General features: G+C 32.9%; 2 protein-coding genes across 7 annotated transcripts in view; both read left to right on the top strand.

Annotated features, from left to right (window-relative positions):
* The first annotated feature begins 24158 nt into the window (after positions 1–24158).
* LOC132746815 (baculoviral IAP repeat-containing protein 8-like) lies at positions 24159–48180 on the top strand. 2 transcript variants are annotated; one of them, XM_060736074.1, is made up of 9 exons: positions 24159–24315; positions 36141–36936; positions 37311–37462; positions 38114–38168; positions 38381–38497; positions 39043–39218; positions 40186–40372; positions 41702–41806; positions 42355–48180. In XM_060736074.1, the coding sequence occupies exons 2-9, from the start codon at positions 36588–36590 to the stop codon at positions 42543–42545; spliced, it is 1332 nt and encodes a 443-aa protein (XP_060592057.1). In that variant the 5' UTR covers positions 24159–24315; positions 36141–36587; the 3' UTR covers positions 42546–48180. The 2 variants fall into 2 exon arrangements, with proteins under 2 accessions (XP_060592057.1, XP_060592058.1); XM_060736075.1 differs by lacking the exon at positions 24159–24315 and adding an exon at positions 33951–34081.
* Positions 48181–51217: 3037 nt separating this feature from the next.
* LOC132746814 (baculoviral IAP repeat-containing protein 3-like) overlaps positions 51218–60948 on the top strand; it is a 15365-nt gene continuing 5634 nt past the window's right edge. The window contains exon 1 of one of the 5 annotated variants that reach the window (XM_060736073.1): positions 51218–51365. The gene's annotated coding sequence lies outside the window, so the exon portion shown is untranslated. Of the gene's footprint in view, positions 51366–56670; positions 56798–57773; positions 57976–59181; positions 59343–60948 lie in introns of those variants that run through there. The other 4 variants (XM_060736068.1, XM_060736071.1, XM_060736067.1 and 1 more) reach the window with 4 other exon arrangements.

The following is a 60948-nucleotide window of genomic DNA, read 5'->3' as shown; positions in this document are numbered from 1 at the left end:
TAAATACTACCGTCTTGTTAAAATAGACATATTTGCGTGAACATTCAATAAATGATAATTGCCATTTACTGGCTGCAAATTTATATTGAAATAGCTCAGAATGCATGAATGCGGAGGCAGTGGTCGAGCTGTTTGATGACATGCATAGAGGTTAAAATGTTTTAATATCGTACTACAATTCATAAGTAATAGAATAGCATTTAATGTTACATATTTTTCAAACATTAATTTAGATCGTGAAATTGGAGTTGCTGTATATGCTGTATCATTAAGCATGCATCGATTCATTTATGTAATTTCTGTTTCGCTTCCAATTGTTTTAGGTTTGTCACTTTTTATTTATATGCATTTGGCAACATTTGATCATCCATTATATCAATGAGGTTTTATCAGTCAAATATAATTTTTACTAAATTAAATAATCAAAGTGCATATACACGCAGCAATGACAAATTGCACATGTTTCGTTTATTCTGGAACTTATTTTTCTGAAACACAATTTCAAAGTTGAAAATTCTAGGTGGCGACAGTAACGTATGTTACATTTTAGGGCATAATTGGTACGTGTAAAAGAAAAATACCAGATAAAAATGTAAAACTGAGAGAGTCCTTTTTAGACAAAGTGGCAGCCATCTTTCTAACGACATTTTGACCTCATGAAAAACCTTCGTATAGGAGCTACCCAGTAGAACATCAAATGCTGTGTTTTAATTATAATGTGAAAATGTGAAATGGTAATTAGGAAAACTTTCATATTTCAAAATAATGTACATTAAGAAAGTACACTTACGAGAATTTGTTACATATAATCCTTTAAATAATTCACTGAAGTATATGTAGATATCTCTCTGTCATGTTAAAGTTTTTATTAAAACCTCTACATTTCTTCATCATGAATCAGTGTTTTGCTGCAGTTTAAATATACATCAAAGTTAACTAAAACTTACATTTTATAAAGAGGAGGAAATACAGTAATCATCTTTAAAAAAGTTACATGTAAGCTTATACTGGCTATCATGAACTAGGAAAATATTCCCGAATCAAACAAAAATTGGCATTTAAATAAACTGCCATCTAACGTAATGATTAGCACATAACTATATGCATGTAAATACACATGTATATGTATTAAGGGGTTAAGGGGAAAGTTTCACTCTGATTTGTCTTATTATTGATCATCTAATTAAACAAAGCAATGTAGAAGCACATTTGTCTAGCATTGACACGCGCTTAAAACTACATTTTATAGATTTAAAAAAAAGGGGGTTTTAAATTTGTTTTAGTCAGACAAATCAACAAAACAAACCTTTATTGTGAATTTCAATGTTCTTATTTTTGATCACAGTAATTAATGTGGTTAAAATGTTGTGTATTCCATCATGCTCTATAGTAAATTGTATCTACAACCATTTACAACAGCAGTGTTTGTGTTTGTTTATACCCCGGTCACATATTCACGGAATACGCCCACGGAACAGCCACGGATTAATTCCGGCATCGTCCGTAGCTACCCGTACTGGTCTGTAGCTCTCCGTAATGTAACCGTAATCAATCGTAGTAGTCCTTGTATATCCGAAGCGATCCTTGACAATTTTTGAACATGCACAAAAATTTGCTACGGAAAAATCAACCGTAGCGTATCCCTACTAGTCCGTATTAAACCGTACTGATACGTACTGGTCGTACTAGTCCGTACTGATTCGTAGGCCTCAACCTGCTAAGGATTTCCACGGTTTGGTACGGAGAACTACGTATTTGTACGGTTACCCTACGTATAAGCTACGGTTTTAATACGGATTAATACGGCATTGTCACGGAAAGCTACGATCGTAATACGTTGTACTACGGAGAGGCAGGGATTAGCACGGTCCATACGGTTTATCGCGTTGCAACACGAAACGGTACGGAATAGTACGGTCCACCACTGTTTAGTACGGATAAACACGGATTTATATTTCATACGTGGGATAAATTAATAGTATCATGTGCTTTTTCAAGGGTATAAATACTACCGTCTTGTTAAAATAGACATATTTGCGTGAACATTCAATAAATGATAATTGCCATTTACTGGCTGCAAATTTATATTGAAATAGCTCAGAATGCATGAATGCGGAGGCAGTGGTCGAGCTGTTTGATGACATGCATAGAGGTTAAAATGTTTTAATATCGTACTACAATTCACAAGTAATAGAATAGCATTTAATGTTACATATTTTTCAAACATTAATTTAGATCGTGAAATTGGAGTAATATGTACATAAAACGAAGTGTCTCATAAGCCTCGGACGCTGGCCCTTGAGTGACAATAAGATTAATTAACAAGCTTTTTACATATTTTTAAAACATTAACATTCACGATAATTAATGTTATTGTAAATGAACAGCAAATTTCAAAATCAAAAGAGAAGCAGTATTGATCAACATTTTTCTTTAATGATTACTAGCCCATATTTAATCAGGTAAGAGGAGATGGTGGACTAGAGATGGGCTATTACGAAGACCCCTTTATGTTTGGTATGAGGCTCTCATGGCCGAACCTGTTGAGGATCTGGCGTCCTTCACGAAATTCACTTTAATCGGACCTGATATGTCTCGGGGATCGGACGCGATGAGGCCGAATCCTCTCCGCCAAAATCATTGGCTTTCCACTAGAAATAATTGTTACTGTTTTTAATATCAATTTGTTAACATCAGAATAACCTGTGTATATTTAAAATATAATAAATGTTTGTGATATTCCACTAAGAAAGTGACATTAAATCATAAAACGAAACTATGTGTTGTGATTCAATCCACCTTCAGTAGAACCTATAATTTAGCGCATAACATTACTATGCAGACATATTTGCAGACACGAACGTCTACACCCCTAAACATGCCAGTTATATATTTATTCCAAATAATGTATGATTATCTCAACAATAGCTACAAATAAGCACGTAACTTTTATAGAAAACAACAGATATTTACATTTCTTTATCACAAAGGAAAAAGAATCAAAGATTCCAGAAATTCAAATTTTTTAACAGTGAGGAAACATGAACTAAAATTTCATATAGTTTGTCATTGTACATAATGTGACGTATATTGCGTCTATCTATCATCCATCCATCCATCCATCCATCCATCCATCCATCCATCATACACTCCCACGAATAAAGCGTTTTCGTATAAAACGTATAGTGCGACTATCCCACGAATAAAGTATTTTCCTATAAAACATATAGTGCGTCTATATCTCTCATACACTCCCATGAATAAAGTGTTTTCTTATAAAACGTATAGTGCGTCTATCTCCCATACACTCCCACGAATGAAGTGTTTTCCTATAAAACGTATAGTGCGTCTATCTCTCATACACTCCCACGAATTAAAGTGTTCCTGTGAAACGTAAAATGCGTCCATTTCTCATACACTCCCACGAATAAAGTGATTTCCTATAAAACGTATAGTGCGTCTATCTCTCATACACTCCCATGAATAAAGTGTTTTCCTATAAAACGTATAGTGCGTCTATCTCTCATACACTCCCACGAATAAAGTGTATTCCTGTAAAACGTAAAGTGCGTCTATCTCTCATATACTCCCACGAATAAAGTGTTTTCCTATACAACGCATAGTACGTCTATCTCTCATACACTCCCATGAAAAAAGTATTTACCTGTAAAACGTATAGTGCGTGTATCTCTCATATACTCCCACGAATAAAGTGTTTTCCTGTAAAACGTAAAGTGCGTCTATCTCTCATACACTCCCACGAATAAAGTGTTTTCCTGTAAAATGTAAATTGCGTCTATCTCTCATAGACTCCCACGAATAAAGTGTTTTCCTGTCAAACGTAAAGTGCGTCTATCTCTCATATACTCCCACGAATAAAGTGTTTTTCCTATACACGCATAGTACGTCTATCTCTCATACACTCCCATGAAAAAAGTATTTACCTGTAAAACGTATAGTGCGTGTATCTCTCATATACTCCCACGAATAAAGTGTTTTCCTGTAAAACGTAAAGTGCGTCTATCTCTCATACACTCCCACGAATAAAGTGTTTTCCTGTAAAATGTAAATTGCGTCCATCTCTCATAGACTCCCACGAATAAAGTGTTTTCCTATATAACATATAGTGCGTCTATCTCTCATAAACACCACGAATAAAGTGTTTTCCTGTAAAACGTATATATAGTGCTATGTCTCACTCCCACGATTAAAGTGTTTTTCTGTAAAACGTAAAGTGCGTCTATCTCTCATACACTCACACGAATAAAGTATTTTCCTGTCAAACGTATAGTGCGTCTATCTCTCATACACTCCCACGAATAAAGTGTATTCCTGTAAAAAGTATAGTGCGTCCATCTCTCATACACTCCCACGAATAAAGTGTATTCCTGTAAAACGTATAGTACGTCTATCTCTCATACACTCCCACGAATAAAGTGTATTCCTGTAAAACTATAGTGCGTCTATCTCTCATACACTCCCACGAATAAAGTGTATTCCTGTAAAACGTATAGTGTGTCTATCTCTCATACACTCCCACGAATAAAGTGTATTCCTGTAAAATGTATAGTGCGTCCATCTCTCATACACTCCCACGAATAAAGTGTATTCCTGTAAAACGTATAGTACGTCTATCTCTCATACACTCCCACGAATAAAGTGTATTCCTGTAAAACGTATAGTGCGTCCATCTCTCATACACTCTCACGAATAAATTGTTTTCCTGTAAAACGTATAGTGCGTCCATCTCTCATACACTCCCACGAATAAAGTGTTTTCCTGTCAAATAAAGTGCGTCTATCTCTCATACACTCCCACGAATAAAGTGTATTCCTGTAAAACGTATAGTACGTCTATCTCCCATACACTCCCACGAATAAAGTGTATTCCTGTAAAACGTATAGTACGTCTATCTCTCATACACTCCCACGAATAAAGTGTATTCCTGTAAAACGTATAGTACGTCTATCTCTCATACACTCCCACGAATAAAGTGTATTCCTGTAAAACGTATAGTACGTCTATCTCTCATACACTCCCACGAATAAAGTGTATTCCTGTCAAACGTATAGTGTATCTATCTCTCATTTACTCCCACGAATAAAGTATTTTCCTATAAAACGTATAGTGCGTCCATCTCTCATACACTCTCACGAATAAAGTGTTTTCCTATAAAACGTATAGTGCGTCCATCTCTCATACACTCCCACGAATAATGTGTTTTTCTATAAAAACGTATAGTGCGTCCATCTCTCAAACACTCCCACGAAGAAAGTGTTTTCCTATAAAACGTATAGTGCAACTATCTCTCATACACTCCCACGAATAAAGTATTTTCCTATAAAACTTATAGTGCGTCCATCTCTCATACACTCCCACGAATAAAGTATTTTCCTGTACAACGTATAGTGCGTCCATCTCTCATACACTCCCACGAATAATGTGTTTTTCTATAAAACGTATAGTGCGTCCATCTCTCATACACTCCCACGAATAAAGTGTATTCCTGTAAAACGTATAGTACGTCTATCTCTCATACACTCCCACGAATAAAGTGTATTCCTGTCAAACGTATAGTGCGTCTATCTCTCATTTACTCCCACGAATAAAGTGTTTTCCTATAAAACGCATAGTGCGTCCATCTCTCATACACTCCCATGAATAAAGTGTTTTCCTGTAAAACGTATATATAGTGCTTTGTCTCATACACTCCCACGAATAAAGTGTTTTTCTGTAAAACGTACAGTGCGTCCATCTCTCATACACTCCCACGAATAAAGTAATATATTGTGACATCCCCTTAACAAAACAATGAAAACATCTACATTGGCAGTAATAATTAAAGAAACATACCCGAATTGAATCTAAATAAAACTGCTTTTCTACAACGAAAATGCACACATTGTGATATCAACTTTCGCTGAAGATAGAAACATAGAATCGCAGAAGCTTGTTACTCGAGAAACCTATGTCTGACTGTCACTGAAGAGATCGTTATAATTTTGGTTTACGTCATATATGGACATTTGATAACTAAACATATCAATTGTGTTTTGAATGGAGACTATTTCCGAATATTAAATGGATTGGGTTTATAGGAAGGGAATATCCGCCAGTTCGTCTTTTGTTTGTTCATTATTCTAAATTTTAACTTAGAACTATTAAGATATATTTAGTTTGTACGCAAACATGCTAATTAGTATCGCACATTGCTTACAGTTTATAGATTAAGAATAATACATATATGATAAAATTTTAATCGGGGCATGATCTTTTATCTTCATTTGTATTATCAGTTTTCATGTGGTTATGATAATCTTTATCTTTCTTTTATTTTAAGCTCTTTTTTTCTTTTTTGAGAATGTGCAATTTATTTCTCATAATGAAATTGTGTTCTTTTAAACTTATAGGTGCTGTTATACATGATATTTTATTGATAACGCAGACATGAACGCCTACAACCCGTAACATGTGAGTAATATATTTCTCCGATATAGTATATACATGTTTGAACTCAACATAATTATAGATACGAAAATTTCATGTTTCTTTACCTGCTTGAGAAGCACGTAAAATCGAATAGAAAACAACGGATATTTACATTTCTTTATGACTAAGGAAAAAGAGTCAAAGATTCCAGAAATTCAAGTTTATCAATAGTGATGAAACAAAAACTAAAATTTCATATCGTTTGTCATTACAATGTGAATATGTGAAATGGTAAATGGGAAAACTTTCATATTTCAAAATAAAATACATTAAAAAAGTACACTTACGAGAATTTGTGACATATAATCCTTTAAATAATTCATTGAAGTATATGTAGATATCTCTCTGTCATGTTAAAGTTTTTATTAAAACCTCTACATTTCTTTAACCATAAATCCGTTTTGCTGCGTCAAAGTTAATGTAAAGTTTACATTTCATAACGAGGAAGAAATGCAGCAATAATCTTTAAAAAGAGTTACATGTAAGCTTAATATATAACTAGCTATCTTGAACTAGGAAAATATTCCTCAAGATAGTTACAGTTTTATCTTCCTTTATTATTAAGAACGATATACCGTGCATACTTATATCCCCAATGCCCCATGCAAATTATACCAAAACCCCGCCCCCTCCCCATGCCACCCCTTTTCTCCACACGTACACTTTTAATATTTGTATCATAGTTTGAGGACCTTTCTGTTGAAAATGTGTCTCAGTTAAATCGTATACACATATACATAAACAGTGCGTTAACTGGAGTGCAGGTATTAGTTACCCGCACTCCAGAGCATGCCCATTGATTGGCTCATTTTTGCTGGGGTTTACATATTGTGACGGCAGAGAAAGGGAAAGCGACAGAAATATCATATTCAGATGTTCGTTCATTGGTTCCTTTTTGCCGGGGTTTCATATTATGACAACAGGGAACGTGTTTTTATGTTTGACTATGATACAAAAAGAGAAAGAACATCAAAACCCTCGGCAAACTGATTAATACTCGGGGGCTACGCCCCCTCGTACAAATCAGATAGCCTCGTGTTTCGATGCTCTTTCTATAACATATCAATCAAACCATTTAGAAGTTCTATAACTTCTCATCATATGATCTTATACTTGTTCTTATTTTTGTTCAGTATCTTAAGTGATTAAAGGCCCATATCTCTGATTTCACTCTGATGTCACTTCAATTAAAAATGAACCACGGAGTACGACATCTCATCCTGTTAGTTATTTCTTTATCTTTTTGGTATCTTGTATTACACCACATATTATTTCATGGTTTGTTATCATACTTGAGCATAAACATCTTTGGTATTGCATATTTTCCATTATAGACCAATACACTTTAAATGTCCTTTTTGTTTGCGATTATAATGTAAAAAATATTGATATATAGAATGCAACTACGCTACATGTTTTGGTTATAATAATACTCATGCATCTTTTAAGTATATTGCTGTGCGTCCTTTTGCAAATTTATGTATCCATCTACATGACCCCAACGCTGTGGGTTAGAATCCCGCCAGAAACTAGAGATTATTTCATGTGAGGAAGCAATTCAGCCAGCTTACGGAAGTCGGGGGTTCTACTGTCGGTGGTTCCAGTTCGTGCAGATTGGGCAGCAGAGGGCTTTCTCCACAGGTAAAGCTGGAAAATAGCTTTATGACTTTAACTGCATTGGCGTACCTTTGTATGTCCCTAATTAAAAGTTTTAAAAACTTAAGAACGTTCAAATTAGGTTTTTACTTTATATTTAATCTTCTGAAGCTCCTCCTAATTATGATTTTATTTCTAAACTCCTTATATTATTTCTATTTCTCCTAATTAGGCTTTTAAAACTTCTTTTAAGGAGCTACAAAGCTGTTACTAGTATTAGGTTTTTTCCCTCCTAATTATGTATGAATAAAAATTCCTAATTATATACGAGTAGTTGTAACTGATAGTAACAACTTGTAATAAGGTCTTTCATCTCTCCTATTTAGGAGAATCTATGTCCTAATTCGACTTTTATAGTTCTAAATCTCAAGTGAAAAAGTACTTATTAGGCTTCAACTATTTATTACAATTTCAAGAGTTATTTTTATTAATGAATACCATTAAGATTTTGCACCATACGTTTCCGTGCCAAAAATGCCTTGGTTATTCGATATTTTCGACCATGCGACCACATACATGCATCGAGGACATGTTGTCAGGAAAGTGACCATGTGACCACATGCACGCATCACTGGAACTCGAACACAGCCTATCATACATGTATCTCTATACTGGTAAAATCATTTCGGCTCCAGCAGTGTAAAGATGCAGTGTTGTGAACAGTGGTCATATTTAAGAATTGTTTTTTATCTAAGCTCATTTAAAGTTTAAACAAATTCTATTATACAACTTTAAAATGTCTGAACGTCTATAAAAATAATGGCATTTATGCCTTTAAAAATTCATTTGTTTTATTTTCTCAACATGAAAAAGTTATCAATGCGATAGGTGCATCGACGAAACAATTTTTAATGACACATACTAAACGTGATTTCAAATCTGAGTCCATCAATTCAATGCAATTATACAAATAAAAGATAAAAGAGTGAGCTTGATTTTCTGCCAGAATGTTATCAAGTTTGAGAGCATTTTCTGCCATCATAGGCAGCTTCGAAAATACTTTTCTTCATACAAAAGCAGCATTTTCACTTCGGACGCCTATAACATTCTGCAGAAAATAAACTCTAGGTTGATATTTTGCATTCGTGACCTTAAGTGATGATTGCATCAATGAAATATAGAAAACTGTAATCTGATTGTGGCAAAATAATAACTCATATAGTTACCAATAAAACCTCAGGTAAACATGTTTGTAGGTTAAAGGTCGACATAAAATATAAAACACTCCTGATCCGAGATGGAATTTAATAGAATAGACTTCTCGTTGTGTTACATCGACCTCAATCTGATGTCATTGCTCTGATCGACGGCATCTGGTTTGCTAATTGAAGAAAATGTATACAAATGTGGTTTATCATCAAGGTGCTCTTTGGTCGTCAATTTATAATACCGACCAAGATGACTTCAAATTCTACCAATAACTTTATACATTACAGCCTGTTAGACAGCTAGTCCCCGGATCACGTACATAACGTTAGTATTGATATAATACCGGTTGTTTAACATGATTTTCCAACGTATTTTCCTATATATATGGTCTGAATAATACTTCTCCCTGTTGTGACATTTAGCAGCAGTAGTGCGACATTAAGCGGCGGTTGCGACATTTAGCGGCAGTAGTGCGACATTAAGCGGCGGTTGCGACATTTAGCGGCAGTAGTGCGACATTAAGCGGCGGTTGCGACATTTAGCGACATAAGTGTGACATTAAGCGGCATTAGTGCGACATTAAGCGGTGGTTGCGACATTTAGCGGTTTGGTGCGACATTAAGCGGCGGTTGCGACATTTAGCGGCATTACTGCGACATTAAGCGGCGTTTGCGACATTTAGCGGCAATAATGCGACATTAAGCGAAAAGTGCGACATTTAGTGTCGTTTCGACATATACAGGCGCCACGATTTGTTGAAAGGTGGAGCAGCTTTTTTAATGTATGATTTTGTTTCAGATATTTTATTGGTTTATGGAACGAATATGACAGTCATACAATTGTATTATATTCAAAATACCAAACGGTATGTTGAAAGTGTCCGCTAGAGGACATTGAGTTAATGATGCCGTTTGTTTAAAATGTATTTCAACCATTACCAGAGCATTCGAAACCATTCGTCGAATACTCATAATTATCTATGACTTAAAATGGATTGAACATACCAGGTGAACTTTAAGGTAAACAAAAGCGGGACTAATGAGAAACGAATGTACTTATTGACATCTGCCGAAAAATGATACATGTATATAGGTAATATTATGATTGAAAAATATGTGTGACGAATTAATTTCAAATTACATAGTTATAACCAAATCCCAAATATACACATAATGTACATTCGTTTTCTAAAAGAATAAATATCTTTATATGAATAATGTCATTTTTACTTCAATATCTCTCTATATATATACATGTATTATATTTACTTACTCTTAGTCAAATTTTAGATAATTTAGTCAAATAAATTGAGCGAACAACTCCCAACTTTCACTTAATTATCAAAAAAGATGTTTAAATTTTGTAGCGTAGTTAGAGCCAAAAAAGACAGAGATGTTGCGATTTTCATGCCAGTACGTACTTTTCTACATATATGGTGTTGATTTGGAACTTTTTTGTGCGTCGTGTTGGCGCTAGCGACAACAGGACAAAGCGCTAAACGGTGCGTTGTCGGACTTTCGTCTTGTCGTACCGTCGCTAAAGTCCCAGTCACATTAGAATTTACGACCAGTCAAGACCAGTTCACGATCACCAGTGACCATTGGTCGCGGAAATCTTAAAAAACGTCTTACGACGGTCATCGGTAATCTTCGATAGTCGCAGGTTATCTTATTTAGGTCCCACGAACAATTTCAGTCGGAGAGAGGTTTCTGAGCTTGCACAAAAACCAATCTGCGATCAAACAGGTTGCTAGTGATCTTATAAATTCTTAGGCTGTCGCACGATCGTCGCTCGAAAGTGCGACAATCTTACGACAGTCTTTACAAATTGTCACTAGTCACTGATAATCTTGAAAAGTCTTTGGTAATCGTGTGATGGTCGTACGACAAGTTTTAGGTGATCGCATGACAGGTTACGGGTAGCCGTAAGTAATCCCAGGCAATCTTGAGACCATCGTACGGTTGCTGATGACCTGTCGTGCATTAGTCAATGATAATTGGTCGAACTATAATCGCAGAAGTAACTTTATCTGTTTAAAGAGGGCTTGGTCGCAAGTAATCGTAAGCTCTAGTGTGACTGGGCTTTAACGATGTACGCCAAACGGCGAGTTGTCGTGCCGCGTGTTGTCGCGATGTCACATTGTCGCTCGGTTCAAATCGAAGGATTGGCTTATAAGTCAAGCGACAGGGTGACATCGCGACAACGCCACCGTAGGGAACGTGTTACAGTATCGCGTTTTTCGGTTACAGTATAGAATTTTAAAGATGGAGGATTATTTGTTGGGAGGACAGGTAGGTGATTTTTATTCCGGTCCATACTACAAGTAGTTTAGTTTCTAAAAGATGTTTTTGTGCTTTGCTTGTAAGGAACAGAATCTAGTATCTAGTCATATATTTCTTCAAACTCTGCACCGCAGATTTATCGTTATATTGTCTCATAAATATGCAGATTTGACAGTTTGAAAATTTGAATCGAGAGACCAACGCATTTTTCTCCAATTTCGACATTATTTATGCATGCCTAGAAAAAGTAAATCTGCAAAACGTTAGTCCTTTATGTTAGGAAACGTTTATAAAAGTAAATGACCAGTTGAACCTATTTTCCTGTTCGTTAAATGCGTTTGAAAAAATAAACAATGTTACAGTATAGAGCGAGGTGATTTGTGCAAGGTTACAGCATAGACCTAGCGACTGTTATCCGATTTTGTTACAGTTTATACTCAGATTTCGGTTACAGTTTAGACTTCGATATTTTCTATATATACTAGGTAAAATGTATGGATGTAACATAGACTTTTAAATCTCTGTGAGCTTATTGGCCCGATGGCTATTCGTCCGTCTGTCGTACACATGTGTGTTCAATCTCATCCGCTCAGTAACTACTTGACTTAATGTGATGAAATTTACATGACTTTCTACCTATTAGTTGTTCAAATGGTTTCGGTTGCAATCGGGGATACAAAAACCCAAAACAGATTTTGAAAAAGGCAATGTTTAAAGACCCTTCTCGTCTCGAACCAAAAGCATTCAAATCAAATCATGATCATGGCGTCATTTCGAATGCTTCTTTGTTGAATTTACGATTATTTTGTCATTATTAAATTAAAACTCGTTTTTTCTTATTTCAGACATTCTGTATAGCAGTTTTCATGAAATAATAATATTGAAAAATATAGAGTATAAATTAAGGTCAGACAATTACAATATCTTCTCTAGTGAGCCTGATGGAGGTACATAATAGTGGCAGAGTCGGGATAAGGCCGTCGACTTCAAATTATCTTTCATTTACTGCTGTAGTTGAAATCCAATCATGACTTTGGATTCTTTGTATGTGAGGAATCTATCAAGCTAATTTACGGAAGGTCGGTGGTTCTAGTCAGGTGCCCGCTCGTGTCTGAAATGTTTCACAAAGGGTATCTGGGGTCTTTCTTTACACTAAAGCAGGAATGTTTTCACATGACCTCAGTGTCGTTGAAACTTAAAATCCAAGAAAGCCAAACGTAACAAACCCTTTTTAAATACTTACAAAATTCATTATTGTAGATGGAAATTCCAACTTAAAATAAAATTTATGGTTGAAATATTGCTCACTTAAATACTGTTTAATCATTATTAGGGTATTGCCTGCTTGTTAATTGTGTCTTTTGACAGCTTATCTATGGTATGCAGGCTTCATAACCTCCGATTTCATTTTATTTAGTTTCACTCATTGTATTCTCGTTTAGGACACACGAAATTTTTAACCTGGGGGTAATATGCCGCTTTTCATAGAATGGCAATAACGTGTCACATTGAAGGTTCCATGATAACCGCCATATGAACACATCCACAGATGTTAAAAAATCTAAAGTGTACCAGTTCATGTTTAATGTGAATTCTGCTGAAGCCGGTGCTATAGGAGGCGTGGACGGTAGCTTGCAGTTACCACTACCGTCCATGAACAGGTTTAATCAAACTGATCCTGCAACATTTTCATGTTTTCCGTGTTGGACTTCTGTTAAGGATTCTTATTTCTCTATTTTATTACTAATAGGCATTATATAATGTGTAATGAAATCAAGCAATAATCATTCTTCTCTCAATACAATTCGATAAAAGTTACTGTTGTCGTGAAAACAGTCCTTACTTAGGACATTACTTATTCTGCAAAAAGTCTCAATCTGAAACTTAAAGTAAGAAAAATAGCATACTATAACTTTTCTGCTGAAGAAAAAAAGTAATACAACCTTTCAAGAATGTTTTAAATAGAAAGGTATGAGTTATTTCATAAAAATAATGGATACACGAACTTTGTTTGAAATTTGGCAAGTATCTAAACTGTAACCGAAATCTGGGTATAAACTGTAACAAAATTGGATCGAAGTCGCTAGGTCTATGCTGTAACCCTTCAAAATTAACCTCGCTCTATACTGTAACATTGTTTATTTTTTCAAACTCATTTTACCAACAGGAAAATAGGTTCAACTGGTCATTTACTTTTATAAACGTTTCTAAACACAAAGGACTAACGTTTTGTAGATTTACTTTTTCTAGGCATGCATAAATAATGTCAAAATTGGAGAAAAATGCGTTGACCTCTCGATTCAAATTTTTAAACCTTCAAATCTGCACATTTATGAGACAATATAGAGATAAATCTGCGGTGCAGGGTCTGAAGAAATATATGACTAGAAACCGGATTCTGTTCCTTACAAGCAAAGCACAAAACATCTTTTAGAAACTAAACTACTAGTAGTATGGACCTGAATAAAAATCACCTACATCTCTTCCCATAAATAATCCTCCATCTTGAAAATTCTATACTGTAACCGAAAAACGCGATACTGTAACACGTTCCCTACGGTGAACGCGCCGCACGACAACGCGCCGTTTGGAGCACTTCGCTAGAGACAGGACGACAAGACGACAGCGTGACAACGAGCCGTTTGGCGCTTTGTCGTGTTGTCGATAGCAACAACGCAACCTTTATCGTTATCGCCAATCGCAACTACTCGGCCCTTTCCGTCAGTCTTCGGATAAGGTTCTCGAACACAATAGTATGAATACACAGAACGGATGCGGTATTTCGGTCTAACCTACGCTAAGAAACTAAACATGTAAACAAATAGTAATTTTCTGGGTGTTGTTGACAAGTTTATTTCCAATATATGTAGTAAAAGTCCACCTAAAATAAGTGAATTCATAGGTACAAAAGCAAACAATACATTATTTATATATTTATTATTACGGCTGTAGAAACCGAAAGTACAAAAAACCAAATTGAACATCAGTGGGCATATTTCAATTACAAATTGTTGTCAGACATATTTTCAAGCATAGAAGTACTGTAACAGACGTTAGAAGTCAAATATTTACATTCATTTTATTGGCGACGCCGGTGAGCGGCGTCGTCTTTTATGGAATGCTTTTTATTTTTGCCTATGGAAGGAGCTGTTATTACTAGCAGTTAATTTCATGTTGTGTTAATTATATTTATTTTGATTCGTAAAAATCAAGTAAACAAATATGTTGTTATATTTGTATTTAATAACTTTATATAAAAAGCATGTGCATTGTGATATTATTTTCAACGAAATTGCAGGCTCTGATTAACAAGCTTGTCCCTTTGTTTTATTGACAATACTAAAACCCGGATTTTCGAATATCGTTGTGGTCTACATTGATGCTCATTCATTTATATATTTTCAAAACTTTCCTACAAGAAGAAAGTTCACCTGCAAATGAGTATTAGGATAGGTAATGGACTGTTGTAAACGATTATCCTATTGATTTTATTCATATTACGTTTATCTGTTGAAACAGAATGGTTGTTTTTACAAAGTGTACCAGTATCCGGATGTTGACAGCTATCCGATTTTCTGCAATTACTGCTGTCGAATGGCCATCTACTTTTTTATGAATACTTTACCATTAATTTGCATGGCATAATTAAAATGAGCCTGCAACATTTCTTAATTTTGATGTTTAGGGTGTTCTTTAGGGTTTCATATTTTCTTTATTTCAAGGGGAAGTAACTCATGTTTACTAAATTATTTGTTCTTTTCTGTCTATCTTAGGTATTACTTACAATTTTTGTTTTATAAAATTTACCAGTTGTAAGGTCATCAAAAGCATAGAGGCCCTGATGAGTGAATATTGATATATATATACTTTTACTGGCTTTATATACCCAATATTTCATATTTATTTAATAGAAACTTGGAATTATTAATGTTTTGTGCATACATTTATATCTTAGTATATTGGTATGATGAGACTTATAATATTTCTGAATATAAAGAGTTGCAGTTATGTCATTATTATTAAAGGGATGAGACTTTCATTTAAAGTTATAAATGATAATACATGTATTGATTGAAAATGTCCTGAAACTTGGATCAAGCAATATAATTAATAAAGTCTCAAAAAATCATGTTCTGAATAGTTATTCTAATTTTTTTCTAACATGTGCATAGTTTGAAAAGGACAGCGTCTGTCTTATCTATTTGTAATGGTATTTGTAACCGGTCTCAACCTCCAGGTCTCCAGAGTCAACCCGACAACATACTTTTCATAGAGTAGATTGTTACTTGCCCTTGAATAAATTTGTACACTAAATTTTATAGTGGGTGATTTGTGCCACATGAAAACCAACAAAGTACAAAAAGTAACCGGGCGCCAGATGAAAACATGAAAATACAATCTACCACAAAGTGGTTCGTTTGTTGCATTTTCATGTTTTCGCCTGGTGCCCTTGATGTAAAATACAAATCAGCCTTCATAAAATTTCTTATCATAGATATTGTACATGTATTAGCACAGTTATATTCACTTTTAAATTGACCTGTTATAAATAATGGCATAACCAATAACTGTCTTAGCCCTTTTTAGTAAAAATGATTATACAATAATAATTATATAAATTGTTATTTTAATTATGACTATGAGTATGTAAGTTTTTTTTTTCTTATTTATTAATTAAGAATTAATTATCTGTTAATTTGAAAATCTAAATATCTGTCACGGTTTAGAACTGTTCACTATTTAGGGGAGAAAATGTGTAAGCGGCCAGATAGCTCAATCGCTACAGCCGCGGTACATTATTCTGTGGGTCACAGTTTTAAGTTCTGGTCAAGCTGAAAGTTTTTCTCATTCTGGAACTTACTGCAAATAACCATTAGTTTAATTTACTATGCTCTGTAAACATCAGAAATTCAAGTACATGAATCAATATAGTGGGGAAAAAGGTTCAGGTTTAGAACTGTTTCATTATTAAAGAGAAAATGTGTAGCCGGCCGGGATAGCTCAGTTGGTCTTCTGAAAGTCATGGGTTCGAGTCATGGTCAGGCAGTTTCAGTCAGGGTTTAGAAGTGGTTTTTCAACTGACACATGTTTGATTCATTTAATAGATTGCATTTAATTTGAAATGGACAAAGGCAGTATTGCGTGATACTTTTAAATCTACAAAAAACATTTGGTACAGTTGATCACACTATACTGCACATGAAGAAGTTCTTTTTTCTTCTTCTTCATGGAACTTCAAACATCTGCCATATGTAATGACATTCTTGCATGGTTCAAGTCTTATCTCTGATAGCAGCTGGTGAATGTGGCTGGTATTCCTCCTCTCTGAATACCTATGGTGTCCCCCTGATGTTCATTTTAGGTCCTCTTTTATGTCTAATATATGTCAATGACATGTCTGCAACCCTAAGCAATTAGCTTTTATTATATGCACAGGCACAAGTATCAGACCTGGGAAGAAAAAATATTACCAGATTGATAAAAAAACCTGTGTTCATCTTAAAAGTGTCACAAACCAAAAAAAAAAATGTAAATGATGACCCCCTTTAAAAATATACTTAAAGTTAATAGTATATTTTTAAAGGGGGTCATTATTTACATTTTTTTTTCGGTTTTTGACACTTTTAAGATGAACACAGATTTTTTATTAATCTGGTCATATTTTTTCTTCCCAGGTGTGATACTTGTGCCTGTCATTATATGATGATGACTCAGGTATCCTTGTATCTGGTAAAATAAATCTTAAGATTGGTTTATTGACTATAAATTGTCTTTGCATCTTGGCAAGACAGAGTCTATTCTTTTTGGTTTAAGTTTCAACATAAACTGGGCCAAGCCTCCAGGTCACATGAAATGGTACTGCTATAAAGTACACATCTTTTGTTAAGTATTTAGGTGCAAACCTGGATCAAATTCTTTTGGCGTCGCCCTTTGATGCTTTGCATCAATGCTTTTCTTGTATTATCTCTGTTTCTGTTTACATTTGAAACCACGTAGTAGAACTACTTTCAATTCGTATTGTTTCCGAGGTCATTATAGATAATAGCCGAGGCAGTTCCGAATGTCTATGGAGGCTATTCGTTGCCAAAAATCCAGTATTTGAAACTTGACAATGCATACTTCGGTTCTACTAAACAAATTAGTAAAAATCTAATTGTCGATCCGAGAGTTACATACTTCACCGGTATTAAGTTTTTTGATTATATCGATTTGACAAAATGGAAGTTGGTGACATGCAACTTAGATAAATTGCAAACTGTATTTAGGAATGTATAACTTAACATTTGCGAAATGTCGACGATAGAACGTACACAACACATTTATGTCGTACATTATGATGTTGAGAGTGTAACTGCACAAGTGAACACTCTCGGGACTGAGGTTGACAACACCACACTTTGCTTTTACATTCTAACATTCTAACATTCTAACGCGATTAACATTTGTATACGATTTTGCAACTTCCATATATGGCAATATCACGGAAATAGACGAAGATTAAAGAGGCGGAGCTAATTTTCACGAGAGCAGAAAATAAAGAGAGGCAACTCTTACTGTGCAGTAGTAATGAGTACAAAATATTTCAATTAAATGACACTGTTACTAAGTCACATACATCAACTGCATTATAGTACCCATTTGTTTTACATTTAAAATCGTATCCATTTGCTTTACATTTAGCAGTTTGTACTAGAATGCGTGACATGGATTTTACTTTTGGCAAAAAGAATACCTTTGGCAAAAAAAATAAAGAGAACTGAACAGTAGGCCTGTGATTCCTTTCATTGAAAGACTATAATTATTTGGTTGTAGAAAAAAAACATTTTTACCAAGTGTATAACCACGGAACTATACAAAGTTTACTATAGATAATCCCGTTGTACGTATAACCAAAAACTTGTTATTTTGTCCCATTTTAATGTTGATATATATATTCAGTGTATCCTAGCATCTCTGTTTATCTCCATTTCGAGATATTTTGAGTCATATGATTTATTATTAAATATATGTAAGCTGACATTGACGAACCCCTTTATATGCATTTCATTAAATCAATCACAGCTCTAAGATCTGTGCATACATGCTGTCAAAAGCTGTTACCTAGACTTGCTGTCTTTCTGATCAAAAGCAGAGAATTATTTTCATGTACAGAAAATACTACACATAATATGCAAGTTTTGTAAGTGATGACTTTGTTAGAGATAAAATAAAAAGGTAAACATAAATTAATAATTAACAGACTTACATTTGGACTTATTTAAATATCATTATTGAAAAAAAATAGTGAACATGCTAAAATATATCTGTACAGTATTGTAAAAATAAAAAGATATATACGAAGTGGTACATACAACTTTGGTTTTTATTTAACTACATTGTATTGTTAAAAGCTTTTTTCTTGTCAAGTCATACGCTAGTATTAAGGTTACTTATGTAATATTAAATGCTGCTACCAGGAAAGACAATAGCCATAATTTAGTCTGTAGTAGTATTTGATCGTAGCAAAATCTCTATTAGATGTTGACTTGAAAATTTGAAAGTGGTAAGGTACTAGCAGCTTAACTGTCAAAGTTACTCAATAAAATGTTCTATGCAAATTGGAATTCCCTCAGTAAAATTTATTTATCTGTTGAATATAGTCTTAACAATAATTTCAACTTCCTTCAAAAATATTTACCCTCAAACAACCCCATTAAATGTTAGTTTGAGACGGTTACCAGGTGAGTTTTTCTAGTTTCTCTTTCTAGGAAATGTGGTATTTTACAACGTTTCAAAACTTATAGGCCTATAATCATTTAAAGTCCGCTAAAGGCATAGAATGGCAATCATGCAAGTGAATTATGTTTGGTGAATAACTGTCATAAATGGCTCCAAAATGTTTTAAACTTGAAATGTGTGGTTAACGAAACTACGCCGGTGTGTGTCCTTGTTTCCTTGCTTCCTTGTGATCTCAGACCGCAGAAGGAGAACCAGTCACTGACCGAAAATGAGCGGATAAACACGTTTATTTACGATGATGTAGTGGGCGGGAAAATGGGCGGAGTTTATTTTATCTTCTATTGCAAAACGTTTACAGCTGGATTATGCTGATTCGAATCATGATAGTTTGACAATGTAAAGCTAAGAAAGTAACTTCTGTTTTTGTCGGCATATACACAAACAATGAGTATTCCACATGTTATAATGAACACTTGGTATTGCTTCTCTCAGAAAACCAGTTAATGTTTTGTCGTTTAACAAAATGTATTTTGTTGAAATACATGTTTACAATGTTAAATCAGCAAATTCAATCCAACAATGCAACATTGGAGTTTACAAACAAAGAAATACAATTGTATTTTGTCTGTAAACAAACTGTTCAACTCAGATCAACAAGGCTGGATTTTCGGCAACGAATAGCCTCCATAAATGTCGTTATCGCCTGTTCGTCTTATTGCTAGCGACAACACGACAAAGCGCCAAACTTCTGTTTCTAGCGAAGCACGCCAAACGGCGCGTTGTCGTGTGGCGCGTTGTTTCGATGTCGCCCCTGTCGCTTTAGTATGCTCTAAAACCGTAATTTAAACGTTTTAAAACTGATTATTATCATTTTAAAGAAGAAAAAATTAATTTGTTTCTAAGGTACGGTTTGCCTTTAAGTTAATGTGAAGTTCTTAAAATACTATTTTCAGGCGCCTATGTAACACCGCACTTTGGGGTCAAACGCACTTTGGGGTCCGACCCCAGAGTGCGTTACGCACTTTGGGGTCCAATTTTGACCCCAAAGTGCATTAAACAGGTACATATGCATATACATATGCATCAGACAAACGACCGTACTTTGGGGTCATACAAATTCAATCAATAAAAATGAATTTTCATGATGTTTTAAATGATATGTTGTAGTCAAAGCCAATGGTAAACAAAAATCAAGGTACATGTATTAAATAGCCGCAAAACATGTGCATTGAATTAAAGTAAAATCAATAGGGATTTTAAATGATCTTTAGTGACGAACTTTTCATCAAATAAAGAATTTGTATCAATTAATAAGCTCAAAATATTGTTTTTCTCACATTTTCCATTTATTTTAAAAGAACATACACCTTTCATTAACTCCATTGTTTTTAGCTAATTACATCAGTTTCCCGTTTTTTTATTTACATATTTTATAGAAAAATGTTAGTCTTAGAAGAGGCAAAGGTATAAATTCTGGGAAATTTAATAAGAGATTTCATTTAAAAAAATGTGCCTGATAGTGTGTTGAAAGGGCAATTTGTTTAGCTTATCTAAATGTGATATTTAAGAAACTTGACTAGATAACTATAGATGCGACCTTAAGTATATAGTAGTCCGTACAGGCAGCCCCCACCCCGAGATTATAAACGTAATGTTTTAAAGGCCCATTATGCTTTTATTTTGTATTTCTTAAAAGCTTTTTAATTTTGGTGTACTTCCATAGTATCCAAAGAGTTAAGGCCTCAACAGACGGTAGGATTTTGAAGTATAACACCAATTAAAACTAAGATGTACAAGCAAATCTTACTGTGTGAAGGCTACTTTTTCTTGAATTCATACAATTTAATACCAGAATTACAGGATAGGACATGTTCTATCTCTTAATTCTTGTTGTATAGACCTCCCATGATGACAGATGATATATTACCCAAGGATCCCCTGGTTATGTGTTTAATGAATGAAATTCCAATTAGGGATGTAAAGATAACTTTACATGTAGTAAGATGGGATAAAATGATTGAAAACTCTTCAGAAGACCCAAAGTTGTGGTATGTTCGAATCCTAGATTACGGATAGCCCAGTCAGTAGAGCCACAGTACGGTATTTCGAGGGTCCCAGGTTCGACTCTCGGTCAGGCTGCACATTAATCTTGCCCTGTGACAATTATAGACTTTTTTAAATGGAGGTGTTTCAATCATTACTCATGGAGAAAAAATATTTTTTAGTGAGTAAGTATGTCAGGGATCAATTGGGAGGGATTTTTTTGAGATGATTCCTACAATGCAGGATTACTGTCTGAATGCAAGTGTTGTATTGCTTTTACATCATATCTCTAATAAGTGTTGTACAACTAAATCATTCCGTCAGTTGAGGCCTTTACTCATTGGCTGTTCTTTTCATCCGTTCCTTTTTGGCAATGAGTACAGTTAAAGTGAATTAGTATTTTATATGGATGTCAAATACTTCGATCAATGTTTACAATTTGCTACTTTTATGACAAATTATTTCACATTTACCGCCTACGTGGTCGATAGGTTAGAGTCGATGACTTCTAATCCAGTTACCTCTCTGGCATGGGTTCGATCCCCGGGTAATGCGTTGGTAGTTAAGCACGGAGGAAGGTAGTCTAGTACTGGTGTAACTCTCCAGGAACAATGGTTAGGAAACTTCCCGCCTATATGACTGAAATACTGTTGGGAAAAAGGCGTAAAATCAAACAAACAAACAAAATTTCACATTTATCGCTACTTTATTGAGGTAACAAGAATCTTACATTTCTCTAATACCATAATTTAAGCATTATAAAATTCATGTTTGCCCTTTCTAAAGATGTATGTGAGATTTCCCATTAAAAAGCCTCTAGCGAACGGTTGTTAAGGAGCTTACAAAAAAACTTAAGTTTGTTAATAAGCTTAATAATGTATTTGTAAAATCACTATTTAAAGTCCTATCGAGAAACTTGATATTTCACCGGAATATTGTAATAGAGTATATTTATAGTTTTTTTTTTTTGGAAAAAAATGTTAACTGCATTTTCATTCCCATCATATTTAAAATGGGGCTCAATATGGCACCAACAGTTATCAAGTAAATGACTGACACGGGATATTTTTTATTAGATAGACGCAAAACATGTGCCCTGAATTATAGTAAAATCAATAGGGATTTAAAGTGATCTTGATCAGTTAGTGAAGAACTTTCATATTTAAAATAGGGCTCAATATGGCACCAGAAGTTATCAAGTAAATGACTGACAGAACATGATATTTTTCGCAGCATCTTTTAATTTTAAGAATACATTCACAATTTATATACTAGAGTACTTTGTTATATGAACACAATTTTAAGATATTTGAAATGGTAAAATTAATGAAACTTTTAAGCATCAAACAAAGTACCGACTGTCATCTTGAACTCCACCTGCAATATTTCAATGTCGCAGATCGAAAATAAGTCAGTATTAAAGCAGAACTCAGTTGAAACCTTCAGAACTCTGGAACCCAAATTGCGTTGATATGTAGCATATTAACGCACTTTGGGGTCAATTTCTAGATTTTGACCCTTAAGTGCGTTGGACCCCAAAGTCCGATGCGAAGTGTAACGCACTCTGGGGTCCGACCACAAAGTGCGTTGGACCCCAAAGTGCGGTGTTACACGCCTAGATTTGTTTAAGTTTCATGTACATTGTTACTGTTATCTGTTAATCTAAAGTATTTTAGCGATTATGTCTGTTTTATCATCATAAAGATCTTTTTATGTGCTATTTCTGCCTTATCTCCTGTTTCGGAATGATAACAGAAGGAAATGAAACCCGCACCGAATACAATGTAGACACCTCGTAACATTTTTTGTTAATCAAATTGATGTTTTAAGGAAACCATCTTTAAAAACATAAATGATACTATCTTTTCTTTCTTGTTACCGCAATGAACTGTTTTAATACACGTAAACACCGACAGCAACGCATGGAAATAAGTTTTTTTTTTTGTTGAAAATTTTCGTCATACTGGTGTTAAATTTAATGGTGCCATATTTCGGATTAATTATCACATGAATTTCTCACTGCTACATACCAAAGCAGTAGGCTTTAAATTAGGACAAGACAACGTTTTTTACTTTTTTATTTACAAAATTCTTATTTCTTTTGAAATGTATTGAAATTATCCCTTATATATAATCCCTTTATTAATAGAAATATTTCTCTTTTTATACCAAAACGACATGTAATAATGCATTTATGTATTAACTGCCTTACCTGTTTAGTGAAGTGTGTTTACATTTACCGGTATGTAAATTTACAAATTTACTGAATCATGAATATTAAAACGTACGCGTAAATATGTCTGGCAAAGGCATATCAGTCACAGGGTCATTCATATATTATATAACAGAAATGGATTTTCTTTTATGAATAAAACGTATCACTCGTAAGCAAAAATAAATGTGTTTATTTTCATAAAAGTTTGAGTTATCCTAAAAGTATTTATTGAAGTTGTTATTGTTGTTCTTATAATATATGTAAAAATCAATATAATAATGTACTGAATAATACTTGCTGGTAATTAGATGTATATTAGCTTAATCTTTTCTTATACGTATATATCTATATCAGACAATACAATAAGAGCTGCAATGTTTTTTTGTATTTATAACTTAAGACAAAAGTTAGGAGTGCCCTGAGGCACCTATAGGAATAGTCCTAAGTTTAGTTTTAAAATTGTACTTAGGACTTTTATTGAAACGCAGTTACACATAAGACTAAAATAAGTCTTAAGGTTCTTTATGAAACGCTTCCTGGTGTATAGCAAATTATGATCCCAAACAAAACTTCCGGGTCGAATAAAATATAACTATATTATGCATACAAATTTTTTTTCCGCTTATTTGCACAACAACAGAAAAATTCATAAATTTGAATACAGTAGATATCAAAATAAGTATAACTTTTTTGGGTTGATTTGGTTGCATTTACCGAAACGGAATTAATTTGGATTTTTTACACCAGAAGCGAAACAAAAAGGTAACTCGATTTTATGATACTCCATGAATAATTAATTCATCAACATCAACAACACAATAAAGTTTCTTTAAAAGAAGGTGTGGAAGATTTCTTGAATTGTTCAAATGTCGGGAAAGTAAGAAATTCGATTGGTCGCATCTGCGAAAAAAATCAACATGTCGGATTTTTCCTTCAATCACCGGATAAGCTCTTATTACATTGTATTAGGAATAATCGGAGAGAGGTGTTCCGAAGTTAAAATATGATACACAAGATCAACAAGGAAAGGCGGCGTTCAATGAACGCAGCCTTCGTGGTCTATTCCTATGCATCAAAACTCCAAACCGGTGTTTAAGCTGCGGTCTCACTTACTCCCGGCAGAGCCCAGGACCATCCCGGTAAGTTACCGGGATGATCCGGGACGATCCGGGTTGAAATTATTGTTGCAGTCACACTTACCCCGGCAGCACTACAGAAGTTCCCAACTAACCACCCAGGTTGCGCTCCGAATCATCAAGGCAGAGCCCAGGTGAAGCTACGGTTCATGCCGGTGCTTTCCCGGTCGTTCCCGGATGATGCCGGAAGAGCCCCGGTTGACCCAGGCAGAGCCCCGGTCGATCCAGGCAGAGCCCCGGCAGAGCCCAGGACGATCCAGGTAGAGCCCCGGTAGAACCCCGGTAGCTTAAAAACGTCCGAAAATGATAACATTGATACATACTTTTTATTTAATATAATATCTATTGTTCCAGACTGGATAGAAGGGAAATGGGAAGGGTTTTAATACAAACAAGTGCAATCATCGCAAATTGTCGTTATTCTTTTGAAATGAACCGGGCTTTGCCGGGGCTCTACCGGGATCAACCGTAGCTCTACCTTAATCATCCGGGGCTCTGCCTGTAGTTACAGGGGCCGGTTTGTGCCGGCAGAGCTACGGTGCTTCCCTGGTATAACCCCGGTCATTCCCGGCAGAGCTAAGGATAAAGCCGGCAAAGCTATACCTTCCCGGATCATCCCGGACCACCCCGGTGATATTAAATTTTTATTCCATCCGGGGTCGAATGCCGGATGTTCCCGGATCATCCCGGACGTTGCCGGCAGAGTTACGGTTGTACTCCGGTTGTTCCCGGTCGTACCCCGGTCGTTCCCGGCAACCCGGACGTCTACCGGGGCTCTGCCGGGATGTTAGTGAGACTGTAGCTTAAATAGCCGATAAACACCGCTAAGACCGATATTATTTCTTAATTATAAAAACTTGTAGTGTTGTAAAATAGAATAAATGAAATAAAATATAAATTTCTTTGAAATTTGACATTTTTGTTCATAATTTTATGAAAGATGAATTGAAAGTAGGCAAGACACATTAAAACTTGATTATACGAGTATAAAATACCAATTAAAATATCAGACTAGTTCATATTTTATCTTTTATAGTTTCCTAGTTTTGTTTTGTACTTTTTACAAGAAAATAAACATTGCCTTGAACATAATTAATATTCTTATTTTATATATCAAATATCAAAAAACTTTAAACCCTGCATTTTATTGTATGTTTAAACAGATACGATTGATACACACATGCATGGTTGTTAAACGAAAATCAATTTAAGGCATTTTTATATTTACGAAATACTCAACATACGTGTGTAGTGTATTGTATTTTGCCAGTTTCAAGCCTTCCAACAGTCCGATTCTGCCAAATGCCCAAGATCAATTTCAATAAACTATCGATTACTTTCCAAGTAAAGTTTTTACTACATAGCCTAATGTGACGCCACATGCGGTTTAATATCACCCGGTCAATATCTTTTACCAATATTCCCAGGGGCGAGTAATCCTTATAGACTTAAGAAAACGTAATTTTCTAGTTTTCTTCCCTAAAAAAAACTCAACATGATGAATTGCTCTCGGAATAATAATGCATTGCGGTGAAAAATTACATTAAGATGTTGGTTCGGTATAATAAAAAATAGCACATACCTCTCGGTTACACCTCGGGTGTTATTTCAGTTCTCGGGTTGCTAATATCCGCCTCGGGTGTTATTTCAGTTCTCGGATTGCTACATGTATAATATCCGTCACGGGTGTTTTTTCAGTTCTCGGGTGTCTATTTCCGCCTCGGCTGTTATTTCAGTTCTCGGTTGCTTATATCCGCCTCGGGTATTATTTCAGTTATCGGGTTGCTAATATCCGCCTCGGGTGTTATTTCAGTTCTCGGATTGCTACATGTAATATCTGCCTCGTGTGTTATTTCAGTTATCGGGTTGCTAATATCCGCCCCTGGTGTTATTTCAGTTCTCGGATTGCTACATGTAATATCTGCCTCGTGTGTTATTCCAGTTCTCGGATTGCTACATGTAATATCTGCCTCGGGTATTATTTCAGTTCTCGGGTTGCTAATATCCGCCCCGGGTGTTATTTCAGTTCTCGGATTGCTACATGTAATATCTGCCTCATGTGTTATTTCAGTTCTCGGATTGCTACATGTAATATCTGCCTCGTGTGTTATTTCAGTTCTCGGGTCGCTAATATCCGCCCCGGGTGTTATTTCAGTTCTCGATTGCTACATGTAATATCTGCCTCGTGTGTTATTCCAGTTCTCGGATTGCTACATGTAATATCTGCCTCGGGTATTATTTCAGTTCTCGGGTTGCTAATATCAGCCCGGGTGTTATTTCAGTTCTCGGATTGCTACATGTAATATCTGCCTCGTGTGTTATTCCAGTTCTCGGATTGCTACATGTAATATCTGCCTCGGGTATTTTTTCAGTTCTCGGGTTGCTAATATCCGACCCGGGTGTTATTTCAGTTCTCGGATTGCTACATGTAATATCTGCCTCGTGTGTTATTCCAGTTCTCGGATTGCTACATGTAATATCTGCCTCGGGTATTATTTCAAGTCTCGGGTTGCTAATATCCGCCCCGGGTGTTATTTCAATTCTCGGATTGCTACATGTAATATCTGCCTCGTGTGTTATTTCAGTTTTCGGATTGCTACATGTAATATCTGCCTCGTGTATTATTTCAGTTCTCGGGTTGCTAATATCCGCCCCGGGTGTTATTTCAGTTCTTGGATTGCTACATGTAATATCTGCCTCGTGTGCTATTCCAGTTTCTCGGATTGCTACATGTAATATATGCCTTGGGTATTATTTCAGTTCTCGGGTTGCTAATATCCGCCCCTGGTGTTATTTCAGTTCTCGGATTGCTACATGTAATATCTGCCTCATGTGTTATTTCAGTTCTCGGATTGCTGCATGTAATATCTGCCTCGGGTATTATTTCAGTTCTCGGGTTGCTAATATCCGCCCCGGGTGTTATTTCAGTTCTCGGATTGCTACATGTAATATCTGCCTCATGTGTTATTTCAGTTCTCGGATTGCTACATGTAATATCTGCCTCGTGTGTTATTTCAGTTTTCGGATTGCTAATATCCGCACCGGGTGTTATTTCAGTTCTTGGATTGCTACATGTAATATCTGCCTCGTGTGTTATTCCAGTTCTCGGATTGCTACATGTAATATCTGCCTCGGGTATTATTTCAGTTCTCGGGTTGCTAATATCAGCCCTGGGTGTTATTTCAGTTCTCGGATTGCTACATGTAATATCTGCCTCATGTGTTATTTCAGTTCTCGGATTGCTACATGTAATATCTGCCTCGTGTGTTATTTCAGTTCTCGGATTTCTACATGTACTATCTGCCCCATGTGTTATTTCAGTTCTCGGATTGCTACATGTAATATCTGCCTCATGTGTTATTTCAGTTCTCGGGTTGCTAATATCTGCCTCATGTGTTATTTCAGTTCTCGGATTGCTACATGTAATATCTGCCTCATGTGTTATTTCAGTTCTCGGATTGCTACATGTAATATCCGCCTCATGTGTTATTTCAGTTCTCGGATTGCTAATATGCACTATTACCCTGAGAAACATTGTGTTATTTTTATAATATAAAATCAGTGGCGTTTGATAAACTGTGTACATGGGCAAAGTAAAATATGAGGATTAGCCCAATGACCCTGAGACAGTCCGGTTGTATAATTATCAACTTTGTAGGTTTTAATTACTATGATGGACACTGCCAGTAGCTAGAGGCTGAATAGAATCTTAGACAAGGTACAACTGTGCAATATATAGTTGAAATAGGTTTATCTTACTTGACATGTCAAAGCTACTTTCATTCCTTACCGCAACCTTTTATTACCTTATATAAACAAATCATTCACTTTGAGAGATTTTTCATTGCCACTTAGCTAAAAAAGGAATTGTTAAACGAGGAAAAATAAAATGACCATCCTCCTAGAAAGTTGCACAAAGTAACAAGTAACTCCCTCGAGAATCACCTACAAAAAACACAAAGACATCCGCATAAAGTAACACAGACTACGTGGTATCTAAGAATCAAGAATCACCTATATTATAGAACAGGGTTTTTTTGTGTGTGTTTCCTTTGCCTTTGTTAAAGACGGTGTGTCAATAAAAGCCATTTTTCCAAGAACCATAAGACATGTTTTTCGTATATGGAAGATTTCTTGCCTATCATTGACTTGGTAAACGAAAGGTACTTTAATGAATGAGCTGTTCAGCAAAAAACAAAGCTTCAAAGTGTTATGCATTTAAGAAATCAATAAAGATATCATCAAAATCTGATTCAGAAACATCCTAGAAAGTTTCACAAAAATATATGAGCCGCGTCACGACAAAACCAACATAGGGCGTTTGCGACCAGCATGGATCCAGACCAGCCTGCGCCTCCGCGCAGTCTTAACAGGATCCATGCTGTTCGCTAACCAACCCTACTACAAGTAGAGAAACTAATAGCGAACAGCATGGATCCTGATCAGACTGCGCGGATGCGCAGGCTGGTCTGGATCCATGCTGGTCGCAAACGCATTATGTTGGTTTTGTCGTGACACGGCTCATATATAAATACTTTAAAGGATGTTAAGTATCGTGGATAAATTTGGTTTTTATTAATATATTACCACAAAATAGATACTCGTTATAATGACAATTGTCAATAAAAGTGTTTCAGAGAAAAGCTTCTTCGTCATTTATATACATCCTCATATAATTTAAACGGTGAAGTTTATGAAATTGAATACAATATTTTTTTTTTTATAAATTAAACGAAATCTAAATGTGAAGGATGCATTCTTATAGGTGAGTTTCTTTTTCAGCAGGTATATATCTATCAAATTATGCATTATTTATTACAATTTTACAAAAATCGTTTGAATGTTTTTACACACAAAAGAGAATTATTAGAAATATAATATCTCATATGTAATATGATAAAAGGAAATTTGGATTTTTTTCAGTTCTGATGTCTAATATAACCACTTTAAATGTTCTTCATTTGAGCAAGGGTCGTCCGTGGTGGAGTGGTTTCGAGGGGTTGACTCTAAACATGTTGTCCATCATTACTGTGGGTTCAAATCCCGCCAGGGACTTAGAACTTTTCATGTGAAGAAGCTATCCTCCTAGCTTATGGAACGAAGGTGGTTCTACTCAGATGCCCTCTCGAGCCTGAAATAATGCCCAACACATACAACAAAAATTCTATCTAACTACATAGATTATATAAATCTATTCCATATAATAGGTCTGGCAATTCAAATCGACATGATTATTACCTGAATAATTGATAAATATGAAATAAAATATGATGATAATATGCATTATATATATATAACATGAGTATGTATGGGGAGAAATCTACACAAATAAAATATAACCTATTAGTTCACATCTTGTTAAATGCAAACATATTTCTCCAATAGCAATCTTTATTGGACTAAATCATTCCAGTCCAGCCTCGTTTTCATTATCGAGTCCAAAAATCCATATCAAAATCAATAAGTTATTTTACATTTTTAAATTCAATACTGAATAATAATCGATAGTATTACCGCATTGTTTCCAGATCATTTTAGTTCTTTGACTGTTATAATATTTGCTATGTGAAATACTTATTCAAACCCACAGTTCTATGCCTGTAATGGCAACATAAACTATTTAACAGCCCATGGATATCTTTGATTGTCAGTTTAGCTGTCGCATATGGCCTAAACAAATTACTGTATAAGTGGAAATTTCCACAGATCGAAAATTTAGCGAATTTAAAATATTTTCGAATTTTTCAAGGGTATAATTTAATGAAAGGTTGGTTGATATTTATACTTGAGAAAAAAAGCGATTTTCGTTCATTCGCGAAATTCGCCTATACATTTATGTATTTCTGTGTCGCTAACTTAACCACTTTTACAGTACTTTGAATCGTGATGTTGCCTGACCAAACACTTTGAGCAATATTTCTGTCTGAAGCAAAACAAAGTTCATTGAGTGCGTTCATATTTGTGAAGCGAGTCGGTACTAGTGGTCATGAGGGATTTTGCACGTTTTTTCATCATTCCTCAAGTACAGACACAATCAAACCGAGTCTGCTATTTTTATGATAAATGCTTCCAAGGGATCACTCTTTTCCATGACATTTTACGATACAATGCTGCATGTACGTAGGTCAGAACTTTATAAATAACGAACAGAACTTGTCAATTAAGTAACAATTTCTATACATAATATACATGCTGTACACATATTTATTCATTTAAAGTTATACTTGTCGTGGAGCAATCACTTTTTTTTCATATATTAAAATGGCGTAATGATTTGCGTTTTTCTGTTTCCTTATAAGAATGATTTTTGAAGAGTATATTTAAAGTACTTCCTTATAATTATAACATTTCTGTGCTCTCCAGTTTTCACCACAACATCGATCATATTTCAAATTTAAAAGGGAAATTATTTTGTGACATTTTTTTTTGTGCTTTTTGTAAATTGACTCACTCTCAGTAAGGACTAACAACAAAACCACTAAATGTAACCCGTATTTATGACAGAAACAAAAACTCTTCAAAAGTCTCCATGTCTCATCCGGAAAAAGTGGGTAAGTACAATTACTTGTAACAAGGTGATGACTGTGCGGTAAATAAGTTTCAAGCATCTAACTATACACAAAATAAGTACTTAGCAAACTAAGTTTCATTTAATGAAGCTAAAAGCTATGTTGGACCACATCCTTAACGGATCACATATGTAATACGTGTGTTACAAATAGGATCGCATTCGTAAGACATGTGTTACCAATGGGATCCAGTCGTAACAGGTGTTATAAATGGGATCCTTTACGAATTGGTCCAACAAAACTATGTTCAAGTAACCTTAAAATCTAGCGAAACTACCTAGCAGTTTGTCTCTGTACTAAGCGTATTATCTTCTTTGAAAAGTTTCAAGTTATTGTAATACAATATATGGCTAGCTCCAGCATTAAATTAATTTTACATACGTGCATATTATATTTTAATGTCATAAAGATAAGTACCGCATAACGAGTTGATATACAAAATGTAAACACATTGAATTAAAAGAATGAGTAAATTGTCACTCAAGCAGAAACATTCTGATTTTGTGACGTCACGTCAAAATATATGCACGGCCGTGTAATACCATTTTTTACGGAGCCGCGAAATCGACACGGGTATGTGATGAACTTTCTTTTCTTTATTATTTGTAAAGTTGAGTAAAGCATTCCGTCGAGGAATCTAAGAGTCATTAGAGAATTGATTAGGTTAAAGTTCGAGTTCATATTTTCAAAAACGATTCCATTGACAACAATAGGTAAACTGTCATTCGTCCTCAAATACAAAGCACATCGTCATACAGATTATAGTCTTTGAAAAGTTCGATATAAGGTTTTACGTGTATAACTGCCAACGTTTCAAATACCATTTAAAATTTAGTAATATCAAAGTTTAACATATTCTTTACAGAAGTATGCAAATAACAAAAGTGACAAAAGTTTACTCTTTTGTTTGATATTTATTGACTAAAGCGGAGATAAAGTTTTGTATGAGGTATATGGAACAACAACAACAAACATCTTTTTATAAGTTAAGGAATATTTTCACTTATCTTTCTCGTTAATGAAGAAGTACATGTACTAAGATAAAAAACTATCTGTTGAGATAATAACAAACAAAAGCAAAGAAAAGCCTTTTTTAAATGATGATTTATTAAAACAGGATTCTCTCAGTTTTGATAAAATAGGAAGAATATGGGTTCAGAAAACCTGTAAGATGAGGTCTGTTAGATACATGATAGATAACGAACCAAAAACACTAAAATGTGTTTAGAACTGCCAACACTTTGTTAAATAATAGATAAAACCTGTTTATCTATAAAACTTTTGTACTTTCGGTTTCTACAACCATAATAATAAGTACATGTATGTAAATGCAATGTACTGTTTACTTTTATATTTATAAATTTACCTAATTAAGGCGGGCTTATACTTGATTTATTCGAATTAACTTATTTAACAACTCACATAATTAAATTACTATTTCTGTAGTAGGTTAGATCGAAAAAACCGTATCCGTTCTGTGTATTCTTACTATTGTGTTCGATTATCTTAATAAATATGAGATATACTATTCAAGGTTCAGAATCGCATTTTGACAATAAATAAGCATGTGATTGGCTTAACTGTATTATGCGAATTGTTTAAACAAAATAAATATAAATAATAGTAAGAAGAAGTAATATTGTATAAATGTCCAAAATAAACCAAATGTTGCCTAAAATTTAAAAACAAATAGATCCATGAAAATTCTTGAATCCTTTGCTTAATATTAAGGCCTCAACAGACGGTAGGATACCAATTAAAACTAAGATGTACAGACAAATCTTAATGTGTGAAGGCTACTATTTCTTGAATTCGGAAACCTTAAGTCTAGCTGTAAGGGATAGGACATGTTCTATTTTGAAATCTTGTCGTACAGATTTCTACAGACCTCCCACAATGACAAGTAACAGATTACCAAATTATCTCCTGATAATGGGTGTTATGAATGAAATTCCAGAACAATCAGGGCTAAAAGGAAAACATAGTAGTAAGATGGGGGTAAAAATGATGTTCTAAACTCTTCAGGAGACCCAAAGTTGTGTTATGTTCGAATCCAAAAATATTACGAAAATGATTGTGTCACGGTATTGAACTGTTCTTTAATTAGGGGAGGGGAGGTAGTTTGCAGGCGGCCGGATAGCTTAGTCAGTAGAGCCACAGTACGGTATTACGAGGGTCCCAGGTTTGAGTCTCGGTCAGGCTTCACATTAAACAATCTTTTTTTTTAAATTGAGGTGTTTCAATCATTACTCATGGCGAAAAAAGTATTTAGAGAGTAAAGTATGTAAAGGATCAATGTAAAGGGATCCTTTTTTAGGGAAACCTACATGATTCCTACAGTGTATAATTACCGTCTTTGTAGATCTTATCTCTAATTAGTGCTGCACAGCTAAATCCTACCGTCTGTGTTGAGGCCATAATAATAACCGTGAGAAATCCATGAATAATAAAAGTATGGAAAATTGCAAATTTATATGACTCACTGGGATTTCCGCTGACGACAGTATTTATGTATTTAAAAGATGTCTCTTTTGTTATATCACTACGTTTAAACACTTTAAACTATACTACATTAAAACGCAGTGTGCATTTACTCAACAACTAGTCAGCCATATTATTGTAGATGTGAAACCTTATTCTCTCTTTTTTAAATATGTATTATAAATAATCCTGGGAACCTATGTCAGCTGATCTTGATGAAAATCTGATGCATTGTTATTTTCGTTTTCATTTTTCATTCTACAAGTAATATCCATTTTTGATATGTGCCCGGGTTTATTGTGTAGCAAATTCAGCACATATGTGGATGTTGTCTTAAAATCGGTAATTGCCGCTTGCTTTTCTACATTTTTTTCTTTTCCTCAAATATATTGTTATTTCAGTTTGACGTGTATGTTACCAGATACTTATCTTAATTCAAACAAGTCTCTACTTAAACTTTTAAGAAATCAATCTTTTATAATAGATTTAAATTGATACGTATTTCTTGTCTTCCCATTGAGGAATAATTGTTTCTTATTTTGATTCAATATGTTCTTGTATCTTTCACAATTAAATGTAAGATGCTCTGCAGAAAACTAGCATATAATTTATAATATTGGCATCTTGTTATTAATTATTAGATATTATCATATTCTAACGTATTGCGTAGTCATACTATCAAATGTAACCAATAACTGTTACAACCGTAAAATGACATAGATTCAAATATCTGAAAAATTAGCAGGATGCGTTTTATTACCAGATTTTGGTGATAGAAACTTTGAGATAAGATAAGACAATCATATATTATAGTGGCATGTGTTTTGACGATAATTAACAATACATATATCAGGCAACTAACAAAAATAGGCAGGGTCCGGAACAATCAAATTAAATGTAACATGGAGTAAAGGAAACAAAACACTTCTTATGTAATACGCTTTCACAATATAAATTTTGCACATTTTCTGGAACAGTTATGAATCAAATAAACAAGTTGTTCATTGCTCGAGATTTTTAATGTTTATCTCATTTTTTAGCGCGTGTTCAATTAGATCGTTACATTTTTCAAATTTTTCAAATTCTTTGGCACAGTTTGTAAATGCTATGACAGTGTTAGGTCAGCCTTTACGAAGTCACTAATTATATATTATTATTATTCCTTAAGTCAGCATTTATATTATACGAGTATTAACCTGATTGTAAAGTAAAGAACTAATTTAAAATATAAAATATTGCTAACAGGATTTGGATATTGAATAACACGATTTCCAAAAGTTCCTTCTTTTAGTTCATATTGTAGTTTTCATTTCTAAAAATAGAAAATTGAAAATCCTACTTTCGTTTCGATGCTTAATATAAGCTTTTTATTTTTAGATTGGCTTAGTTTGAACGGATTTTATATTGTTATAAAATAGACAAATTTTATGAAGATTTTTTTTTTGTTCCACAACCATGAATTTAAATTTGTATGTTTATTTTTTTTAATTAACGACATTGCTCTAATATAGAAAATATATTGCAATTAATTTAATCATATTAAATGAATTACAAATATTTCTTAAACAAACGGAATGTTTCAAATTTCAATGAATATATCAAAATTCAAAACACTTTCACTGAGATCAAATGACACCGAAACAATATAACATAACTATGTAGATTTGCAGAAATATAGTGCTATCAAACAATCATACTTTATTTCCTTGCGTCGTTTTGTGTGTGTGTGGCGGGCTAAAAAAGTATATATATATATTATATGTTTTTAACAAAACAATATTAATATTACTAATTGAAGAAAAATGTCTATCGGTTTCACCCGTCAAGATAATGATATTAATAACGTTAAACCCCTATATACTCCTATAAATATAATAAAGTAATGTTTAAAATAATGTTATTTTATTTTCACATTGCTTTGCTCTCATTGTGATCGTCATAATTTATGCAATGCTTTAACAGGTATAAACTAGTATCACAAAGTGTTACCGAATTTAAAGACGATTGTGCTGAAATAAATGGTTGTTAAAATATTTGTATTCTGATGAATATCAGGCGTTGAATAAGAAACTTATCAGATGTTGCTCGCGTATAAATATTTTGCTGGTCCTTCGGGATCATTATGCCAGTGTTGAAAATTGAGTACAGCTCAATTGGTTGTGAGGGATGTTGCACTTTTTTTATTATTCCTCATGTCGACACTCAATTAAACCGAGTCTACAATTTTCATGTAATTTTGTTGGAGGAATCAGACTTTACCAAAATATTTTAGTGTTCAGATTTCAAACTGACTTTATCTTTTAATCATATAACACTCTGTTTACTATATGCTTAAAAGGCCATACTGTTTAAGAAAAACTATATATATTTAGATTCATTTATTTTTTTGGTGTCATTTCAGATTTCAAATCTTTTGCGGATTACGTAATAGAAATGACATTCCTGGAGAACAATGGTATCGCTTAAGGGCAACAGATTCAACAAGTTCATTTCAAAAGCCGACCTTATAACTTTTTATAAAAGACTAAACATCTGCAAAGAACGCATATATTGTTTGAAAGGATACGGTCGTGCTGAATGGAAATTTATAAAGACAATAATTGATATCTTTGCACGTGATATTTGTGAGGCAAACTCCTGTCACCTGTACACGAGCATAAATGACGGATCTCATCCAATGCTTAACAAGCGGACGCTAGACAAGGGTTGGAAACATTAAATATATTGATATTAAAGCTACATTTAACTACTTTACAATCTGATTGATTTTCATAATGCGCTCGTATTGAATTCATTTATTTATTACTCAAGAAATAGTTCGGAAAAGAAAACGTAATTCTAATTAACTATGGCCGAGCTTTTTGCTGCAGCGAAATTTCCTCAGCAGGTTTCTATAGATCAAGATAACTCTGAACGAAGCGAAATCGCTTTTTCAAACGGGACATCATTTCCATCAATCTCAAAATATAACCCACAAATCGTTGATCGTCATACAGTTACCGACCCTGTTACAAACGTGCAAGAAACCTTATCAAACTCGATACCTCGAGAGACTCTGAGGACCACACGCAGACCGACACCTCCACCAAGACATGCGGACTACGTGGATTATGGGCAACGGCTCCGATCTTTTGCGAGGTGGACACGTTCTAATCCTGACCCTGTATGCTTGTCTGAAGCAGGATTTTTCTATACAAGTCAGTTATTATTTAGTTATTGCTGTTACAGTAAGGACTCTTTCATAATGAAATAATGCGTGACCAACATGTTAAGTCACCGTTTACAAGAGAAAAACATAGTAATACTTGGTAATGTTATTTCTTACTCTAAAACACAAAGGTATTCACAAATTTGCCAATATTTTATGCAAAAATGAATCTCTGATGATTTTTTCCGTATGTTGCTTTCTAGTTCGGTTGTATGATCAACACACTACCAACTGTAGAAATGGTTCAAAAAGTTCATTTAAAGATTGTTGTCATATTTATATCGTTCTACATTAAAAAAAATTCTGGTTTTGGAAAAAAATAAAGAGACACAAAAAGTCATGATATCTTTTATTGTATTGCAGATCAAAGCGACTTAGTGCGCTGTTTCCAATGTGGAATAGGCCTAAAAGACTTTACTGAAGGCGACGATCCATTACTAGAACATGTTCGATACTCGGGAGACTGTAATTACCTCCAAGAATACTTGGGACCTGTAAGATTATCATCAATAAAGGTATGATTATAGTCCTTTTTAGTTGAATCGGGTTTCGTTTTACATTTAAGTCATGTATACCGATACCGGCAGATGCAGAATCATGATAAAAATATAGAACTTACAAAGACACGCAAGGCAGCTACGAAAGATCTTTGACCCTTTTTAGTCGTCTCCTGCGCTTTCATGAATCAAATAAAGTAATACATGTATACGAAACTTCTGGCGAAATAGTAATGAAAATAGTTCTATGTTAGCAATAAGTCCCTTCATGCAATGGAGGTATTGCACATTGTATCATTATTTTCATAGTAACTATTTATATATGTACATGTAGTTGTGTTTAGAAGTCAACCTGCAATGATATTATATGATATAATATGATATGATATGATATAACGTTTGACTTCTCAGCTGTGTCATGACATGGTTTGTATAACGCCAGTGGAACTAATGTGCATTATTTTTAGTTCAAACGTGCAAATGGTTGGAATACACCAACCCTCTGTCCATGACGTATTATTGTTTACTCGTGTAAATAATGTTCTTTTTTATATTGAGCTGTATTTATTGCCTATGTGATTTAGTTTAAAAGGCTAGTAATTTTCTTAATGATTTGTGAATATTTCAAACAAATATAGCCATGTTTAGTAAACAAAACATTCTTTTCAGAACAAATGTGAAGAACAAGATAAAGAAAAGGCGATCCCGAGAAACTATATTCAAAGTAAGTTAACAGATGATTTTAAACATAAAATATGTGTGAATTTAAAGAACACATTTGTGTCATACTGAAACAATATTGATATTAACGCTTGTATAGTATCTATGTACTATGAAGATATAATATTTCTAAAGCATTGATACGTTTTTATAAGATCACTCTATAAAATCTTGATTTTACGATGGAATTAATGGTTTATATTTCTTCCTATTTAGATTGTCGTCACCCGGAGCTAAAGACATATGAAGCACGCCTTTTATCTTTCAAGAATTGGCCGAGACATTTATCCCAGAAACCAGAAACCTTGGCAGATGCTGGGCTTTTTTACCTTGGTAAATATATTTTTTCAGTTTTAGTCTTTTAAGTTCCGTGGTGTTAACCCTTTTACATATGTATGCTTTTAAATCTTTTTTGAATTTCCAGAGGGCAAAATATACGAAGAACACTTAATTAGCTATTTGAAGAATAAAAGATAATGTCTTATATGCTAAAATTTGTTGTTGGCAAATTATCTCTTACTTTATGAAACGATATAAATATGAATAAGTGAAAATTATAAATATGGTTGATTGTATCTGGAAATAAGAAATATGATTGCAAATAATCTTTCACTCTAAATAATGGCTTAGGAAACATCAATTGTGTACCATTGCATAATTTTGTTAGGGGATAAGGGTTAAGTTAGAACCACAATGATGTAAAGTATTAGACTAAGTACACTCCATTTAATTACGGTGCAAGTGCAAAAAAAAAAAATACTTTCCTTGCTACTTTGCTAAATACTTATTTTTCAAGAAGTCGCACTATTACATGTATTATTTTTGAATATATCTGCATGACTATATAATATGTCTATTGCCATTCCTTATCCATGCAGGCATTGAAGACCTTGTGCGCTGTTTCATGTGCGATGGTGGCTTAAGGAGGTGGGACGAAGATGATGACCCCTGGACGGAACACTGCCGCTGGTTTCCGGATTGTGCGTATGCCAGGGAAAAGAAAGGTGACGAGTTTATCGCCCTTGTAAAAGCCTCGGCCGAATATAATTCAGAGGTGTGTTTTAAAGTTTACTTATCTGTATATAAAAAGTTGTTTTCTTAAATTTTCTTCTTGCGTAAATTAGGGCGGGATAATACCATGAGTATTACAGTATTTACAGATTCATAATAAATTTAACTTTTCTCTTGAATTTTATATGTACCTAATAGTTTACTTTACTTTTTGTTTTGTTAACGTGGGTAAAATGATGCTTTGATATTTGCCTAATGAATCAGTAAATAAGCTTCTCGAAACCTTTTAGATCAAAATCATAAACTTGAGGTATTTATAGTGTAGATACTCACCAGACTTGGATCAGGTAAAAAATACTTTGGTGAACGGGAGCTCGATGGGAATGAAAACCAATGAAAATTGCGGTCTCGGTTTGATGAAGACATTCTAACAACTGTTGGTCAAGCTGAATGAAAATTGAAATAAAGTAATTAGTAGCCATTTAAGTTAAGAAAATATTTCAGCTCAATTTTAATATGAATCAGTACGATTTGAATTATTCAAAATATATCAGTTTCGAACCGGATGAAGGTAATTAATGTTTCCTAGTACTTGGTCGACATCCGAGTAGACGTTTGTATCCATGATCCGCAGTATTTGACAGCCTTCCATCGTAATAACAAGGTGTCCGCTCCGATTAAATCATTTAATCATTATTGTATTTCTTAATTCAGAAATTTAATTACTCCCATTACTGGAAGATATAGAACTTGTATTGAAACAAAAATAGCCATAGTATCTGCACATTAAGATCAACAAGGAAATGCAGCATTCAATGAACGCACCCCCAACCCCCCACCCCCGAAAAAAAATTTAACGTACAACAAAGTATCCCAGCAAAGCATCAAACAAACACAGGGAAACACTGTATTGATTGACTTCATATTACCATGTACACTTTACTTAGTATAAATGTATGTTCCAACAGCACCAACAAGTCTAGTGCTATTTTTATTTTTATTTTCTTTAGGAAACTGGAAATGCATCCTCGGACACAGAAGGTACTGGAGATGAAAGTGTGTCTGCCACTATGGAGAGACTTAGTTTAATGGACCCTGAGATAAATGCTGTCCTTGACCAACATAAAAACATATGTCTTGAGATGGGATACGATCTCAAAGATGTAGATGAAGCTGTCAAAGATTTAAGAAACATGGGTATGTGAATGTCTAGAGCTATAATTATTAATATTTTAGTATCGCTATCAAATCAATCTGCACTGGCTGAAAAAATTCATTAAAACGGTTGATAAAATAACATAGAATATAAATGAAAAAAAGTTACCTAAGCAATGGAGATGAAGTCAGTCTTCCATATCATCATACAGCAGCTAATACGTATCTAATGAATCTATTTAAAACAATGTATCAACATTATTATGGTCTTTAGAAAGGAAGGTTTTTATAACAATAAATAATAATGTTCATAAAATTTATCATACATAACAACAAATCGCCAAAGAATTATATATATTGTATATGAATGTTGTTTGAAAGTGCACATGTGAGACACGTGGTCTTATATGACATGTGCAGTGTATTCTTCCGGCAGATAATAAATTATTCAAGAAAGAAATATTATAATTCATCATATATTATTCAGACTAAATTACTAAGAGCTTTATCAACATTTATTTTTCAAGTAATAAGTAATATTTTTTTTAAGAATATACATTTGATACATTTCTGTTGTTGTATCAACATTTGAAATATTTATGGGAATTTGTGCCCATTGTAGATTTTTTTCAATTTAAAATGAATATAGACGCATTTATTAATAGGTTTGAGAATTGCATCAGAACCAACAAATTGTCTGATAAAGGAAATCTCCAAATTCTGCTCCAAAGTCAGTTATCAATGCAAACCGATATCAAATATGAAATATGTTTCATTTTTGTTGGAATTATTCCTTATATTTGAATACGGAAAAGTCGAGGTCATTAGAAAAAATAAATCTATATTTACTCATATTATATCATTGCTAGACGAGTCAAAACATTCAAATATCATAGCATTTTAAGAATAGGGAACTCACATAAAAAGTTTTTTCTGCAAACTTGCAATTAAAGGAAATGATATACAAATAACAATATGTAAGCATATGATTTATCCATAGAAATAAGTCAAATGTTACACCCAGAATAAAGGAAGCTCAATATGCCATTCAGATAGCCTAAATTGATGGTAATTTATTACAACAGAAAACATTCTAATAAATATCTTGAAGATTTGATAATTTACATTTTAGAGTCTAGATCTGTGCGAAAATTTCCAAATTTTTTTTTATCTCAAAGGTAAAATATACCTAGTAAGGGAGATAATTGTTGCGACACTTATTATAACAAATTCAAACACAATTGTCCAGTTTCTAATAAAGAACTTGAATAATATACAATTTTCCACGTATGATGCTTCTTCTTGTTGTGGCAAAACCTTACATTATTAGGATGTATTTTCTAATTATAGTCATCATTTTATTCTAAAAAGGTTCCATAAAGCCATCCATAGATGAAATACTAGACATGGTTGAAGTCGTCAAGGACAGAAGGGAGTATCAGCTGAGAATTGATGATATAGAACAGAGCCATTCAGGTAAGGAGTCATTTACATTGTGTACATACATAATGATCATTGATTCCAGCAAATGATTTTAGCCAAATGTCGCAAAAACTGTAACTCGATTATTGCACTTGTGCTTCATTAAATCAAAATTCCATAAAGTATAAACATGTCAATTTATGTTGCATATAAATGCGTTTATTATTTGATACAACAACTTTTAAATAAAATGCTGTGAATAATGCTGCGATATGTCGCAAGTTTTCTTTTTAAAAAAACGTATTTTGTCAACCCCCCCCCCAAAAAAAAAAATATGTACATACATGTAAAGACAGTTTCAATACAATGGTAAAACATATTTGGCAAAAGTGTTGACGCACAAGGTCTCTCTACATTGGCAACGGGTCTTCTGTTGTGCAGTAAGCTACAAGAACACATTTTTCAAGTAATTTTTGTTATGAATGAATGATGGTGAATTCTCAGTACTATCATTTCTATGTGAAAGTACAAGTAATACATGCAGTTAAGATATGAACTATTAATTTGCTTCCTGTACAAATTGACTCGTTTATTTATTTTAGAAGATCCTCTTGAAGAAAACAAGCGTTTGAAGAATTTGGTTACATGTATGAAATGTCGTAAAAACAGCGTGAATGCTTTGTTCCTTCCGTGTACCCATCATCGTTTGTGCATGGAGTGCTCGGAACAAGTAAACCAGTGTCCTGTGTGTAATAAAGATATAAGGCAAAAAATCAGGACATATCTTGTGTGAAACGCTATGGTCATTTCAAATTTATTGAAAGAAAAGAACCTCATTTCATTGAATATTTAAGCGGGACATTCACTTTTAAAAAAAAACGATTAGATACAATTCATATGACTCTTGCACTCTATTTGATTTCATTTATGTAGATGCTATTACTTGTGATATGTTTTCCTGTGATACAAATGAGTTATTGTCAAAATATGTGATTGCAAAAGAAAGTTTGCACTTGATTACTTAGAAATTCTGTATACACACCTTAGCAAAACAGTGGCACATTTGGAACCAAACTTTGCAGCAATAAATTGACCATATATGCATACAATTGTTTAATTTTGAATTGAAATCTAACAATTATCAGAATTTTGGTTTCGTTTCAATAGCGGAAGGGTAACAATGTAAGGTTGCAGAATTGCGGTTATTTAACACTTTTTGTCTCCTTAATTGACAATGAATGAGTATCATGAATCAGGTCATTTATGGATTGACCTGACGTAACGTCATATGGACTTTGGTCCATCGTTAAGTTTATATATTTCTGCAGATTTTGATACCAAATATGTTAGTACTTTGCTTAAGTATACGAATTTTCCTGTAAGCATGTTGCAACACTGTATATTCCATTAGAATTTATTACCTAATGCCGTCTATAAATACTAATTCCTTTTTTATAACTGTTTAATTGAATCGCTGAAATCATGTGTGATGAAATGAACTGTTGGGCCGTCAACGTTTTTAAATGTTTAACCGCTGCCATTGGGTAATCCTGTTAACGCCGCCCGCTACTGTGCGATAATCGAATGTCGCTCAGCCCAGTATATGTTAGCCGTTAATAGAAAATCAAACGTCTTTTTGATTCAGTTGTAACGTTTCTCATTGACATTGTATTGGTATTGGGCAAAGTACAGTTAACAATTAAAACAGTTGTCAAATTATAAGTATGTTATTGCAATTCGATAACAATGAATTAGGTAATAAAACAATTATTTCATAGGTGTTCGTGGAACAGTCCAAACTGTTGTCCCTCGGTATCAGGGATGGCATTTGGATCTGTAGATACCGAGGGGCAACTGTTTATACTGTTCCACAAACACCCAAGAAATAACTATATTTCATATTTATACATACTTTGTCTACATTATGTTTATAATCTATTCTTTTAGTGATATATTAAATTTAAATTTACACACTGTTAGTATATTTTTATATAATATATTTTTTATTATAATAGACCTTTTTTAAAAGTTTATCAGTAAGAGTCATATAATTCATGACTTGCTTGCTTGCTATATAATCAATATTTGTTCAAGATTTTATGACAAAAGTACTGATTCAGTGCGTTTTGAAGTTCATATGTTTTATATACATGAACATGTATAACATTTAAGAACAATATTTTTAAATGTGATATAGATCTACTGTTTTATTATATATTAAACAAAAATCAATGTAATCATTATGACACTTGAATAAACATGTAGCATGTGTTACAATATATATATTGAGCCGCGTCATGACAAAACCAACATAGTGGGTTTGCGACCAGCATGGATCCAGACCAGCCTGCGCATCCGCGCAGTCTGATCAGGATCCATGCTGTTCGCTATCAGTTTCTCTACTTGTAATAGAGTTCGTAAGCGAACAGCATGGATCCTGATCAGACTGCGCGGATGCGCAGGCTGGTCTGGATCCATGCTGGTCGCAAACCCATTATGTTGGTTTTGTCGTGACACGGCTCATATATATTTTATGTTTCACTTTTATTTATCACTATGCGTGAACTGTATAATGTACGATATAGAGGAAAACAGAAAGATGTTTTGTTTTATTTGTTTTTTATCAATTTTTATTACGATTGTCATGTGTACTTTTTTCTCTCGTATTTTGTTTAATTTTGTATAACATATTTTGTAGAAGAATTTAATTCAAACACGTACAGTTTTTCCCGATGATGGTTTTATAGCCAGGGCAAAGACTGAATAAACAAAACGATATTTCATAAATAGACTGGATTACTCATCTTAAATGTATTGGTAGGAAATGTAAATTTCAAGATGATTGCTCTTCTGTTAGGCATAGAGGCTGTGATTTGATGGATCATGTAATATACACAAATGCTATCAGGTGTCAGAGCAAAACATATTTTTGGTTATTGTATTGTTTGTATTGCGTTTAAATTTATCAAACCTAATTGTAGAAAAGATTGTATTTATAAATCTGTAAATCATATACTAAATGTATGTCAGATTATTTTAGAAATGATTTTTTTTAATTCATCGTCGGATGGTTTCGGACAGATAATTACATGCAGCAGTATGTAGCAGTGTTACTTGACTCTGGAAATATTTAGAATATTGATAAATTTGTTAGCGTTTTGTCTGTGTTAATAGGTTATGTTGCTTCTACATTGATAAAGGAGATATTAAACTTCTCCATGATAATTATTTTAAATGAATCAAATGAATTTGTATAGTGTTTATGTATATGCGCAAGCCTTAGGTTATATATCGGGCCAATAGGGTAGTCATTGACAATATGTACGTTACACAAAATGTTTCGATATAGGTATGTCGTAAACGATTTTTGAATTCCTCTGTATGATAATTTAGTACATTAACGATGTTTATAAAATTATAGTGGGTCAAATAAGCACTAAGGGAAACTATTTACACTTATGTTGTATAATATGTTCTCGAATTGGGTACAAATATATAATAGTGTTTATATATAGGAGCAAGCTTATTTTCAGGGCTTATATGGGAACCATTGACATTTTATTTTGTAACCAGGCTAGGTAACTACATTGTACGTAAACTTATGTCACGTACATGTACATAAGCTCTGGTTATGTCACAAGAAGTAATTTATGGTTTAAACTTTATGAATACAGGGATACCTGAAAATATCCTAAATATAATCAGGTTTTTGTTATTTAAAGTTAAATCTAGAATTAAGTGTTACCATAAATAAGTTAAGTGATGTCAGGCTTAAGTCAAGGGAATGTTTATCTGCCTGTCTTTTTTCAATGTTTTATGTTTTAATATTATTTAGAAAATCAGTTTATTCATAATTAGCGGGAGGAGAAGATGCCAATATCGTTACAATTATTATGATAATAATTATATGCATATGATATTGTTATATTTGATTACAGTATTGGGTAATAAGTTTTGATTTTTGCACTGACTAATGTGATAGATACTAACGGTAAACACAACCAAGACTAAAACATGACAATTTAAAACAGGGTAAAGAAAGCCAAATAATTTAGTAATTGATAAGAAAAATAGTGATACTAATGTTGTAAATACGTCCACTTACTTAGATTTGGTGTTTTGTTCAATGAACGATGCTGTGTAAGCAATGAAGACAATTCTTAAAATGTATGAATATTTTGTTTGTAAATTTGTGAAAAAAATAACTTTCCAATAGATAAGGATTATTTTATTAACTTATAATGCCTATTTTAACTTAATGTTGTGAAGTTTGTTAGTTTTATAGAAGATAATAATACAATATACAACTTTGTAAACAAATTAATGGTGTTTAAAGGCCTTCTAAAATGAATTTGTAAATGATGAGCTAGGTATAGAACAATTTTCAAATCAATGCAATATTACATGTACAGTTTTTGGTTAAGATATGAACAAAATATGAAAAAATGAAAAAGATTTGTAAATATATTGTATACATTATTTAGAAAATGACTGTGATGATCTTTTCATAAACTAAGTGTTCATTTGCGTGTAATTGATACGTATTTTATGATGCATGGTTAATGTAAAGCATGTGTTACACTGATCTCTTGTTTTCGTTTTGTGGATTGTTTGTTACACAAAGTTAAACATATTAATAAGTGTACACTATGTTGAGAAGATTGGACAACTATAGCAAATCTAAACTTTATCTAAATTTCATTGAGTCGAAAAGATTCACGTATCGTTAGATAAAAGTATTACTCTATAGGTTTATATTGAGACTGGTCGCCGGACAATAGGGCAACATCTTATGAATTTGTTGCGCCTGTGACGTATAAAAAGACGGCTTTCATTTGGTATCATTGTGTTGTACTAACGTATGTAAGTTATATAGTGGTGTTAGTAAATAATCTTGTACCCATTTATAATTTGAAAAGATTTAAATAATTGTTATGTTAAATTTATTAGGGTTGGACGTATGGATAATTGTTGTGTAGATGCTTTGTTCCAGTTATTGTGAATGTATGCTTTTCATGAAGATAAGCATTAATTTGGAGACGTGCTGCTTTAATATCTTAGTTAGTTTAGTTTCATTGTAATTAGTTTATATAATACACCTCAATCATAAATTTTTCGACAATTTTACGATATATTATTTGCTTTAATCAATGGCCCATTATGACTCAGACATTCAATCATTTTTATTCTTCATTTTTTGTTTAAATATTTTATTATTTTTGTTTTTTTCGTTATAGTTTCCAAAAAACTATCCATTTTTATACATAGTTGAACTATCTGTTGCTTTCTTTGCACTGTTGGCAATTGGTATAATTATAGTGAATGAGTTTTTGTATTGAAGTCAAAAATACTATTTTGTTTACATTTTGCCACCATTCTGATACATTACTGTACGTCCAGCGCTACTGTTTTCAGTTGTTAGATATCTAACATGCTCTAAATCCATATTAAAACATTATTAACACGTGTTTAACATTTCAAGAGAACTGAAAAAAATGAATTTCCGAGGCATAAAGTGCCTTTAAAACATCAAAGTCAGAATAAGGTTATTTAAAGAGACCATTAGATTTGAATTTAGATTTTAAGTTTAATTGTCATCAAATTAACAAGCGCATGTGTCTTCAGCAAACAGATGTAATTGTTTTAATACATCGAGCAATTTATTTAGGATAATTAACATTTTAACCTGAGAAGCAAGATAACCAATACATTTTCAAACATCCAACTTTCGCACACGACCATATGCGTTTAATAACATGCTTTCTGTCGACTTCATATGATTGTCCTTGTTTTTTACTGTGATTTATAACCGGTGTGTTTTTTTTTATCATATTACGCTAGTTTCATTCCATGTTAAGCATTCGTGTATTTTAAATGAAAATAAAAAACATTTTCTTGGTAAAAGGTAAAACTGTCGTAAACATCCACGTGGCGTGAGCTTAACAGCAATTTCTTAAACTTGTTCCGAAAAAATTTATAACAAATGACAACTAATGCCAGATCCTATATTCAAGTAATTTTTTTCTTAAATGGCAAAACATATTATTTAAACCTTTATAATTTTGGTGAGTTTACCAGTGATATCCCTCCTGAAATTTCAGTTTTTCTAATCATGTCTGTTCATCGTTTAATAAATCTGATATATAGCGCTTCTTTTTTCATAGATAATAATAATTTGTAGATCTTTAGAGTCCGATTTTCAGTACAAAAGTGATATTGTAAATTATCATATTCAAATGCCCAAAACATGTCTCATGCAATCATATGTTATATTTGTATCATTATGATACGAATAGAATAGGTATTCAAACATTATATATTATGCAAGTATTTTGTTGTATTCTAGAACATATGTTTGTATACTAACTTGTACATGTATATATACTCATTCGCTTCATTGTTTGTGAAAATAAAAGTATCTATCTATATCACCACTTAATGATAATGATTCAGCGATGGTATTATTGTTCAAATCTTATTCATAACACAAACGATCCATTCCAGAAAAGGGTATATCTACCGGAAGCAATTAAAATGGAATTAATAAGCCTTAAAATGTTTCAGGCTCGAAATAATTGAAATAGCATAATATATTTTGTATGATAATAGCCAGGTATACTTAACTTCGGTTTAAGTTGATTGAGTATAATTAAGTTTTTTATTGCCCAATGGATAAAAGTTTTAAAAAAAATGTCATTCATTACGCAGATCGACATGACGTTGAAAGTGTTGCATGACAGAATATGCATCATAGTGTTGTAATGATATGGGCTAAAATCTCATGTACAAACTCTACTAAGTTTCCGCCACCAACACTGCAGTCATTAACACTGCAACGACTGTGCTTTTCTGAATACTGCACACACGATAATAAACAAATAAACTTGCTCAAGTGATGCTGAACAATTGTCGGTTAAAATGTGTCATTTCCAGTCAATCCAATCTTGCTTGCATTTTAACTTAACACCAAATCTAAAATAAACGTTCCGATCTTGTTTCGCCAAAAAACATCATTCCATGGAGTAGAAAGTGTTATATGATCGTCTGCAGCTTTTCTACTACACTTGCCAAACCACTCTTGCATCTCGGCTTAAAGCAGGCATAAGAAACTTATAATTTAAGTATTTCTCGTCTGTATAATGATTCAGCAGAGTTTTAAATGGAGGAATATTACAATTATAAGATAATTTGTTATTTATGCATAACCAGCTTGTCTTCAAAGCTAGTAATTAACTACATAAGAAACAGAAATATCATTTCAAATACGTTACAAATCAAATAATCAATTGTTGAGTATTGTTATAAATATATTTATTGGAGTGGACGCTTCCATAACCAATTACTGCAAAACGTGCAAGACAAAAAATTGTTAAAGGTACGTCCATTTTGAATCATCGGCAAAAATGCATAAAACATGCTGATCCTTCTGTGCACGCGAGGAAACTGACACTAGTGTACAAATCCGACCTATTAGCTGAGGACGATGAAGACGACAATAAAATCACACGTACATAGATACAAGCGGACAGAAAGATTAGTCAGTAGAGTCGTCTTACAGCCGCACATTTTGGCTCGTTTCCGTTTTATAATGGTATGAGCCAGTTTTCTTATCTTACAGTTACTAAAACACCGGGAGGCCATTTAGCCTAGTAGGACAGACCAACGTAGACGAGCTGGAGGAAACCCCGTTGCTGCATCAAATGTGGAAAGCCTAATAACTCTTGTGCTGATTATGAAGCACTTTGGGCGGTTGAGAACACTAAACTGTGATATCTGATTAGATTAGTGAAATGTTATTTTGGAGATGTAATGGGGTATTTCAAATACTGATATTACTGACCAAGGATATAAACTTTCTTTTAAAGACATTTCCTGCTTTTGCTGAAATAAATTGTTATAGTTAACTCTTTTTTGTGTGTAAATTTTTATGTTTGGTTTGGTGAGAATAATTGGCTTGCCCCTCCTCCAAGATAAATTCTGATAACTGATTACAAAATTAAAAAGTAAAAATACACAGTGCACTTTAGTTGTACTCATGTTGCGGCATGTGGCGGTCAGCACCGTACTTGCCCGTTTTGATTCCTTTTGATTATAACCTTGAAGATTTAATGCTTGGATATGTTCCCTTTCAGTCATGAATTTTGAGAGAGAAACGGAATATTTGACAGCAGAACATTTAAGTTCGGTTGTAGAGCCTTCAGATTTTTTGTTGATAATTGTAAATTGTTGTACTTCACATTCAGTTCAGACCTGAGATTGAAACAGACAATAAGCGATGAGCTCACCGGGGGGGGGGGGGGGGGTCAGAACCTTGAATCTCAGAAGGTCAATAAAATGTTTACCTCTAAAAGAAACACTACAGTATTACCGTAAATAAATATTTCTCTTATTTTATGAAATTGAAAGAACGAATTAAGTTTAAAGATGGCAGTGATTTACCTAGTTCATCGATTTCTTTAGCATTATATCTAGCTGACTTTATGAACAGAGGTTCAGTAAAAGCAAGACCGACCATTGAAAAAATGAGCAGATTGTCACTTTACATAATTGACTAACATATCACAGCTCCAAGATTTTGTGAAATTACTCAATCATGTTTTTTTGACTGTAAATATTCTGTTAGGCATGACAGTCAAATCAACTAGGATCTGAAACATAAATAGATGATATGCATATTATATGTAAATCTTTTATACGTGTTTATATTTTTTCAATAAAAAAAACGTAGATCTCTTTACCGTCAACTTTAGTGCAAATTGTCTATAAATAGCTACTATGTTTCTATGTAAACATTGAAAAGTCTTGCCCTAAGCCGATATTGCATGCGCAAAAATATACTTCACCCGGTCGATCTTGCAAAAAAATGGGCCGCGTCTATACTTTTTTCAATCGCAGACAACGGCGTATACTATTACCATACTATGACTATTTTGAAAGACCCAATCAACTGCTGTTTTAACAATGTGCTTCGATAACATGTTTCTCAGTGTTATAAATTTTGTGTAAAATATTGCTCTGTCTTAAGCCCCATATTTGTTTTGTTAATCAAATAAAACGTACTTCATCTGGTCATGCTAGTATCGTGTTTATTGGTTATAAGGAAGACCAATGTTTCAAAGTAATTATGTAGCAGATAATTTTCTTTGAATAGTAAGGACAATTTAAATTTTAAAATGAAGGGAAAGTATCATGTGATCCCTGCAAAATGTTTGTAACAAGCTACTTTGATTTGTTAAACGGATGGCAAAATACATGCATTTTAAGTATATGTGTATATGAAAATGGTGTGACTCAGACAAAAAATAATAAACGGTTTGGAGGAAATGAATCATATTTAGGCGTAACATCTGATCAGAAATAAACCATTTGATCGATCTAATCCGGTAAAGTGAGAAGTTCCATAGCCACTTGCAGCCATATCACGTGATCGCAGTGAATCATAGCAAAGTGTAACGGTTCGACTATAACATATACTGTTGTTTAAACCATTGACTTTTTTGATAAAGACTTTTTATAAGTATGGCTGGGATATTTAGATACTTAACACATTGATTTTCTAAATAAGGAAGATATAAAAGAAATTATTGTTCTATTAAGAAATGGACTTTCAAAAGTAAGTGTTTCTTTTTTTTATTTTACGTTTCACGAGATTCTTTTTGTAGTTTTACATATTGTATTACTGATCTTTTAAAATAATCTACAATACAGAGATTGGATATAGAACAAAAATTAATTTATTGAATATTGCAACGTTTAACATGCCATATATACGGAATGTCATGTTGTAGTCGCTTTCTGAGGCTTTGTATTTTGCTACAAGCAACGGTGGAAAATTGATAATTCGCGAGACAGAAGGTCGAGCGAGATATCAATTTTTCAACGTTGCGAGTAGAAAAATACATACTCTCAGATAGCTACTACAACATGATTTTCCTTTTATTATATACCTTTTCGTTTATTCAGAAAATGAAATGTAGTTGTCAAGAAATAAAATCATGACTGGCGTATGAATACGTAATTCTTGCAAACCGGCCACGCCTTGAATAATTTTGGTTCCCGTTTCCAAATGCAACGTTATACAAAGCTAAGATCGGAACCAACGTCAAAAATAGTCCGACACTTCAATATATTTAAACTCCTCACAGTGATTACCTCCCTTGGCAGAATTGCAATCACTGCCTTCAAAGACATCACATGATGATGAAAGTCACATGACGTAACGTCGAAATCCAAATGTAAATTTCGACCGTTACATAGAAAATCTAACGTCATTTTTCTTTTTCTGTTTTATTTTTAACTTTAGTGCCTACGTTCGATATAGTTTATCAAAATTATCAAAAGTATACAAAGAAACGAAAAATAAATTCAAAAGCTAAAAAATATTATCTCGGTAGAAAATATTCTCATAATTTTAAAATTATTTCTAAATATTCATATTATTTATCTATTTATTCATAAACATTGTTAAATAAATAAGAAAAAAAATTATCTGATTGATGAAAGCAGTAGATAAAACAATTTTTGAAAAAAATATAATATATCAGAAATTCTGATATATCGGACCTTGGTGCCGAAGAATTAAGGGGAGATCACTGCGTGGAGATTATAATATATGGTACCGTATTTCAAACTCCTCACAGTGATTACCTCCCTTGGCAGAATTCTACGCCGAAGAATTAATTAAGGGGAGATCAATGCGTGGAGATTGACCGTATAATACGGAATTTTCTATCCGTTGCATTGAAACGCATTTGCACTTCAATATTGGCGTGTATTTTAGGGAGAAAATTTATGGGTATATAATGAAATACTTTATTTAACTTTACCCATGAAATATGGTGCTTCACTATATACCTAGGGAGTTCGTAACCATTTTTCTTTGATAATGAAATTAAATAAAAAGGCTATTTTTCCGTTTTTCGTGAAATATGGTATATAGTTTCACTCAACATGATAAAATGCCACATATTTTAACTCGCCATCCCGGCTCGTGAACATATGTAGCATTTTATCATGTTTCGTGAACATCTTCCACAAGAAAGGGGTTGTTCTAAATTGAAACATGCATTATGTCAAGTTAAACCCTCACAAAAGACATTCATGGTACTGCGTTGCAATCGAATCCACTGCCGTCTGCGTTGTAATCAATTGTTAAAAAGGCAATTACAATTTTCAAATATTCCAAATAATGGTTGTTTTGTGCAAGTATTATACATAATTATGGTGGTGCATTAAGGGGCCGTTTTGCACACATTTGTACGTGTTTTAACCTAAAAAAGGCAAAAGTGGCGTCCCAATGTCAAACTGTACAGAAGTGTTAGCAAAAATGGCAATGAATTGCACCGTGTGTGTGTGTAATAAGTTGGAAACGTACATATGTGGGCTCCAGTCTCACTACGTGTTTCCGGTAAAACATTAAAACATAAAGTAAAATTCAGTCATTAACTTACCGACAGCAGCAAACGGCCATATTTCATCCACCGCTTCTTCGACGAAATCTCCATCGGCGCTGCGGTGAACCCACCGCTTTTGCGAAAGCTATGGCCAGTGTGATAATAATGTCATTAATATTTATCGTTTTAAATTTCTAAGTAAGATTTGATTGCACCGTTCCGTAGCTACTGTCGAACATCGTTTATAATGTCCACAGTCAATCGCCTGCTACGTCTGTTTCGGCGATTGACGTTACCAACGTCCTTGAAAATTTCTTCTTTCTGTCTATCACTTATTTTTCGTTTTTTTTTAATTAATCAATCACCCTTTCTTTACCATATATTTCAATCAAAACAATGATGTGGCTGCCTTAACATTTTCCCTAATTCCCTTATCCCTTTCTACGTTTTAAACAGTTTCTCGACTTACTATTGACACATTTTCTTATTGATCGAATTTCGTGACGTTCCGACGGCATAATTTTAACGCGAGTTTTTTCTTTTACATGTGACATATGAATTGTGATTGCAACGATAAATGTAGTTTAAATAAGTCATTTTTTCCGACAACGTCAAATATGGCTAATATCGTTTTGGCGTATTTTGAAATCTAACTGTGCCATATTGTAAAATATACGCTTCATAAAGCGCTTATTGTCAGCGCAAATTTATGCACTACACCGGGTGTGCGTTCCCATGTTTTTTTTAATTCGCTGTTACGTACAAGGTATTTGCGTTATCAAATTAGATATGGCATCAGTTTACAGGAATATTTTTCCAATTGATTGTGATATATAACAATAAGTGATTGTTTGAAAATTCTTCGTACGTTTTATTTTTGACCCTCGTATGTTCCGAAGACTTTAAAATGTTTTTCCATTTTTTTTAGACATACGCATTTATTTTTATTGACCATTAAGCATATGCACTTTTTACAAGTGACATTCACACTGATAATTTCCATTACACTGTTTTTTTAATCAGGATGAAAACGCTTTATCAGAAATTCGTGCCTAATTTATTGACGGGGCTTAATATGCTAAGTGTCCTATCCCATGAATAAATATTTTTCAGTATCACTACAATAAATGTGTTTTATTATACAATATATATTTTCAAATACAGAACATATATATTGTTGCGAACATTCTCTTGTGAAAAGGTTTGTTTATTCACTCTTTTCGCTTAAAAGTAAACCATTTTTCTATGCTGGTATAATGGTATAAAGTCAAGTCCAAGTGAAAGCAGGATTATATTTATTGCAGTAAATCAAAATAATGCATCATTTTATTTTCTATCAACAGTCAAAACCAAAGTAAAATTCTTATCAACTTCAACAAATACATCTCTTCAATTAACTATCAAAACCTAACTCCAAAACTAACCAACTCAACCAACTCCAACTCAAAACCAACCCAGCTAGTAAAGTACCCTTCTGTTTGCGCAGCTAGGGTGGTGTGCAAAAGTAGATCGTCGCGCGACCTACTTGCGCTAACCAATTTGACACACAACTCAATGTTGCGCGACCTATTAAAAGTGCTGACAATGCCTTAACAATGTTCAAATTGGCCTGCAACTGGTTCAGGTATACAGACTGTTGTACGATACAAACATAAGTTCAAAAATACGTAATAGTTATATTTTACATGTTAACAATCAATAGCATAATTATTATATGTCCAATAATGCAACTTAATAGTGCAAAATATACTTGCATTAATTAATATATATGTATTATATATGGCTTATAAGACCAATACACTTACTACTGATTGATATTTCTATAAACTTATAATACTGACTGATAATTCATTGAATAACAGAAATATAATCTCTCCAACTTTACAACATTATAGCTCAACATTTGAACCAAGTAACCTGTATATAGATAAAGCAGATAGGAATCCCATTCATAAAATCTGATATGACCAAATTATGCTTTGTAAACAACAATTGAGATGCTGAAGGGCTAAAAATAACTTAAATCTTGTACTTTTTGTCTGCGCGACCTCTTATTGCGCGACCTCTCCATATTTGGAACTAGCATGCCTGGGAAAGCGGATTCTTAAGTGTCGCGCGACCTTTGGCTGCGCGACCTTACCAAATTTGGAATGAGGTATGCTCATAATCTAAAAATAACTGAGATGTACTTTTAGTAAAGGACTAGTTTCAAATTTCACAACAATATAGAAAATTATCGCACACAAATATTTTTATGATGAACAAATATTCAGTAGGATTGAATATATATTATGGTATAGAATATAAAATTAGAGTCATACAATAATTTATTAGCCCAAGAATTTGTGCGCTTTAGGGCTTTTTATTATATAGACGATGGTCGCCCTTCGCAAAAGACAGACATCTATGAAATATCAGATTATAAAATCGGTCTGTCTTGCAGTCGAAATATTGAGACTATCATACAATAAAAATATAAATATTGGATATAGACCAATAAAAGACTTATTGAATTTTGCAACGTTTAACATACCATAAATGATTATTAGTTAATTAACAAATAAGGCGTATTATGATTCATTGTAGGAAGTATATGATGTCAGCTTCATATTTAACAAAGAATTTTCAACTGGGTAATTTTAGCTGGCATTCGAAACGACACGTTGGCAGCTTTGTCATAATTGAAAACAACGCGAATATAAATACCAGGTGAGAAAAAAAGGCGTACAGACAGATATGTCTAAAAAAATGACGATAAAATCACCTGAAAAATCGACCCACATTAATCACGAATCTGTCTGCTATATAAACTTAAGGTGTCGGTCATGTCGTAAATAACATGTGTGTAGTTTAAAGGTAAGTTTAACATCCTGCTTACAATATTAACGGTAATTTATTAAGTGTTTACTTTTTTAACTTCTCTCCTTTCCTTCTTGTTTTCTTCATCTTATTCTTAGAGATATACTGTGCTCATCCTTGAGAAAACTATTTTAATTACAGGAATATTTTGGAATTCTTACTGTACATGTCTAATTAGAATAAAAGAATGAGTAAACTGCGTTCACAATAAAAGTTAAAGTAATGCTGTGTTTTCTTTAAAAAAAAAAAAAGAAAAACCAAAAAAAAAACAAAAAAAACAGCCAGTTTATTTTATTTACACTATATATTTATATTGTGACCACGTATTGGTAACAAATTGGTATTTATATCATTACTGACAATATGTATTATTTTATGTAAAAACTTTTGTTTGTGTCCCGTTATGATTGGATCATCGTATGATCTGTAATTTGTATCCAATGAATTTTGCTAGGATTGCAAGTCTAAGTGAAATCCATTTCAGTAAAGCATAATTTATAGATATAAGATAGCTCCTGTCACCGATGTCATTTGTTGTTTTCTTTCTTGTCACTAAGCTACTTTTATCTACAACATAATCCTCTAAGGTTTAATTTGAATGTAGTTAAGTTACTGTATATCTGCAGTGTTAAAATTACTCTAATCATGAACTGTAAATATATTTAAACATAATCTTTACAACATATAACTTCCTCATTCTATTTCTCATTGCACTTTTCAGAAAATAACTGATCCAGATGTTACTTTAGTTTATCTTGTTGATCTAATAGGGAAGTTAAACAAATATTAACAGGTAGGGGATCTTTTATTAAACTTGTCATTTCGCAATAACTTTATTTGAAGTATTGGTTTTGCTTAAACCGGACGTTTGAATAAGCGTTTAACAAGTACTCATTTCTTCTAACGTTCTGTTTAAATACTTAAAGGCCCACCAAGTCTTAACATGCCATAATTCTCTTTTTTTTTCAACAGCGTTTTATTTTTGATGTTCCAATGTAGTTTCCATAATAGCCATATTTTGCTTTGCATTTTATCAAATAGTAGAATTATAATGATTTTTTAAAGTAATCTTTATGGCAGTCAAATTGCCATTTTATTTACATTTTGATCCCTTTATCACAAATAAGTACACAGGCAGCACTCATTTGGGAGACACAGGCACAATTTTTATTTCTTCGTTTTGAATTTACAGTCATTAATATGTAAATGACCTCAAAATGAATACACATGGTGGTTTCCTAACTTGACCCACGTGGGTCAGGTTAGAGCGTTAAGATTTCACAATTGTTGTCACTGTGAACTCTTGAAATGTTAAAGAACATGTCAAATGCAATATCAATATCAACAATATCTATTATTGTAACTGCCAGGGTTTGTTCAAGTCACATGACTAGTTTTAAAACTATACGGTGATTCTGTCCGCGTCTAAATTCCGTTCAACATATATAGATATATTCATGCTTCAAACCCAAAATATATAGAATTTATACAGAAATACATGCTGGGACTTTTAAAAATGTCATTTTAGCGTGATTTGAGTTGATAAGATAAGTTTGATACGTTTGTCATTAATTTGCGTGAGTATCCCTTTAAGGGGGTAAGCATCTTTCGTGCTCTAAATCCATAACTACGAAGATATAAACACATATTTAAAGAAAGTAAAATGTGTTCATTCCTAAGCTTTATGTGCCTAAACACTTTTCGATTTCGTTGTAAAACACTCCTTTCTTATGTTATCTTAAGCTTTAATCAGTTAACCCGGAACAGACCTTCAATATATTGAAATATATAATACTCGAGACCTCAAGTTGAAGTCAATATTTAATATAGTTATAACAGTATTTTGTATGGCATTACTTTTGGTGGACTAAGAATCTCGTGTACGTATTTCATTCTGAAACAATGTTTTATCAGCAATTTGACATTTGATATAAAAATAGGAAGTTTTAGAAGTATAAAATGTATGAAAGTGTAAGTTACTTTACATACCTTTTCAAAAATTACAGTGTAAGTTTTTTAAGATACGACGTATCTTTTAAGATTCGGAACAAATTCAATGTCGAATTAAAATGTGTTTCTTTGTTATGTAGATAAAGAACAACTTCCATAATCAACATGAACGACAACTCAAAGTAATACTAAACACTTTCTTTTATTTATTTATTTATTTATTTATTTATTTATTTATTTATTTATTTATTTATTTATTTATTTATTTATTTATTATAATTAATATTGAATATTATTAAATCTCGAGCAGTTTGCAATCTAAATAAGCAAACACACAAATTATAAGTTTTAGTTCCGCGTATTAATCGTTTGTTTTTTGTTGTTTTTGCTTTTGTTGTTGTTGTTGCTTTAACGTTTTCTTTTTTAGCGCATGTGTCTTTTACTTCACATTGCTTCCATTTGTTATGCTTTATGTATAATTCTACTACTATGCATATGATAAAAGATTCGACAAAAACAAGTTTGAAACATATATCTCATAAAATGACAATTTAAATTCGATAATGTATTGTAGATACGAAAAAACAAGTTTAAGACATATAGTTTATGATGCTGTAAAGTGTTTTCTGCTATAAGTTAATATACCACAAATATAAAATATATTTCATACAATTAAAATATATCAAGCCAGTGCATATACATATTAAATATATTATTGAACACATAACTCACCCAAAGCTTGCGGTCGTCGAATCTAAATTATTATATTCTGTTTTAAATTAAATGAATAAATAACATTCATCATTTAAATCGTTCAACAAATTGTAATTGTCCTACCAAAATGTTAATGTTATTTCATTTTTTTATAAATTAACCATTAAATTGAATAAAATCCCTATATAGAAAAAAATCAGATGAATATAATTTTACACCATGAGCTGCCTTAATTATGATTAAGTATAAACTTAACTTACTTAACTTACTTTAAATCAATCAATATAATGTAGTTTTGCTACAATCTATTTTTGGAATTTATTACGACAAACCGTGGATATTGATTTAAAGTAGCTAGGTAATGGTTTGTTTTCTTTTTGTTTGTTTGTTTGTTTGCTTGTTTGTTTTATTAAACATATTTCTACTGTATGATTGTTTAAATGGATAATATCAATGAACGTCCAAGGTGACAAGGTGTCCATGGAACTATATGATTATGTAGATATTAGATCGAGAAAAAAGAATAACCGCATAATGTATATTTTGGCGTATCCACGTGGAACGAAGTTGATATATTCGTTAAAAAGCACATACAATTGGAAACTTATATTTAATTTATTAAATGTAAAATTTCATTTCTTATGGGAATACTTTAAACAGTTTTTGATATTTAGGTAAGTTACTGTACTTGTTTAAAATTTAATTATAAATAATAGTCCTTTCGTTAAGTAAATATGATGCACTTCATGACAAACATGTGGAATCTATTGTGAGATTTCATGATATTAAACGGAAGAAAACATGTTAAAACTTACCAAAACAACGTTGTTTAAGTCAGGACACACGTTATTCTATACTGTCAATGTGATGTGTCACAAATACTTACTCTATACTAAACTCACATCTAAACGGGTGAAGTTTAGAGAACACTGCATTTTAGATATGCCTTCTTTTGAAAAATCATTTAAAAAAGAACATTTAAAAAATTTGAACTGTTAGAATATCACATCGTAAAAATTGAAAACGTTATCATAGTGTAATTGAGTTCAAAATAACCAGAACGTATCTTTGCATAGTTGATATGGTGTATTATGTTTATAATCATGATACATAAATCGTTATAAACCTGTTCTAAATAGTTTTTTTATGACCGTTTATGACACAATCTTTATGTAGGTCAGATAAGAATGATAATTGTAATAAATTTTATCTTTAGTTTCAATACAATCACTATTTGCTAAAAAAAGGAACACGCTATTGTTTCAAATGATCGTTATTGTTAAAATGTCATGTCAATGAGTGTAGGTGTTCATATCTTAATCTTATATATAAATCTTCTATTTCTGAATTTGAGAATGGTAGAATGGCCTATGACAGGCACCTTTGAAAACAAATGCTTTTAGGTTAACCAAAGATATGTTTAAGGTGCATTCAATAGGTGGGGCTAAAATGTAAATTTATCACATGGGTATACTTTAGTCTCAAATATTGCCACACCTATTTTTTATTAAAGAAAAAAGGTAAGCATGTTTTTAAAACGATACATTAAATATCGAAAAGGGAAATATATAAACATTAGATTATAAAAATGCGATGAGGTTATGAAGATATAATTAATTGTTAATAGTCAATAGTCAACGCAATTAAGCTAATATTTGATTTTATTTGACTGTATATAAAATGTTTCAGAAGGACTTAAGTGCATTCAAGGGGACATCAACAATTTATCAGTGGGCATTCTAGTGCTTATTTTATCAATTTGTATAAGAATATCAAGAAATTTGTTAAATTATATTTGTATTTGCCATAATGCTATTTGCATTTGTTAAGTAACAAGTGTTTTTACATCGTAATTAACAGTCAGTCAGAGCCTTACCACATGCCAAACTTAGAAAAATAATTAATAGAATAAAGAAAGTTTAAAGGTTACATTTGTTTATCAACTTATCTAGGTAAAAAGATCTCCGGATAATTAGATATTTAACACATTGATTTGCTAAATAACAAAATATAAAAGAAACTATTGTTTCAACTATTAAGAAATGGACTTTCAAAACTAAGTTTTTCTTCTTTTTCGTTTCACGAGATTCTTTTTAGTTTCAAATAATGTAGTACTGATCTTTAAAAAAATGTTAATCGCAGTATTTATAAATGAACAAATAAAGAGTGTGGTTTTCATTGTAGGATATATTATCTCAACTTTATATTTATCAAAGAAATTTCAACCAGGTAAACATAACTGGAATTCAAAACGACACGTTGGCAGATTTGTCATAATTG

Source organism: Ruditapes philippinarum, unplaced genomic scaffold (assembly GCF_026571515.1).
Source record: "Ruditapes philippinarum isolate M1 unplaced genomic scaffold, ASM2657151v2 ctg1392_1_1_1_1, whole genome shotgun sequence".
Taxonomy (NCBI): Eukaryota; Metazoa; Mollusca; class Bivalvia; order Venerida; family Veneridae; genus Ruditapes; species Ruditapes philippinarum.
The sequence above is the reverse complement of the archived record's forward strand: the minus strand, read 5'-3'. Positions and strand labels throughout refer to the sequence as shown.

Coding starts and splice junctions, on each gene's coding strand:
- LOC132746815 (XM_060736074.1), top strand. CDS start 36,588: ATGGCCGAGCTTTTTGCTGCAGCGAAATTTCCTCAGCAGGTTTCTATA. Junction 38,169..38,380: donor CCCGAGAAACTATATTCAAA/GTAAGTTAACAG, acceptor CTTCCTATTTAG/ATTGTCGTCACCCGGAGCTA. Junction 40,373..41,701: donor CAAAGATTTAAGAAACATGG/GTATGTGAATGT, acceptor TATTCTAAAAAG/GTTCCATAAAGCCATCCATA.